The sequence below is a fragment of the Lissotriton helveticus genome, chromosome 8 (assembly GCF_964261635.1).
Source record: "Lissotriton helveticus chromosome 8, aLisHel1.1, whole genome shotgun sequence".
Classification (NCBI taxonomy): domain Eukaryota; kingdom Metazoa; phylum Chordata; class Amphibia; order Caudata; family Salamandridae; genus Lissotriton; species Lissotriton helveticus.
The window spans coordinates 405,003,880-405,075,968 of NC_136069.1; positions in this window are offsets into that span (position 1 = coordinate 405,003,880).

Consider the following 72,089-nt stretch of genomic DNA (forward strand, 5'->3'; position numbering starts at 1 on the left):
GACGGCAATAGAGGCAGGTGAACTATCCGTGGGTCAAGGTTGACAAAAAATGCCCTCCTCACACTCAACCCTGGAAGGCACAGAGACTGCCAACAGGCCTCGCCAACCTTGACCCACGGATAGTTCACCTCCTCAACGCGCGCTCCGTACACAAACACGCCACAGAAATCTGAGACCTACTCAACTCTTGCCATTGCACACAAGAGCACCCTCCACCTCACCACCTCTAGCGAATCCTTCCCCTCCGCCGAATACCTTCACTTCCAGATCCAGACCAGCCCTAACACCACACTCCGAGGAACCCTCGTCTGCAAGCCACCCGGCTCTCTTGGCACGAGCAGACAGGCTTATCAAAGGCAATGTATAAAGTATTTGTACCAACACTCACAGTAACACAGTGAAAACACCACAAATGAACTCCACACCAGTTTAGAAAAATAAAGTATCTTTATCTAAACTACACAAGACCAAAACGACAAAAATAAACATACACAGTTCGAGAATATGATTTTAAAAGAGTTCTAATGTTTGCGTCAAAATAATCCACAGTTGCATCACGTTTAGCCCAAAGTACCTGTAGATGCGACAAAAGTTCCAAATGGAAGCTGCAGCATTGAAAAACAAGCGATGCGTCACTCCTGAGACCCTGGGGAGGCGCAGCGGGCGTGTTGCGATGAATCTGGTCTGTATGGGGAGGGATGCGATACCTTGTATGGATTCCGGTGCGCAGGTTCGGTAGGAAGCGTCTCACACAGACACGATGTGACGTTCTTTCGGACGGTGATGATCTCAGGTGCGGCGTCGATGCGCGACGCATCGTCGACCTTCTCTCGAGGCCCCTGGATGCGATAGCTCTGAGATGATGTTCGCAGCAACGTGATGCGGTCCGCAAGCTTGCAGTGTGGCGATCTCACCCAGCGACGTCAGGCTCTGCGACGATACTCGCAGCAACAGGTATCTTCCTGCACGGGGGCGATGCGTTCCGCAAGTGAACAATGCATCGGTTGTTGTAGCGGCAACCGGTGCTGCAACGATCTCGATCTACGTGGAGGCAGGAATTTCCTTGCGATGCGTGGAAATTGCAGATTGTCTTCTTTTCTCCTTGTCCCGCTCCCCAAACAGCAGGCACACCTTCCAGAGGCCCCACAATTGGATCAAGCACTCTAGGAAGGGCGGAACTCTCTAAGCAGAGTTCAGGGGGAAGCTGGGGGTGAAATCCTTTTGTTCCTGGGACTTCTTAACAAGAGGTCAGCTCTCCTCAGGCCCTTGGAGATCTCTTCAAGCAAGGGGACACAGCACACAGCAAAGTCTTTCCCCTCTCCTTTGCAGCAAAGCAACTGCAGGTCAGTCCACAAGCACACAGCAGGAAAGTCCTTCCTCTTCAGTCTTCCAGCTTTCTCCTTGGCAGAGGTTCCTTCTTGATTCCAGGATGATCTTATCTTCTGTAGTCTGGGTAGCCCTTTTTATGCCAGCATTTCCTTGGTTCTCTAGAAGCAAAGAGGCCTTGGCTTGGTAAGAATCAGTTCAGGTCAGTTCCTGAGCACTTTGTTTTTCTGTCTTCACCTTTCCTTTCAGAGAGAGGGGCAGGGTCATCAGCCGCCCAGCAGGAGGTGGAACCAGCATTGTCGAAGGCAGGCACAGCCCTATTCAGGCCCAGGTGCTATCCCCTCCCACCACTAAAGATGCAGATGCAGTTATTCAGCCTAGGGCTGACTCATCCAGCCTCCTGGGGTCTCCCTAGCCCCTGTCACTCACAAACCAGACAGTCAATTCACAAACAGGCCAAGGCACACAGAAAGGTCAGACAAGAGAACAGCCACTTTTTAAAACGTGCTGTTCTCAAACACAGGATTTAAAAAACATCCTTCCTAAAAGATAGGTTATTAAATTCTGAGTTCAGGGATACCAGACTTTAATGTTCTATCTTGCTCCTATGGAGAGATATGCAGGTAAACATTATACACAGCATCCCCATTATAGCCTATAGGCAAGATAGTCCTCTCAACAGTGTAAAACAAAAATAGCTTTAATTCACTACCAGAACATGTCACACACACTAGTACATACTCTACCTTTCACATACACTGCACCCTGCCCAGGGGGGTACCTTGGGCCTTCCATAGGGCTGGCCAATGTGTATAGAAAGGTACGGGTTAGGCCTGGTCAGTGTGGGCTCTGGCCAGGTCAGCATGGCAGTTAGCAACTGCCCACAGGAACTGGGGTGGCAGGCCTGATATACCATTTTTGGGCTACTCATGTGGGTGGCACAATCAGTGCTGCAGGCCCACTAGTAGCATTTCAATCACCAGCCCTGGCACACTTAGTGCACTTTACTAGGGACTTCCTGGTAACACAAATATGCCAATCATGGATAACCAATCACAATAACAATGTAGAGAGAGTACTGCTCCCACACCATGCTCTGAAGCGTCTGTCTGCACTACAAACTCACTGGAGAAATCAGGCGCCTTGAGCACAGGTGCTGTGCACCTGGCAGTCTTCAGGGCATCAAAAGCAGTTTGGCAGGCATCGGTCCAATTCACTCTCCTGGGCTGCTTCCTTGAAGTCAGCTCTGTCAAGGGGGCAACAATGGTGCCATATCCCTTAACAAACCTCGGTAATACCCGGTGAGACCTAAAAAGGCTCTCACCTCTGTCTGGGTCTTGGAGGCTCCCAAGCCAGAATGGTATCAATCTTTGCCTGTAGGGGCGCCACCTGGCCAGTCCCTATCTGGTGTCCCAAGTACACCACCGATCCCTGCCCTATCTGGCACTTACTGGCCTTGATGCTGAGACCTGCCCTTTGCAGAGCCTTCAACACTTTGCAGAGGTGTTGCAAGTGTTCTTCCTACGTGGAGCTGAACACAGCAATGTCATCCAGGTATGCGGCGCTGAATTTCTACAGCCCAGACAGTACCTGGTTGACCAGTCTCTAGAATGTGGCAGGAGCTTTCTTCAACTCAAAGGGCATGACACGGAACTGGAAGTGCCCCTCTTGCGTTAAGAACGCAGACCTCTCTTTGGCCCCCTCAGTTAAAGCAATCTGCCAGTACCCAGATGTTTATTCAAACTTACTGAGGTACTGGGCAGCTCCCAACTGATCCACAAGCTCATTAGCTCTGGGGTTGGGGTGTGCATCAGTCTTGGTGACCGCATTGAGCACACAGTAGTCCACACAAAACCGGAGTTCTGGAGTGGCACCGGGTGCAGCAGCTTTTGGCACTAAGACCACTGGGCTAGCCCAGGGACTGCTAGAGGGCTCAATTACCCCTAGCGCCAACATCTTGGAAACCTCTTCCTTGATGCTGGCCCTGACCTTGTCAGCTACCCTGGAAAATTTCTGTTTCACAGGTAGACTATCTCCAGTGTCCACATCATGGACGCACCAATTGGTGACACCTGAGGTCAGGGAGAACAGGGAGGCAAATTGACCCAACACCTGGCGACAGTCCCTCTGCTGCTCTGGGGTCAGGGTGGGCGAGAGGACCACACCATCCACTGACCCGTCTTGCTCCTTGGCTGCCAGGAGGTCAGTAAGAGGGTCACTTTCCTCTTCCATTCCAGCATCTGTAGCCAGGAGCATTGTCACATCAGACCTCTCAAAGTGGGGCTTGAGGCGGTTCACATGTAGGACCCTCAGGGGTTGCCTGGGAGTCTGCAAGTTAACCAGGTAGGTTACTTTGCTCTTGCGCTCCACCACCTCATATGGCCCAGTCCACTTGTCTTGGAGAGCGCAAGGCTCCTCTAGCGCCATAACCCACACCTTTTGCCCAGGTTGAAATTCGATCAGAGTGGTATTCTGGTCGTACCATCTTTTCATTTCTTCCTTGCTGGCTTCTAAGTTCTCCTGAGCGAGCTTCCTGAAGCACTGTGTCTGATTGCGGAAGGCCAGCATATAGCTGAACACATCCTGGGGGGGGGGGGGGTTCCCGCAGGATTTCTCCCACCCCTCCTTCACCAGAGTGAGAGGTCCTCTAACATGGTGGCCATACAGATGCTCCAAGGGACTGAACCCTAAGGACTTCTGAGGCACCTCCCTGTAGGCAAATAATAGGCATGGTAAAAAGACGTCCCACTTCCGTCTCATGGGATCTGCCAGGCCCATGATCATACCTTTCAGAGTTCGGTTGAACCTGTCAACCAACCTGTTTCCTTGGGGGTGGTAAGGAGTGGTGAACTTATAAGTTACCCCACACTCCTCCCACAGAGACTTCATGTACCAAGAGATGAAGTTGGTACCCCTGTCGGAGACCACCTCTCTGGGGAACCCCACAAGGGAAAAGATCCCCATCAATGCATGGCCCACCACGGGTGCTGTGATTGTCCTGAGAGGGACACCTTCAAGATACCGGGTGGCATGGTCCACCAAGACCAGGACGAACCTGTTGCCTAAGGCAGTCTTGGGGTCCAGTGGCCCCCAATGTCGATGCCCATCCGCTCGAAAGGGGTACTCACCACTGGAAAGGGTTGGAGGTGTGCCTTGCACTTCCCTTCACTCTTGCCACTTGCCTCACAAGTCTGGCAAGTCTTACAGAATATACCGAAATGCTTCTTCATCTGGGGCCAGAAGAAGTGGGTGACAAGCCGTTGGAAGGTCTTGTCTTGCCCCAGATGTCCTGCGAGAGGCACATCATGAGCCAGACAAATTAGGAAGTCCCTGAAGCGCTCGGGTACCACCCGCACACGGGCTGCACCGGGCTCAGCGAACTTAGGCTCACTATAAAGTAACCCATCTTCCCAGTAAATGAGATGATCCTTGAACTCTCCACCTGCTGCCTGCTCTGCAGCTTGCTGCCGCACACCAATGAGAGAAGGGCATTCCAACTATGCCTTGCAGAACTCCTCTCTGGAAGGGCCACCTTCTTGCTGCCAATGGGCCAGCTCAGATAGGTCCACCAGTTCTGCAACCTGTTCCCTGGTAGGCTCCAGGGCATCCAACTCAGGTTCTGCTCCTTCTTGGGTCGTGGGAATGGCGGGGGTGGGTTTCCCGCGCCCCCTGCCTCTCTTCTTCCTGGCAGGTTCCTGGACCACTGTTTCATGCTCCAGGTTTGCTGAATCATCCCTACTGGCTGCCACAGACCGAGTGGTCACACAGACCCATTCAGGCAGACCCAACATCTCCATATGAGCCTGGTGTTCCACCTCCTTCCATGGGGAACTCTCCAGGTCATTTCCTAGCAGACAGTCCACAGGCATGGATGGACTCACAACAACCTTCAAGAGACCTGAGACCCCTCTCCACTCAAATGGAACCTGCGCCACCTTGCAGAGGCGCACCGAGTTGTCAGCTGCAACTACTGGGTGAAGTACATTGGGAATGACCTGCTCTTCAGACACCCATTGACACCTTACAGGTGTCACACTGGCTCCTGTGTCTCTCAGAGCCTCCATCTTCCTCCCATTGATGGTCACCCACTGCCCGTATTTCTTAGTGTTCGGGGGAAGGTAGGTGTCCTGGACCATCTCTTGGTCTCCTAAAGAGACAAGGGTCATTATGGCTAGTCCCTCCCCCTCACTGGAAATTAAATCCTCTCCCAAAGCTACACTCACTAAACCCGGTGTTGGAGCACCAGTGCGTGCTGGAGGTTTCTTGGGGCATTTAGGGGCAATGTGTCCCTCCTCATTGCAGTGATAGCAGGTAGGGGGACCCCTGTTGTCCCTGTTATCCCGCCTGCCCCTAGGGGGCCAGGGTTGTCTAGGTTTGAGGGCTTGAGACTCCTTTCCCTGGGAACTGATTTGGGGCCCTTGAGAGAACTCGTTTTGGTTACCCTTATCCCCCCACTCTTCTGCTGGGGACCCTGCCCACCTTTGGCTGTGGTACCCACAATTCCTCTGTGGACCCTGGTACTGGTCCAGCGGTCCGCCTCCTTAGCAAGCTCAATGGGGTCTGTCAGCTTGCTGTCTAAAAGATGCTGGCACAGCTCTAGAACACAAAGACTACTCAAGTGCTGCCAACTAATTAAATGCAACAACCCCTTATAATCAGTTACTTTTCTGCTCTTCATCCAACCTTCCAGTGCACGCGAGTACAGATTCACACACTCCATCCAAGTCTCAGACTCTTTCTTCTTGGATTTCCTAAACTGCAGTCTATACTGCTCTGGAGTAAGGTCATCCTTGAGACATAGGGCCTCCTTCATATTGGGATAGGTCATAGTACCTGCTAATTCTAAGGGCTCTAGAGCACTCCTCCCAGAAGCCTCAAATTGTTTCCACAGGCCCACCCCCCAATGCTGTTTAGGCACACCATTCATCCTCAGAGCAATCTCATGCGAGTTAAACCAGGCATAGATATCCTCACTCCTATTGTAATTCTGTACCAAATCCTTGAGAATATATACTTTACCCCCCTGCACTGGCTGTGCACTGCCAGCATTTGAACCGGACTCCACCTGCTTAGCCTTGATGTCCAGTTCTCTCATGCTCAACTCATGAGCCAAAAGCAATTTATTTTCTTACAGGGCACGGACATTCTTGCTTTCATTTGCCACCCTTTCTCTGTCTTTCTCCACTTCTAATTGCTTCATCTTTAACCTTATGACTGCCAGGTCATAGCTTCTCACTTTCTGCAGCTCATCCTTTGTAGAGCTTCTTCTCACAAGGCAACCAATATCCTTGCAGAAGTGGTTAAGCTGCTCCACCTTGTATGAATACAAATCCTCAATGTGAAACTCCACTTCTGCCCCTTCACTTGCTGCCTTTCCTTTCAGAGACATGATGCTTTGAAGAGTTACTCAAAAATAGAACCAAAAATCAAAACACGGTATGTGGTTGCGTAGTGGTCTGCACTAGACTTGTGATGTACACCAATTACTGTGGGTCAAGTACAAATGTAAATGTAAATGTAAATGTACATGTATTTATATAGCGCAAATCACTGATTTCACACAGTATCTAAGCGCTTGCTTAGGGAACCCGTCCTGGTATTCCCCTGTGAGATACCCCGGCAGGGTATCCACAAGATGAAAGCCAGGCATCCCGACGCGAGGGGCCGTAGTGGAGATTAAGCAAGCTATTGCCCAGAGTCGCAGAGTGTGACCCCGTGAGTCGAGTAGGCACCGGAGCGAGAATTGTCGAATCCGTGGAATTTTTGAGCCCGAGACCCGCCGAGGCGGGGAATCGAACCCTGGTCCACGGCCGATCTCAGCTTCCGGGTCTGCCGCCTCTAACCACTGTGCCACGCTTCTCCAAATACAAGTTCAAATCCCACCGATGCCACCAATGTTAGATCTGGGGTCTCTAGTTGGCAGAGGTAGGTACCAATGTCCAAATAGGGACCTTTGCTTCTAGTCAGGGCAAGGGGGATACACTCTTAAGATAACCCCTGCTCACCCCTTTGGTAGCTTGGCATGAGCAGACACGCTTATCAAAGGCAATGTGTAAAGTATTTGCACCAACACTCACAGTAACACAGTGAAAACACCACAAATGGACTCCACACCAGTTTAGAAAAATAAAGTATCTTTATCTAAACTACACAAGACCAAAATGACAAAATTCCAGCATACACAGTTCAAGAATATGATTTTAAAAGAGTTCTAGGGTTTACATCAAAATAATCCACAGTTGCGTCACGTTTAGCCCAAAGTACCTGTTGATGGGACAAAAGTTCCAAATGGAAGCTGCAACTTTGAAAAACAAGCAATGTGTCACTTCTGAGACGCTGGGGAGGCAATGCAACAGCCCCGCTGGACGCAGCGGGCGTGTTGTGACGAATCCGGTCTGTATGGGGAGGGATGTGATACCTTGTATGGATTCCGGTGCGCAGGTTCGGTAGGAAGCATCTCGCACAGGCACGATGCGGCGATCTTCGGGACGGCGACGGTCTCAAGTGCGGCGGCAATGCGCGGAGCAGCGCCGATCTTCTCTTGCGGCCCCTCGATGTGATGGCTCTGTGACAATGTTCGCAGCGACGTGATGCGGTCCGCAAGCAAGCGGTGCAGCGATCTCACCCAACGCAGTGATAGGAATCTTTCCGCACAGGGGCGATGCGTTCCACACATGAACGATTTGTCAGTTCTTGCAGCAGCAACACGTGCTGCGAAGTTCTCAATCTTCGCGGCGGCGGGAATTTCCTCGCACTGTCGGGGATGCGCTCCGCAAGCGAGCGATGCGTGAAAATTGCAGATTGTGTTCTTTTCTCCTTGTCCAGCTCCCCAAACAGCAGGCACAACTTCCAGAGGCCTCACGATTGGATCAAGCACTCTAGGAAGGGCAGAACTCTCTCAGCAGAGTTCAGGGGAAGCTGGGGGTGAAGTCCTTTTGTTCCTGGGACTTCTTAACAGGAGGCCAGCTCTCCTCAGGCCCTTGGAGATCTCTTCAAGCAAGGGGACACGGCACACAGCAAAGTCCTTCCCCTCTCCTTGGCAGCGAAGCAACTGCAGGTCAGTCCACTAGTACACAGCAGGACAGTCCTTCCTCTTCAGTCTTCCAGCTTTCTCCTTGGCAGAGGTTCCTTCTTGATTCCAGGATGATCTAATGTTCTGTAGTCTGGGTAGCCCATTTTATACCAGTCTTTCCTTGGTTCTCTAGAGGCAGAAAGGCCTTGGCTTGGTAAGAACAAGTTCAGGTCAGTTCCTGTGCACTTTGTTTTTCTGTCTTCTCCTTTCCTTTCAGAGAGAGGGGCAGGGTCATCAGCCGCCCAGCAGGAGGTGCAGCCAGCATTGTGGAAGGCAGGTACAGCCCAATTCAGGCCCAGGTGCAATCCCCTCCCACCACTCAAGATGCAGATACAGTTATTTAGCCTAGGGCTGACTCATCCAGCCTCATGGGGGCTCCCCAGCCCCTGTCACTCACAAACCAGACAGTCAATTCACAAACAGGCCAAGGCACACAGAAATGTCAGACAAGAGAACAGCCACTTTCTAAAAGTGCTGTTCTCAAACACAGGATTTAAAAAACATCCTTCCTAAAATATAGGTTATTAAATTCTGAGTTCAGGGATACCAGACTTTAATGTTCTATCTTGCTCCTATGGAAAGATATGCAGGTAAACATTATACTCAGCATTCTCCATTATAGCCTATGGGCAAGATAGCCCTCTCAATAGTGAAAAACGAAAATGGCTGTAATTCACTACCAGAGCATGTCACACACACAAGAACATGCTCTACCTTTCACATACACTTCACCCTGCCCAGGGGGGTACCTTGGGCCTTCCAGAGGGCTGACCAATGTGTATAGAAAGGGAAGGGTTAGGCCTGATCAGTGTGGGCACTGGCCAGGTCAGCATAGCAGTTAGCAACTGCCCACAGGCACTGCGGTGGCAGGCCTGAGACACCATTTTAAGGGCTACTCATGTGGGTGGCACAATCAGTGCTGCAGGCCCACTAGTAGCATTTGAATCACCAGCCCTGGAACACTTAGTGCACTTTACTAGGGACTTCCTGGTAACACAAATATGCCAATCATGGATAACCAATCACATTAACATTTTACCTAGGGAGCCCTTGCACTTTGACACTGATCAGCAGTGGCAAAGTGCCCAAAGCATCTAAATCAGCAAAACCAAAATCCAGCACAGTGTCAAAAATACATGAGGTAGAGGTAAAAAAAGTCAGGGGCAACCACGCCAAAGTTACCAGGTCTAACAACAATCCAACAAGAAACTGAGGTTGAATAACTTTTTGAACATTACTTTTTGTGCTATTTAATAATAACGCTATCACATTACTTAAATTTTTGTTTTTATAGTGAATATCTTTCTTTTGTTAATGTAAGCTAGTATATTAATTCCATACCTAACTATAACATCACTGTACTGTAGAGTTTGTGGACTTGAGGTAACACGCTGTGGACAATTTTGTTTTCTGCTTAATGGATTATCTACTTAAGTACTTTACATGACTTTCAATTTTAAGTCAATCAATCAGTCAGGATTTATAAAGCGTGGCTAATCATCCTATAGAGTATCAGGTGCTTGCAGTTCCTCGAGGCTTATTCAAACAGTTAGGTTTTGAGGGCCATTCGAAATTCCGGAAGAGAGATGATGGTCTGGAGGTGTGTTCCATGTTTTTTCTGCAGTGTGGAAGAAGGAGCGTCCTCCATTTCTGCTTCAGTAGATGCAGGGAGTATGGGCAAGGGAAAGGGAGCGGAAGCATAGTCTTCTTGATGGTTGGTGGAAATTCAGGCGGTGGTTAATGTAGGCAGGTCCTTGGCTGTGTAGAGCCTTGTGTGCATGGATCAGCAGCTTGAATTGCCATGAATTAGATCATTTTTAACCTTGATACATTTTTAACTTTTACATTATGATTTGCCTTTTGCATGATCACAATATATTTTCCTTGTATCCTGTTGGTGTTTGGGCAATTGTAGCATTTAATGTGTTTTTGTAGTATGATTTTATGGTTTTAATTAACTGAATAAAGTTAATTTGACTGACCGACTGAATTGCCATCTCTTCTGTACGAGGAGCCAGTGGAGTTTCCTGAGGTGGGGTGTCAAGTGGGTTAGTCGGGGAAGGCTGAGGATAAGCCTGGCTGTGGCATTCTGTATTGTCTGAAGTCTCTGTAGGAGGCGTGTGGCGATTCCAGTGTAGAGGGCATTGCCGTAGTCCAGTCGCTGGTGATTAAGATTTTGCATAGCATGCGCAGATTGAGGAAGCAGGTGGTGGAGATGGCCTTGATCTGTGATTTCATGGTGAGCTTGATGATTCAAAGGTTTCTGGCATGTTTGGAGGGCGTGGGTCCTAGGTCTGATGGCTAGGAGTTGTTCTATGAGTTTCTGCTGTTGCCAAAGATCAGTAATTCTGGCTTGTATGTGTTCAGCTGCAGGCAGTTGTCCTTCATCCAATCTGCGATGTTTGGCATGCATCTGTGGAAGTTGGTTCTGGTGGTGGTGGGGTCTTTGGTGAGTGAGAGGATGATTTGGGTTTGTTCTGCATAGGAATTTATGGTGAGACCATGGGATCTGACGATGTTGGCTAGCTTGGTAATATATACATTGAAGAGCGTGGGACTGAGGGATAAACTCTGGCGTACTCTGCAGGTGATCTTCTTGGATTTAGACATGAAAGGTGGATCCTCTGGGTTTTTCCGGTAAGGAAGGAGGTTATCCATATGGGCATGTCCTCTTGGATGCCGATGTGGTGGACTCTTTCGGTCAGTGTGCGTGGGATATGGTGTAGAAGCCTGCTGAGAGGTCAAGGAGGATCAAAGCTGCTGTTTCTCCTTGATTGAGGCGGGTTTGTATGTCATCAGTGGCTGCGATCAGGGCAGTTTGGTGCTATGATTGCTGCTGAAGCCGGATTTGGAGGCATTGAGTATCTGATTCTGCTGCAGGGGTGCCATGAGTTGATTGTTGATGATATTTTCCAGTACTTTTGCTGGAAATGGGAGTAGGAAGATTGGGCGGTAGTTTTTGAATTTGCTGGGGTCAGTGGAGGATTTTTTGAGTAGTGCTCTGACTTTGACATGTTTCGAGGTGTCAGGAAATGTTGCAATTGTGATAGAGGTGTTGAGTAGGGTGGTGAGTTCCTGGCCGAATCTTTGGTTTCTGAGGTTGAAGATGCGATGCAGGCATAGGTCTGTGGGAGCTCCCAAGTTGATGGATTTCATGGTGGAGGTGGTGTACTGGGTGTAGAGGATATTCCAGGTGATTGATGTGTGCTTAATGTTGGTTACGGTGGTGGCGTTTCTGTCAAGGAAGTCCATAGGTGTGGGTACGAAGTTTCTGTATATTGTTGCAATCTTTTCATGTAAGAAGTGGGTGAGGTTGTCGCACAGCTCCTGTGAGGGTGTGTTGTCATTTTCACTGGCAGTTGGGTTGGGTTGAAAAAAGGGCCAGCAATCACACCGAATTCCTTAAATCTGATATAATCAGTATGGCTTGGAAAGCCAGATGTGTTTCGGCCTTTGCAAAGTCTTACGCACACTAACAAGTGCCATCTTGGAATGGGCATACATATACCCTCAAACAGCATGTGTCATAAACATATAGGGCCTCATTTATAAGGTCCCTTGCGCTGTCGGAATGTTACTTTTTGTGACGTTTGTGGTGCAGGAGCCTGCTCTATATTTAAGATATTTTTACAAGCACAAGGGAACCCGAAAGGTAGAAAAGGACCTTGGGTACCAATTTTAGTATTGGAACAGTGGTCCTTTAAACAATAGTGTGCTTGGGATATATATAGACTTGAATCAGTGCTATATTATGAATGTCCAGCATCGCCACTGAGCCTCAGATCTGCTAATCTGTGCATTGCCACAAGCAAAACTATTGATGGATTTACTACGAGTTGCTAAAACCACTATCACTGGTTGTTGAATCCGCTTCCATCACCCAATTCGTTCCCCAGAATCATCGCTACTACACCCCGAGCTCACCCGGCTCCTCCTATCCTTACTACTGTGGCTTTTTAGCCCTCCTCAAAGCCCTATCCAGGCTATTTTCTAATTGATTCAGGCTTGCATTCTAATTGACCTGATGATGATCCTATTATTCCCTTAATGGATTGAAACGTTGTCGACTACTGTATAACAGTAAATCGCACTTGATAAAAGAGGTGCATTTACTGTTTTCCTAATCTTGTCTGAAATTGTGCTCAATATTCCACAGGCTACCCTGTCTTGCCTGAAATGTTTTCGTCCCAAATGTATGTGTAATGTGTTCTTGTAGGGTGCAGGATAGTGTCCCACGTCATTGTTGTTTAGTATTTTTGCTCCTTGATTCTTTTTAATCATTAAATGAATTGGCCAGCTGGACATTCATAATAAAGCACTGAATTGAGTCTATATTTATCCTAAGCACACTATTGTTTTGTTTAAAGGACCACTGTTCCAAAACTATATTTACAAGGCAGCACTAAGCCACTTTTTTTTAGCTTAATGCTGCCTCAATAATATTGTTCCCTTTAACTGAGTTTTCTGTGTTAAAGGGGCATGTAACGGGTGTTGCTGGGGACCTTCCCAGCAACATCCATGTCATTTTGACACTGCCCCAGATTTAAGAGGAAGCGTAAATCTGAGGCAGCAGCAAAAACCTACTCTTCCCCGGTGGACGGCTTTAGGTCCTTTTTTATCCACTTTTTCACTTTTGTATGTGTGCTGCATTTTGCAGCACACATAGAAAGAGGAAAAAGCCTCTTCTGATTGTTTCTGTGCAGGAAGGTTTCCCTTCCTGCACAGAAATAATCCTCCTTGCAACTCAGACACCCTTGCACCATGATGCAAAGGTGCCTGCGTTGGCGCACGGCTGCCCATTGTACACCGGCGCAAGGGAAAAGGACAGGAATGCCCTGTATCTGATAGAGAAGGTGCATTCCTGCTCATTTCTTTTACTGTATGGCAGTGCAGTAGGAAGGCCTGCGGAGCTGCCCTACAATAAAACCTCATAAATGAGGCCCAGTATTTTTTTTTAACGGCTTAGAGTTACATAATCCATTTTCTCTTCATGCTGGTGACTTTTCATTTCATCACTTAAATCAATTAACTTCATGAAGATTTGTTTATATAATACTAAAAAGGAAAGTAATGACACTAACTCAAATAGAGAAGGACAGTAAAGTACGTCTAAAATGAAACTCGATGTACCTGGTGATCTGCTAAAAATGCACCAGATAACATTGTAAAGATTCTGCTGATGATTGTCTCTAAGATTTTCATGAAAAGAATGTTGTATGTTGAATGTCCTTAAACATGATCTGATCATAACATCATCTGAACAGGATATCCACATAGAGCGTGTGTTTTATGTTACATGTATGTGTGTCATGTGTTCGTCTTTTTCTTTACAGGGCACCTCACAAAAATGACAATTTTGTCTAGATGGTGCTGCCCTCACTTTCTCTAGGTCACCGAACCAGCATGTTGGATATTTTGAAACTGTAATACGATATGCTTCTTTTTGTGTTCTTTTTTCCCATGTTTTCAGGTACTCATTGCAGATATCGATGAATATATAAGTAGGCACATAGTAGCCACTTCTACAGCTAGGAATAAATACAATCGTGTTTAATAGGTACGCCTAGTAACACCGCGACGTGAGTAAGGTGGGGATCTGTGCACCCCGACCTGAAGGAGAAGCCTAGCTTCGAAACATGTTGACGCACACATGAGGTGTTGTACATTAACATACAAAATACCTCAAACCCACCCCTTTTAACAGTACCAGCACGGAGGCCCATTAAAATTATTAGACCTCACGTGTCAGGTATTTTTTAATATTCACTTTTTGGAACCCACCACTTTCTTAACATACGAACCCCTACACACATCACACATAGCCAAAATTAAAGTGCTCCCACGTAGTCGTTGGTTAGTAGCATGTCGCATCCCGTAGAGGGGTGTGAAGACCCCAATGATGAAGCATGACACCAAGGGTCCTTTTGGTGTGTGAGGGGTATTTAAAGAACACTGTGTGCTCCCCACCATTGTAGGGACCACCCCAATAACACCCTTGGGTGGATTCTTTTTGTTTAAGTAAATCTGTTCTGGGAGACCGAATCCACTTCATCTCTCCTCTCCCATGTTGTTATATTAAGTATGTTGAATATAGTAATGAGGATGGTGGACCTCGTTGATAGCCAAGCGTTGCCCTGGTCAGAGCTCCCTAAAGTTGGTCATTAAACAGGAGCTAAATAAAAAGAAATATATATGCATACTTATTTATTTATGTTTATTTATAACATTCACATATATCAGAAATTCCATACAAAGAGTGTCTTTGTTTCACTAGTAACATTTGCTCCATTTTCACAAACCTTTCCAAAAAGAATGGTCATCCCCCTCAGCTCCTTCTTTTGAGAAATTAAGGTATGAGGGAAATCTGAATGGCTGGTCCCGCAAGTTCAAAGTGTATATCAATTTGATGGGCTGAGAGAGCTTTTTTCCTGTCAGCCATCACAATTCCGCAGGTCTGGTATCGGTCCAGTGGGACCAAGTCATCTGATTGGATGGCCACAACACAAACAGAGATGCTGTGGCCATGATTACAGGACACAAAGACTCTTTGTGGGTAGTTGACCTCTCATGCTCAATGTTGCAAATTCATCCTTGTGCCTGGGCACCCCCCATGTTTTGCTGACAGGTACTGGTAGTAACTGATTCCGACTGTCACTGGGCTCTGCCTGATTAAGCCCAGAGAAAATGATATGCTGAAAAGATACATAGAATACAGTGAAAACACCTACATATACTAAGATACACTATGGGTTAGGGTACCCACATGATTGGCCTGACCTCCTCTATAAGGCTCTAGTACAAAATAGGGCAGGGAGATCAAAACAACCTCAAAGTCCCTAGTATATAATAGGGTGAGTCAGTTTAGAGGTCAACAGCCCTTTCTGCACTTGCATGTTTGTACTGCTGAGGCCTCAGGTCAGTTTAAAAACACAGTCCTGCTTAGGCAGGACTGCTTTTTAAATGCAAATTGTGCCCAAACTCGACTTTGGTGTTTGGGGCAACCAAACATTAATAAACTATAATGTATTTATATGTTAGGTACCCGCAGGGTCTCCCCTAGATATCCAGGTGGTGGTGGGGCCAGGAGGACCCTTATAACTATAAGTTTTATATGCCTTGGGTTTAGTGAAATTACAGATTTCAGTCTCCACCTTGCAGTAAAGTGCTACCCAAAATCGTACTGGATTCAAGCAAGCCGGGCTGAAGACGGCTAAAATGCCAGAAACCGGTCCTCGGAAGCTTGTTTCCGGTCCAGGGAAGGCATGGCTTGGCAGTTCGGGCTCGATTGTTCCCATGAGGCACAGGGTCAGACTGATTTGCGTATGGCCATGTTTGAACTGGGGTGGCAGAGTGGGCTAAAGAACGGTGATGGATTAAACCCAGATCTGTTGACTGGGTGTGAGTGTTTGATTGGTTCAGATGCTCCGTCTATCACCACCCCCTTTTGTACCACTTTGTTCGCCATAAGTTGGCACGGGTATGTTCAGACGTGAGTCCCTTGCTCACTTTGCCACTGGATTCAAGCAAGCCGGGCTGAAGACGGCTGAAATGCCAGAAACCGGTCCTCTGAACCTTGTTTCCGGTCCAGGGAAGGCATGGCTTGGCTGTTCGGGCTGGATTGTTCCCATGAGGCACAGGGTCAGACTGATTTGCATATGGCCATGTCTGAACTGGGGTGGCAGAGTGGGCTAAAGAACGGTGATGGATTAAACCCAGATCTGTTGACTGGGTGTGAGTGTTTGATTGGTTCAGATGCTCCGTCCATTAGCACCCACTTTTGTACCACTTTGTTCGCCATAAGTTGGCAGGGTATGCTCAGACGTGAGTCCCTTGCTCACTTTGCCACTGGATTCAAGCAAGCCGGGCTGAAGATGGTTAAATGCTATAAACCGGTCCTCGGAAGCTTGTTTCCGGTCCAGGGAAGGCATGGCTTGGCAGTTCGGGCTGGATTGTTCCCATGAGGCACAGGGACAGACTGATTTGCATATGGCCATGTCTGAACTGGGGTGGCAGAGTGGGCTAAAGAACTGTGATGGATTAAACCCAGATCTGTTGACTGGGTGTGAATGTTTGATTGGTTCAGATGCTCCGTCCATCACCACCCCCTTTTGTACCACTTGGTTTTGCTAATTTAAAATAGTATATGTCAACTGACAATTTCTCCTAACTATAACGTCCTTTTAACCTTTTTTTTCATTATATTTCTACGTGTTTTTAATGTAAAGAAACATATTATTAAAATTTCTAACTGCAGTATCACTTTAACTTTTGTTACTTTCAGTGAATTTATATGGTTCTTTTAACATAAGCACAATCATATTGGGGCACCATTTGCCCCAAAACCAGTGGCGACAGCTTCTCTGCAAGTTGCATTACTTATTTCAAACCGAACTTTGATTTATTCTTTTTGTAATCCATTTAACACTGTTTAATCATTTTGTTTTCTTTTTAACCATCTACATCCCCTTTGCGAGGAGCTGCAATTTTCCACATTTCTCGTGTTCAAGTCGGCCATCCGAACCTTTCTCCCAAGAACACGTACAAAAGCAGGGTTCATCCAAAACAGTTTATTGTACCCAATGCATTTCGGACCCCGTGGGTCCTTCGTCAGGGGAAACTGTAAATAACCATGAAACATACTTTAGAAACTACAGCTTCAACAATGTAAACATCAAACTCATTTTAAAGTGCATAATCTCTTTGTTACACCCCTATTGACAACTACATGTTGTCTAAATCTCCTTCTTAAAAATCGATACTCTTCCAACCAACACTGTGCTCGCTGTTTGGTAATCTCCCAACAATCTCAGCTTCAAATTACTGTTACCCTCCTATATTTATATTTATAGCATTTGTAGAGCGCTTCTGCAACCCTACGGGCATCCTGGCGCTGTGTACATATTGCTGAAAATACTGTGCATCAGAGGAGGGGGATAGTATAAAGTTCTGGTGAGATTAAACTTTGGGGAAGAGCCATGTTTTCACCTTTTTACGGAAAGCCATCAGTTCGTCTGTTTTCCTGATGTCGATAGGCAATTTGTTCCACAGATGGGCTGCGGCTATGCTGAAAGCTCTGCCACCATAAGTGGCTTTCCTGATCCTGGGTATGCTTATCAGGTTGGAGGATGAGGAACGGAGGGACCGTGTGGGTATATACCATTTGAATTTCTTTTGAAGTGGTCGGGGGCCCATTCCGTGTACTGCCCTAAAGACAATGCAGAGGGATTTAAAGCAGATCCTTTGATGTACAGGTAGCCAGTGAAGATCGGCTAGAGCGAGGGTGGTAGAGGATCTTCGCTCTCGGGAGAGTGCCAGCTTCGCTGCTGCCGCCTGGATGCTTTGCAATCTGGAGATCAAGTAGGTCGGGGATTCCAGAAGCAGAGCATTACAGTAATCCAGGCGGCTGAGAATGGTGCTCCTAACTATGGTGGTTCTGACCTGCGCTGGTAAGAGGGGTAGCAGCTTTCGCAGTCCTCTCATTAAAGCAAAGCAGCTACTCATCTGCTTGTTGACATTGGTCTCTAAGCTCAGACAGTCGTTAAAGCTGACTCCGAGATTTTTCACTGATTTCACTGGGGCTAATGACTCCCCCAGGTCCAAGGGCCAGAAATCGGAGGGTAGACTTCTGGTAATTCTGCCAACTGCGCAGTGCATTATTTCCGTTTTATCACTATTAAATTGTAGTGAGTTCTGGTTTAGCCAGAGTGTCATTTCTGCCATACAGGTATGGAAAGCCGTGAGTGAGTTGGCCTGGGCACCATCAAGGGAAATCATCAGCTGCGTGTCGTCCGCATAGTTGATCACGCTAATACCGTGGGCCTTGATAATGCCCAACAGGGGTTGCATATATATATTAAAAAGTATCGGACTGATTGCGGACCCTTGTGGGACGCCATGTGGGACTTTAACAAATTCCGACTGATATGGGGGGATGGCTACTGCCTGCCATCTGTCTTTTAAATAGGAGTGAAACCAATCGAGCGCCACTCCGCCGATTCCAATGTTTTTTAGTCTTGTCAGCAGGATGTCGTGGCTCACCGTATCGAAAGCGGCGGACAGGTCCAGCAGAATCAGGATTGCTGATTCCCCCCTGTCCGCCCTCATTCGCAGGTCATCCAGAACTGTCAGCAGAGCTGACTCGGTTCCGTGAGCTGGTCTGAAACCGAATTGCTCCTCTTCCAGGATGTTGTTGGTTTCTAGGAAGAGGGCAAGGGATCTGCTGACCCACCGCTCTATGATCTTTATAGGGTATGGCAGGAGCGATATAGGACGGTAGTTTTTTTTGCAGTTCGGGTCTAGATTAGGTTTCTTTAATAGGGGGGTAACAACCGCCAATTTCCATTCTTTTGGTACTGTGCCAGAAATGAGGGATTGATTGCAAAGCTGTTGCAATACTGGGAAAAGGTCATCCCTGAACTCCTTTACTATTTTGTGAGGCAAAGGGTCCAGAGGGGACCCTGAGGTTGTATTAAGAGCAGTTTTTGTGAAGTCTTGTTCTGTAAGGACTTTAAAATGTTCTAAGGTAGCCTTTGGGTTGGGTCGTCCTGCGTTGTCTTCGCTCTTCTCCCTATTCTCGGGGCCTCACATAATTATTCTCCCTTCGTTCTGTGAATGCATTGATAGAAATTGTACTTCACTTTAATAAACAGTCACTCTCTTCTTCCATGTCTATTCTTTTCTTGCCCTTCAAAAAACTATCTTGTTACCCTGCCACTTCTCACAAACTACATTCTAGCTACCCCCAGTCTCATTCTCATGAACCTGACTGCCTCTGCGAAACCAGTTGCAGTTCCCGTTAATCCCTGTCCCCGTTCCCAAAAACCTCTCCTTCCCTGTGGCCCTTTCGAATTTCTCGTTCCCTACTCGTACCTGCTTACGTGGAATCTTTCTCCTCTCTCAATAATCTAAGTTTTCTCCTCTTCCGATGTGCCTTCATTTAAATCCAACCTCCCGCCTGCAGATCCTAGTCCCTCCCCTTGGTCCCTCTTCATGATTAACACCTGAACCACCCGAATGTGGTGAAAGAACTGCGATACCCATAATTCACTTGGTGAAATCCTGGAATATTCATAATAACTTCATTAAAACCAATAATATGTTCTTTGTTAAAAAAAGCGTGCAATCTCATAACGAAAGCTGATAGTATTTCCAATGTCTCAAATAGTCTTTAACGTGTCCTTTTGACGACCTTCAAAAATAAACCTACTGTGTGAACCGAGGTGTTCCGCCTCGCTTGGAGATGACGGTGGAATTCCACAAAGTTCTCTGATTAGTCTTGGTGGGTGCTAATCCGGTAGGGCAAGTAATCAATGCAGCTCCTCGCAAAGGGGATGTAGATGGTTAAAAAGAAAACAAGAGGATTAAACAGTGTTAAATGGATTACTAAAAGAATAAATGAAAGTTCGGTTTGAAATAAATAATGCAACTTGCAGAGAAGCTGTCGCCACTGCTTTTGGGGCAAATGGTGCCCCAATATGATTGTGTTTAGTTTTATACATGCTGTTAGGGCTGGGCACGTCGCCAGTCAGCACGCTACACATCAAAGACAATGGTTTAAAATGAGTTCAACTTGTGGAATAAATGGAACAAAAAGGTATGCAACCCGCTCTGATATGTTGTCTTTTAACATAAGGTAAGATATCCAAGCACAATATGGAGTTGGGGGCCCTACCCCTCCCGCCACTGCACATGGCTATGTCATGCAAAAATATAAAATGTGTCATTTTAAGTAAGGTAGACCTGCTGGCTTTGCCAAAGCCTGAAAATACCAAAATAATAGTGGCACTGCCTATTGGCTTCATCAAATGGTCACCACATCAAAACACATGAAGCTGACCTTTTAGCTTTGTCAAAAAATCACCAATAACCATAATCAAATGCATATTTTAATAGATTCACACATTGCATTGTTTAATAATGGTCCTGTTGTTGTTTCAACGCCTTTCCTTGATGCCACTGCTGACTCCTGTTGTGGGTGCTGACCTCTTCTGACATATGCTCTGGATGATCCCTCCGCTGTATCCCGCACAATCACCCTGTGGAGGACCACAACATCCAGGGTGCAGCGCGAGCCTACTCATGTGTTTCGGGTCTTGCTGACGAGGGGGAGGCCCCGGACCATCTCCACGCATAAAGCGCAGCTTCTACCCCCGGAGTGTGGGTACCGTTGTTGTTTCAACGCCTTTCCTTGATGCCACTGCTGACTCCTGTTGTGGTTGCTGACCCCTGCTGACATCTGCTGTGGATGATCCCGCCGCTGTATCCTGCACAATCACCCTGTGGAGGACCACAACATCCAAGGTGCAATGCGAGTTTACTCAGGTGTTTCGGGTCTTGCTGACTAGGGGGAGGCACCGGACCCTCTTCGCGCATAAATCGCAGCCTCTCCCCCTGCAGCGTGTGTCCGTTGTTGTTTCAACGCCTTTCCTTGATGCCACTGCTGACTCCTGTTGTGGGTGCTGACCTCCGCTGACATCTGCTGTGGACAATCCCGCCGCTGTATCCCGCACAATAACCCTGTGGAGGACCATAATATCCAGGGTGCAACGCGAGTTTACTCAGGTGTTTCGGGTCTTGCTGATGAGGGGGAGGCACCGGACCATCTCCACGCACAAAGCGCAGCCTCTCCACCTGCAGCGTGGGTCCCGTTATTGTTTCAACGTCTTTCTTTGATGCCACTGCTGACTCCTGTTGTGGGTGCTGACCTCCGCTGACATCTGCTGTGGACGATCCCGCCGCTTTATCCTGCACAATCCCCCTGTGGAGAACCACAAAATCCAGGGTTCAACGCAAGTTTACTCAGGTGTTTTGGGTCTTGCTGACGAGGGGGAGGCCCGGGCCAAGGGCAGGCCTGTCTGAGCCCGTCCAAGACCGATTGAGGCTGGGCCACCCCCCTGTTAATTTGATTTACGTGAGCTCTAATGTTTAATGTTTGTGCATTCGCTTCTTCAGTGTGCTGTTGAATTAAGGAGAGTCCTTTGGGGCTCTATAGAGTGAAGTCCTAGATTTAAATTATTTGAAGTATAGTGGGGAGAACGCTTGCTCTGACCAATTGAATAACATTTGTTAGCCGAGTTGTGGACTGGGGAGGCTTAGATATCAAACAAGTATGGGGAAAAGCACTCCCCCACCCATAAGGCCAAACACTATGCAGAAAGCCCCTGTGCAAACCCCACTACTGCCCAACCCACAGCTATTGATAAAATGTTGCAGCAGGCAATAGGAGCAGTCTCCAGGGAAATAGAACACACTGAGAGACGCCTCTCTTTAACACCAATGATTCCAAGAACCTCCCCAATTATGGAGGCAGAAGTACTCTACTCCTCCCAAACACTAGTTGTCCCCACTACCCTAGACTCATTGTTTGTACAAGAAAATATAGTTCTGGAAAACTCTAGCAAAACTGACATGGGGGGGGGGGGAAGGAAAGGAGCACTCCGGAAGCAAAAAGTTCACAAGGGAGGGAAACATGTGGTGGTGCTAAATCAACTGCCAGAGGGATATGTAGCTGATGTAAGTAGCAAAAAGTCAGTGGAGTCACCGGTATGGGCATTACATCTGGCAACAGAGCTCAAAGCATACTTCGAACAGCTTATAAAATCAGAACTAGAAGTTGCAATGAGACGTATTGATAAGCTGACCTCATTGGTAGATTCTTGGGGGAGTAAAATCGATACCATCTTGCAGACTATTGAATACATTAAATCCTCGGATCAGGCCATTGTTCCCCAACAAAACCATGTGATTCTACCTGTTTCTTCTTCGCTACCCCTCCCTTAAGTACAAAAACTAACGGCGCAAATGAATGTACCTATTGGGACTATTCAATTAGCCCAACAAAACTTGGGCCCAGTTATTCTCCAACATAGGGTATCTCACTCCGTAGACAATGCCCATGGTTCTAGGGCTGTGGCAACAACTTCAGGCCTGCCAGCCGAATATCATCCACCTAGAAACCGTAAAGGAGACAACAGGAATACTCCTCAATCTAAGTCAAGGGAAACAAATTCCACTTTGCCCTGTATATATCTGCCTCAAGCCTCCACTCCCTATGTTGTCATACTAGCTGGAGTACCAGAGCTGGAAATAGGTTGAGGGGAGTCATATCCTGAATTGAAAAAATAAAATCACTTATTGGTTAAATAAACACAGACCACTCCCCTATTTAACACATAGCGAAATCCTATTTACACATAGGGTTAGCTGGCTGGGGCAGAGGGAGAAAGAAATTGTGGGGGATTGTGTCCTGATTAATTTTAGAGACAGCAGGGTGGTCCAACACATTCTCGAATGGGGATTACCCAGGGAAACCAGTGGCATCCAGACACTCCCCTTAGGTTACTTTTATTACCCCTAGCCCCTTGCTAGATAGAGTGGAAAGTGTGTATAAAAAGTGGGAAATGAGAGCTCAGACTTGAAACTTGCTAAATGTGGGTCGGGGTTCTGAAATTACCACGCCATTTAACATTCTCGTCAGCAATAGATGTAGTCCCCTAGATCTGGTTGATTGACTAAACCCTACCGTTAAATATCTGATTCATATGGACAACCAGCCAGTTGAGCCCCAGAATTGTGAAAGATTTGAGTTTGTTGATCAATTCTCCGAGAAAACCTATGAGGTTACACCAGCAGTTAGTACTCCTGGTTCCGCTGCCAAGACATCTGGGGATTTTCATTGCACCCCACAGGAACAGGCAGGGACTTTGCATTAAGTAACACAACATGAGGGGCGCCCCTTGCACACACAGACTGTAATCGCAGAAGAAACACACAACACCAAGATCTTATCCTGGAAAATAGCAGGTCTTACCTCCAAAATGGAACTCCCCGATCTGGGCTGCAATATTAAGATGATAGACACCCTCTCCCCTGATATTCTGTGTATCCTTCTCTCTTTTTACAACTCTCCGAAGATGGCTATTATCAACCTTTACTCTCGTCCAGTGAGGCAGGGGCAAACCTCACAGACCTTAGACTGCTTGGCCCCTTTCCTCCACACTCTACCTGAGTCTACACATGTAATTATTGGAGGAGACTTTAATTGTCATTTTGAACCCCTTAATAGCATAACTACTACCATTACAAGTGAGGAACATTCGATTTGGGCAATTCCTGAATGTAATATCTACTCAATAAGGGGGTGGACCTCTCTTGATCTCCAAATGAATTCACTCACACTTAGCCACTTGGTCGTTTCACCTCTGACAGTCCGGGTAATCCTACTTTTAATAAATTTGGACAGGCATCCACAATTGATTATATCTTGGTAGATGTTGAGTTATGCAAATAAACACCACTGGGTACGGGCTCCCAAGCAGCAAGGCCAAGCCTCAGCCTTATATAATATACAATAGAAAAACGCCAATGCTGCCATTAACACTTCACCACAAATTTTGACATCTCACAATTGACTGAAACATAAAGTGAGGGGATCTGATTATCTTGAATGAATCTTTAGTTGTATTCACTTTTTACTTCTTTTTGATTATTTGATCATATTTTTAGCAACATTTTTTCAGTTCAAAAAAACATATAACATACAATATTTGAAAAACATTCTATACATTAAAACACTCCCCTTCCAACACTCACACATCCGCTCACTTGTGAATCACTATCAAACACTCTCATATACACTCAACGTTATCACAATAATATTTACAATTGTTCAAAATCCACTGTTTCATGTATGATGCCATAGATATGTATTTGACACCTATTTATAATTTTTTACAGAAAACTCATATATTGAATGATATTCTTATGGCATAGCAAACTTAAGGTCTACGCGTTTCGAACTCTTTTCATTGTCGAGTTCTCATCAGGACCACACTGTGAAGTAAAGAAGTGGGAGACCTCCGTTAGAAATGTGTTCTAAACCATATTAGAATTTACTGTGTGGCTCAACATCTACTTGTACCCATCTTACCTTAATTTTTGTACAACAAATCAATTCGTCTTCAAGACCACGGCGCCGGACCACCTAAACAACATTAAAGCACACCGCTCAGCTGAGCTCAACAAAATGTTCTTTGCCTGGTATATGTGATCTAAATAGCGAATTGTTACTCACCAATGTGTCTTGGTATATGCAACGTATCCCTGTAATCAAATGATATGATGAATCAATTTTTTAACCTAATCTCGCAATAGCCAGTCTAAAGAGCCGTTTATTACTCACTTCTTACCTATTGTGATTCTTATTTTCTTATTGTATTGGAGGGTTATTTGTTTCAATGTTGTCCCTGTAATGACAAACAGGGATCATGTTTACTGCGATATGTTTGCCAGTGCTGTTTATAGATAAGCGTTTTGTCCTTTGTTGGTCTATATGATTACCTTAAATGGGGAGAGCCATTGTTGCGAGCCGACTCAGAATCCTGAAATGACAAATCATATGTTGAATGTCATTCAGGTCGGCACACACGCTATCATAAATTCACATGCTGAGATACTTGAGACAGCACTCCCAAGCGTTGATCTTGTTATTTACCTTAATTTTGGATTGCCATCAACAAATGTCGGCTCCTGGGGTTCTGCTTAGTCGCGACCACTCGTGCCACTAGCTGCACGCTTGTTGTCCATGTATTTTCTACTTCCGGGTCGCGCCATCTTGGAGTGTAGTGTTTGCTTATACTTTTGCTGGCAAACGGCGGCGCCATCTTACAACGGGTTTAGACGTGAGTTGTCTACTTGATTCTTCAATGAAAAAACGCAAGACAGGAATTTTGAAACATCATCGGTGGTGTTCATGTATTTCAATTTTCATCATACATATCACTGGGTAGTGCAATATATCTAGAGATAATATTTGTGCACCTTTGGAATCCCCGGTCATTATCATGTGTGACCTCCTAAGATAGTTTGTACATTTCGGAGATCTCATTTAATCCTTCAGTTGCCGAATTAAATCTGACAATCATCATTGCCTCATAAAGCGATAATTTCGCCTCGAGGTTCCCTCCTCTCTTGTCCTGCTCCACCTTGGCTATCACAGTCCAACGTAAATCAGTTTCTGTATGATTTTTCAATTGCCAATGCTGCACCAATGGTGCATTGCGTACCTTCCGTTTAATTCTTGATTTATGCTGTTGGATTCGTGTCCTAATCTCTAATTAGTTTTCCCAACATACAATAAATTGCATGGACATGTTATACCGTAAATTACATAGCGTGACTTGCAATTAGTGAATGTTTCGTGTCTCCACGAGATTGCCTTATGTTTAAAGATAATCCCTTCTTCTGTGGTCGCACAACAATTACAACTACCACATTTTCGATGGCCTTGGATTGGTGGCAGGCCAATCATAGTTCTCAAAGTGTCCTGTTCCTTAGCAAGCATTGATGCTCTTACCAATTTATTTGCTATGCTTGCTTCTTTCCGAAAGGCAAATAAAGGAACTTTTGAAAATTCCTCATAAAGATTTTTAATTAAATGCCAGTTACTTTTGATTGCTTTTTTCAACATATTAGAATTGGGGCAGTATGTGCTGACTAGAACCCTCCAGTCCATTTTTTGGTTAGTTTTCTTTTCCAAAAGACATTCCCGTGCCGTCCACCACGCTCTTTTCATACATCGTTTGAGTAATTTTTTCGGATATCCACGTTCTATCAGGTTAGCTGTCAATTTCTCTGAGTGTTTCATGAATTCATTCTTTTGTTGGCAGTTTCTACGAATACGTAGAAATTGTCCGTAAGGAAGGTTTTCCTTGAGGCTCCGGGGGTGATTGCTGGAAAAATGTAGTGATCTATTCCGATCGGTGTCCTTTTTATATAGGTGGTAATTAATCCCCCGTATTCCGATGGATACATTTCGACATCAAGAAAAGGCATTTTGGTCTTTGAATGATTGAGGCTAAATTTAATTTCTTGAGTTCTATTGTTCAGCCAGTTATGGAAATTTATTAGTTCTTCTTCTGGGCCCGTCCATATGAAAAAGACATCGTCAATGAAACAATTCCAGTTTTTTATCCATTGAATGAAAGGGTTATTCTCATAAATGAATTTTTCCTCATAGGTGGACATATACAGTATCGCCAGTTCAGGGGCAAAGGGACAAACCATTACTACGCCCCCTACTTGGAAATAAAAATCTCCATCAAAGTTGAAATAGTTGCGTTTCAACGCAAACGCGGCAAGTTGGATGATGAAATCAGTTGGTATCTTTTGTGGTTTGTCTCTTGTGTTCAGTATTTGTCTCAAAATTTCTAGTCCCTCATCCTGCGGTATTTGGGTATACAAAGATGTTATATCCATCGTTACCATCCAATGGTTATTTTCTTCAAATTCTATTTCACTCAACTTGCTGATGAAATCCATCGTGTCTCTGATGTATGATTTCACGTTAGGTAAAAACGGCTTCAAGAAAAAATCCACAAATTTGGATATTGGCTCCATTAGTGACTCACATCTGAAACTATAGGACGTCCTGGTGGTGTTCTTTCATTTTTATGGACTTTTGGCAAGATGTAGAATAAAGGAATTCTTGGATGTTTGATCTTTAAATATTCTGTCTCTTTTTTGCCAAGGAAGCCTTGTTGGGATGCTTCATCTATAATTGAGTGTAATTCATTTTTTAGGTCGGATGTAGGGTCTTTGTTGATTTTGCGATAGCAGTTCACATCATTCAGTTGTTTTTTTACCTCTTCCATATATAGCTGACGGTCCCAAACCACAATGGACCCACCCTTATCAGCTTGCTTGATTATTACTGATGTGTCGTTTTTCAGTGTAGTTAGGGCCATGGATTCTGGTTTTGTTATATTGTGTTTCAGCCATTTTTTCTTTTTTTCCATTTCTGAAATCGCGGACAGTATCGTTCTTTCGAAGGTTATCACTTCTTTGGGTATTTTATAGTTAGGAGGGCAAAATGTAGATTCATTCCTGAGGCCGTTGTTTCCATCCCTTGATCTATTGGGTTTTCCAAGAAGAAGGTTTTCAACCTAATTTTCCTAAAGAACTCTATTGTTTCTGTTTTAAGTTTTACAAAGTCAGTTCTTTTGGTCGGAACGAATGATAGTCCTTTTTGGAGGACGCTTTCCTCTTGTTCTGTTAGAATTCTGTTGGAGAGATTAAATATTAGAGAAGGTGTTGTTAATTTTTGTAATTTTGACGTCGAGTTGACATCTCCCAAGGTTGATTTGATCACACTCTGCCTCTGGGTTTCGACTGTCCTCTCCCTAAAAAATTATTGGATCCTTGTTGATTTTGTCGAAATGATCCCCTTCGACTGTTATTACCTTGAGGATCTGTATTATCTCCCTCACTACTGCTTCCTGATGAGGAGGTATCTGAGAATGTAATGAATTTGTTGGCTGATCTCCCTTGATAATCTTGTAAATATTTCCTTGATTCAGGACGCGAGTAGAAGTCTGATTGGAGATAAGGATAGACCTTTTCCAAATTGAATTTTTTTTGGTCCTTCTCAAATTGGTTGTTTTTTTGATTAATAGTGTAGTCTTTGAACTCACCGATTTCTTACTCTACTTTTTCTAACAAAGATTTGGCGTCAGTTATTAGTTGGTTTGTTGAAATACTAGATACCAAGGTTTCAATTTCTTCTAGTTGGACTTTAGAAAGTCTTTGTGCAGTTTCTATTGTTAGGACCATCAAGTCCCTGCTACACTTGGTTTCTATGTAGCTGTAGCCCTTCTTGTAAATTGGATCCTCTGTGAAAATCACAGGTATATTTTTTATTTGTAGGCCTCCAGGAATTGTACCTGCCGGTAAATGTTGGAGCAAAAAATGACCATGTAGATCTGTCCGGATTTGTTTTTTCCGAAGTCTAAGTAGTTTGTCTGTTTCGTTTTGGTTTTGTGCAGTTATACTTAATGAGGCGGACGCGAACAGCGGTGGAGCCGCTAGTAACTTCTTGATATGGTCTTCGCTATAAGCAAAGGTCTCATTGTCTGACATATTATACACGCTTACTCTGTGACAGCAGTCGAACTCTTACTCTAACAACAATCTCACACCGACGCAGGACCAAGTTCCTAATCCTCACTTGAGGATCACAATAGTTACACCACACCAATTATTCAAAAAGTATCCACTAAGGGCTACCACACAGGCCACCGCCTGCTATAAATGCAAATAAACACCACTGGGTACGGGCTCCCAAGCAGCAAGGCCAAGCCACAGCCTTATATAATATACAATAGAAAAACGCCAATGCTGCCATTAACACTTCACCACAAATTTTGACATCTCACAATTGACTGAAACATAAAGTGAGGGGATCTGATTATCTTGAATGAATCTTTAGTTTTATTCACTTTTTACTTCTTTTTGATTATTTGATCATATTTGTAGCAACATTTTTTCAGTTAAAAAAAACATATAACATACAATATTTGAAAAACATTCTATACATTAAAACACTCCCCTTCCAACACTCACACATCCGCTCACTTGTGAATCACTATCAAACACTCTCATATACACTCAACATTATCACATTAATATTTACAATTGTTCAAAATCCACTGTTTCGTGTATGATGCCATAGATATGTATTTGACACCTATTTATAATTTTTTACAGAAAACTCATATATTGAATGATATTCTTATGGCATAGCAAACTTAAGGTCTACGCGTTTCGAACTCTTTTCATTGTCGAGTTCTCATCAGGACCACACTGTGAAGTAAAGAAGTGGGAGACCTCCGTTAGAAATGTGTTCTAAACCATATTAGAATGTACTGTGTGGCTGAACATCTACTTGTACCCATCTTACCTCAATTTTTGTACAACAAATCAATTTGTCTTCAAGACCACGGCGCCGGACCACCTAAACAACATTAAAGCACACCGCTCAGCTGAGCTCAACAAAATGTTCTTTGCCTGGTATATGTGATCTAAATAGCGAATTGTTACTCACCAATGTGTCTTGGTATATGCAACGTATCCCTGTAATTAAATGATATGATGAATCAATTTTTTAACCTAATCTCGCAATAGCCAGTCTAAAGAGCCATTTATTACTCACTTCTTACCTATTGTGATTCTTATTTTCTTATTGTATTGGAGGGTTATTTGTTTCAATGTTGTCCCTGTAATGACAAACAGGGATCATGTTTACTGCGATATGTTCGCCAGTGCTGTTTATAGATAACCGTTTTGTCCTTTGCTGGTCTATATGATTACCTTAAATGGGGAGAGCCATTGTTGCGAGCCGACTCAGAATCCTGAAATGACAAATCATATGTTGAATGTCATTCAGGTCGGCACACACGCTATCATAAATTCACATGCCGAGATACTTGAGACAGCACTCCCAAGCGTTGATCTTGTTATTTACCTTAATTTTGGATTGCCATCAACAAACGTCGGCTCCTGGGGTTCTGCTTAGTCGCGACCACTCGTGCCACTAGCTGCACGCTCGTTGTCCATGTATTTTCTACTTCCGGGTCGCGCCATCTTGGAGTGTAGTGTTTGCTTATACTTTTGCTGGCAAACGGCGGCGCCATCTTACAACGGGTTTAGACGTGAGTTGTCTACTTGATTCTTCAATGAAAAAAAGCAAGACAGGAATTTCGAAACAATGGATAAAAAACTGGAATCGTTTCATTGACGATGTCTTTTTCATATGGACGGGCCCACAAGTAGAACTAATACATTTCCATAACTGGCTGAACAATAGAACTCAAGAAATTAAATTTAGCCTCAATCATTCAAAGACCAAAATGCCTTTTCTTGATGTCGAAATGTATCCATCGGAATACGGGGGATTAATTACCACCTTATATAAAAAGGACACCGATCGGAATAGATCACTACACTTTTTCCAGCAATCATCCCCGGAGCCTCAAGGAAAACCTTCCTTACGGACAATTTCTACGTATTCGTAGAAACTGCCAACAAAAGAATGAATTCATGAAACACTCAGAGAAATTGACAGCTAACCTGATAAAACGTGGATATCCGAAAAAATGACTCAAATGATGTATGAAAAGAGCGTGGTGGACGCCACGGGAATGTCTTTTGGAAAAGAAAACTAAACAAAAAATGGACTGGAGGGTTCTAGTCAGCACATACTGCCCCAATTCTAATATGTTGAAAAAAGCAATCAAAAGTAACTGGCATTTGATTAAAAATCTTTATGAGGAATTTTCAAAAGTTCCTTTATTTGCCTTTCGGAAAGAAGCAAGCATAGCAAATAAATTGGTAAGAGCATCAATGCTTGCTAAGGAACAGGACACTTTGAGAACTATGATTGGCCTGCCACCAATCCAAGGCCATCGAAAATGTGGTAGTTGTAATTGTTGTGCGACCACAGAAGAAGGGATTATCTTTAAACATAAGGCAATCTCGTGGAGACACGAAACATTCACTAATTGCAAGTCACGCTATGTAATTTACGGTATAACATGTCCATGCAATTTATTGTATGTTGGGAAAACTAATTAGAGATTAGGACACGAATCCAACAGCATAAATCAAGAATTAAACGGAAGGAACCCAATGCACCATTGGTGCAGCATTGGCAATTGAAAAATCATACAGAAACTGATTTACGTTGGACTGTGATAGCCAAGGTGGAGCAGGACAAGAGAGGAGGGGACCTCGAGGCGAAATTATCGCGTTATGAGGCAATGATGATTGTCAGATTTAATTCGGCAACTGAAGGATTAAATGAGATCTCCGAAATGTACAAACTATCTTAGTAGGTCACACATGATAATGACCGGGGATTACAAAGGTGCACAAATATTATCTCTAGATATATTGCACTACCCAGTGATATGTATAATGAAAATTGAAATACATGAACACAACCGATATGTTTCAAAATTCCTGTCTTGCGTTTTTTCATTGAAGAATCAAGTAGACAACTCACGTCTAAACCCGTTGTAAGATGGCGCCGCCGTTTGCCAGCAAAAGTATAAGCAAACACTACACTCCAAGATGGCGCGACCCGGAAGTAGAAAATACATGGACAACGAGCGTGCAGCTAGTGGCACGAGTGGTCGCGACTAAGCAGAACCCCAGGAGCCGACGTTTGTTGATGGCAATCCAAAATTAAGGTAAATAACAAGATCAACGCTTGGGAGTGCTGTCTCAAGTATCTGGTCTGCCCTGTTCCCATGATGCACTGGGCCAGGGACAGACTAATTTGCATACAGCCAGGTTCTGAAACTGGGATGGTGCAATGAGCTAAAAAACGGTGTTGGATCTAGCCCTGATCTCTTGACTGGGTGAGAGTATTCTGCTTAATTCAGAGACTCTGTCCATCACCACCCCTTGTTGTAAATTATTTTGTCCACCCTAAGCGTGGAAGGGTATACTCAGATGTGAGTCCCTTGCTCATTGCACCATCAGGATTCAAGCAAGCCGGGCCGAAGACGGCTGAAATGCCAGAAACCGGTCCCCGGAAGCTTGTTTCCTTCCCAGTGTAAGAATTGGCTTTTGTAGTCTGGTCTGCCCTGTTCCCATGATGCACTGGGCCAGGGACAGACTAATTTGCATACAGCCAGGTTCTGAAACTGGGATGGTGCAATGAGCTAAAAAACGGTGTTGGATCTAGCCCTGATCTCTTGACTGGGTGAGAGTATTCTGCTTAATTCAGAGACTCTGTCCATCACCACCCCTTGTTGTAAATTATTTTGTCCACCCTAAGCGTGGAAGGGTATACTCAGATGTGAGTCCCTTGCTCATTGCACCATCAGGATTCAAGCAAGCCGGGCCGAAGACGGCTGAAATGCCAGAAACCGGTCCCCGGAAGCTTGTTTCCTTCCCAGTGTAAGAATTGGCTTTTGTAGTCTGGTCTGCCCTGTTCCCATGATGCACTGGGCCAGGGACAGACTAATTTGCATACAGCCAGGTTCTGAAACTGGGATGGTGCAATGAGCTAAAAAACGGTGTTGGATCTAGCCCTGATCTCTTGACTGGGTGAGAGTATTCTGCTTAATTCAGAGACTCTGTCCATCACCACCCCTTGTTGTAAATTATTTTGTCCACCCTAAGCGTGGAAGGGTATACTCAGATGTGAGTCCCTTGCTCATTGCACCATCAGGATTCAAGCAAGCCGGGCCGAAGACGGCTGAAATGCCAGAAACCGGTCCCGGAAGCTTGTTTCCTTCCCAGTGTAAGAATTGGCTTTTGTAGTCTGGTCTGCCCTGTTCCCATGATGCACTGGGCCAGGGACAGACTAATTTGCATACAGCCAGGTTCTGAAACTGGGATGGTGCAATGAGCTAAAAAACGGTGTTGGATCTAGCCCTGATCTCTTGACTGGGTGAGAGTATTCTGCTTAATTCAGAGACTCTGTCCATCACCACCCCTTGTTGTAAATTATTTTGTCCACCCTAAGCGTGGAAGGGTATACTCAGATGTGAGTCCCTTGCTCATTGCACCATCAGGATTCAAGCAAGCCGGGCCGAAGACGGCTGAAATGCCAGAAACCGGTCCCCGGAAGCTTGTTTCCTTCCCAGTGTAAGAATTGGCTTTTGTAGTCTGGTCTGCCCTGTTCCCATGATGCACTGGGCCAGGGACAGACTAATTTGCATACAGCCAGGTTCTGAAACTGGGATGGTGCAATGAGCTAAAAAACGGTGTTGGATCTAGCCCTGATCTCTTGACTGGGTGAGAGTATTCTGCTTAATTCAGAGACTCTGTCCATCACCACCCCTTGTTGTAAATTATTTTGTCCACCCTAAGCGTGGAAGGGTATACTCAGATGTGAGTCCCTTGCTCATTGCACCATCAGGATTCAAGCAAGCCGGGCCGAAGACGGCTGAAATGCCAGAAACCGGTCCCCGGAAGCTTGTTTCCTTCCCAGTGTAATAATTGGCTTTTGTAGTCTGGTCTGCCCTGTTCCCATGATGCACTGGGCCAGGGACAGACTAATTTGCATACAGCCAGGTTCTGAAACTGGGATGGTGCAATGAGCTAAAAAACGGTGTTGGATCTAGCCCTGATCTCTTGACTGGGTGAGAGTATTCTGCTTAATTCAGAGACTCTGTCTATCACCACCCCTTGTTGTAAATTATTTTGTCCACCCTAAGCGTGGAAGGGTATACTCAGATGTGAGTCCCTTGCTCATTGCACCATCAGGATTCAAGCAAGCCGGGCCGAAGACGGCTGAAATGCCAGAAACCGGTCCCCGGAAGCTTGTTTCCTTCCCAGTGTAAGAATTGGCTTTTGTAGTCTGGTCTGCCCTGTTCCCATGATGCACTGGGCCAGGGACAGACTAATTTGCATACAGCCAGGTTCTGAAACTGGGATGGTGCAATGAGCTAAAAAACGGTGTTGGATCTAGCCCTGATCTCTTGACTGGGTGAGAGTATTCTGCTTAATTCAGAGACTCTGTCCATCACCACCCCTTGTTGTAAATTATTTTGTCCACCCTAAGCGTGGAAGGGTATACTCAGATGTGAGTCCCTTGCTCATTGCACCATCAGGATTCAAGCAAGCCGGGCCGAAGACGGCTGAAATGCCAGAAACCGGTCCCCGGAAGCTTGTTTCCTTCCCAGTGTAAGAATTGGCTTTTGTAGTCTGGTCTGCCCTGTTCCCATGATGCACTGGGCCAGGGACAGACTAATTTGCATACAGCCAGGTTCTGAAACTGGGATGGTGCAATGAGCTAAAAAACGGTGTTGGATCTAGCCCTGATCTCTTGACTGGGTGAGAGTATTCTGCTTAATTCAGAGACTCTGTCCATCACCACCCCTTGTTGTAAATTGTCTCAAGTATCTCGGCATATGAATTTCATGATAGCGTGTGTGCCGACCTGAATGACATTCAACATATGATTTGTCATTTCAGGATTCTGAGTCGGCTCGCAACAATGGCTCTCCCCATTTAAGGTAATCATATAGACCAACAAAGGACAAAACGCTTATCTATAAACAGCACTGGCGAACATATCGCAGTAAACATGATCCCTGTTTGTCATTACAGGGACAACATTGAAACAAATAACCCTCCAATACAATAAGAAAATAAGAATCACAATAGGTAAGAAGTGAGTAATAAACGGCTCTTTAGACTGGCTAATGCGAGATTAGGTTAAAAAATTGATTCATCATATCATTTGATTACAGGGATACGTTGCATATACCAAGACACATTGGTGAGTAACAATTCGCTATTTAGATCACATATACCAGGCAAAGAACATTTTGTTGAGCTCAGCTGAGCGGTGTGCTTTAATGTTGTTTAGGTGGTACGGCGCCGTGGTCTTGAAGACAAATTGATTTGTTGTACAAAAATTGAGGTAAGATGGGTACAAGTAGATGTTGAGCTACACAGTAAATTCTAATATGGTTTAGAACACATTTCTAATGGAGGTCTCCCACTTGTTTACTTCACAGTGTGGTCCTGATGAGAACTCGACAACGAAAGGAGTTCGAAACGCGTAGACCTTAAGTTTGCTATGCCATAAGAATATCATTCAATATATGAGTTTTCTGTAAAAAATTTATAAATAGGTGTCAAATACATATCTATGGCACCATACATGAAACAGTGGATTTTGAACAATTGTAAATATTAATGTGATAATGTTGAGTGTATATGAGAGTGTTTGATAGTGATTCACAAGTGAGCGGATGTGTGAGTGTTGGAAGGGGAGTGTTTTAATGTATAGAATGTTTTTCAAATATTGTATGTTATATGTTTTTTTAACTGAAAAAATTTTGCTAAAAATATGATCAAATAATCAAAAATAAGTAAAAAGTGAATAAAACTAAAGATTCATTCAAGATAATCAGATCCCCTTACTTTATGTTTCAGTCAATTGTGAGATGTCAAAATTTGTGGTGAAGTGTTAATGGCAGCATTGGCGTTTTTCTATTGTATATTATATAAAGATGTTGAGTTATGGCACAGAACTATAGACTTTTCGGTTAAATCTCAATGTGAAAGTGACCGTAATCCACTGGTGTTAGAAATAGGCTTTCCGCACCCCAAGGATGATCAGAGTACGTTGGGGAACATTTGCACAATCAACGGAAAAAATGGCCATCCTGCATAAACAAATTTTTCCCTTTCTAGAAACTGCATTTGCAGTCTCTGAAAATAGTCGAGGCTCTGAATCCCTGCTGGTACCAGGATATGTTTTTAAATTTCGCTGAGTTTTTTTACAACGGTGAAAATAATAATAGTTCTGACCCCAAACCTAAACACCGCTGGTATATTAAAGCGTGCAGGGAAGCCAAGCGCCCTTTGTTACTGGGGATTAAGGATAATGACAACCTATGTATCAAAGAAATCAGGGCACGATAAAAAAAAACCCTAGCTGAAGCCAAAGCAATGTGGGAAACTGATAAATGGAAAACAATCTAGAAAGCTTTAGATAATAGAGACATGAGAGGCTTTTAGAATCTAGTGAAAACTGGAAAATCCGAAGGCAACTCAGCAATCGAACCAAACTTGGGGGAAGAAGTTTGGAGACCCCATTTTAAAGTTTTATATTCAAGGCCTTTAGATGGAGATGTAGCAGATAGGGCACCAGTTAATGATCAAATCCCCTCAAACATTGGCGCACCTCCCTGCACATTGGTAGAGGATTCTTCGGCGCTTGGCAAATTGGTACCAAACAAGGCACCAGGGCTGGATAGAATCCCTGGTGACCTGTTTAGAAATGAACAAGTAGTATGGGCACCCTACCTACGGACACTATTTAACGCCATACATCAAGGTATGGCGCTCCCTCCGACTTGGGCAGGGGCAGAAATCATTCCTATCTATAAAAAAGGTTCCCCGCTCAATCCGGCAAACTATCGGCCAATAAGCCTCATTGATGTTACTCAAAAGATATTTGCCTGTGTTCTCCTGGGCCGATTGCAATCATGGATTGATGAAAAGAACGTATTAACTCTCCTACAAGCTGGCTTTAGGTCCAAAACCTCAAACATTGATCAGATCTTCAGATTGCAATTCATTTATTGGAAAACTGTAAACTATGGAGCAACGCGATCAGCTATGGGCTTTACTCCACGACACGGTGTGGTTCCGAGAATTCTGAACCCGTTTTATAAATAGTATGGTTCTGTTACAAATTTTACAGTAGCGAACCGTAACTGGTGAGTTCGGCAAGTACGAGTGATTTTGTCATGCTAGACCTACAGAATCACCATGTATGTGAGGATTTCGTTCCGAACGCTAGGTTCCATTTTGTGTGTGTGGCAGCCATTTTGTGTGGTTGCCCTCACATAGGCTGATGACTGTGGCTGAGCGAGTCTTTAGTACACGTACACTTTAGCTGACTTCTGAACGACCTTAGCAAACTGACCTCGCTGCCTAAAGCTGACATGACCGAACGAGTTCTGTGCCCTCGAGCTGATCAAAATTTAGAATCAGAGCACAGGACGTTGTAAAGTTTGGTATGCACACACACCTGCCTTTATCTTGCTCTATTTCTGTTCTTCCTTTATGGTTTCTTTTATGGCAAGGGTTGTGGTCTTTTATTATGGGTGTCGTTTGACCATTGTGAGAAAGAATGGTGGGCTATAATTAATGGTGTGCTGGGCAAACTAGGAAGTGGGTTTTTTCGTTATACAATACCTTGAGTTGTGGTAACATGTGGTTGGTCGAACTGTAAATAAGGAATGTTTGCCTGAAGCACAATATTTGGTATAAAAAGGGATGACTCGCTTTGTAAAGTTGAGCAGTCTCCTACGAATATACGCCATTGTACTTCGTGGACCTCTGTTTCTGGTTGCAGCCAATAAATTTGATCTTTGACGTCACCAAGAAGTTTCCGCATTTCTGTAGTCCGAGCCAGGTGAATCCGAAGACTTTGGGTGTATCCCCTGGCACCTCTGGGTCTTAAATAACCCGGTTCTTCAATGGGAGTACCAGTATATCTTTGCCATCAGCTGAAGCGCCTACACGAAGACACCTGTGTGAGAATAAGATATGGCAAGAAAGGTGAATTGACAGCTCCCTTCCCTGTAGAGAAAGGGGTGAGACAGGGATGTGTCCTAACGTGGACTCTGTTCTCCCTCTTTTTAAATGGTTTAATGGAAAGCCTACTGGCAGTGAAGGATATAGATTCACCAAGGTTAGCGAACCACAAAATACCAGCTTTAATGTTTGCGGCCGAAACGCTGCTTCTGTTCAAGTCACCTATGGGTATGCAGCGGGCACTGGAAGAGTTCTGCCTATTTTTCAGAAAGAGGGGCTTGGAGATAAATCTCCAGAAAACAAAATACATGGTCTTCTATGCTAATACTAGTAACTGCCCACACCCCCAAATGGAATGCAGGCCCTTGGAGAGGGTGTCCATCTTCGATTATCTGGGCCTCACTCCTAATGATAAGATGAACTGGGGGACCCAAGTAAAGAAAGCCAACCTAAAATGAACACAGTCCCCATAGGGGGCATTCTAAAAGTACATACAAACTGTACCCAAAAAGTGGTAGGCCCATCTGCAGAAATATATAAAATTCAAGCAAGGAGAGGGTCAATATATTTAGTTGAACTCTGGGGCCATTGCCGGACTAATACATTATCTGTAACAGCTGTGGGGTCTTCCAAAGAGTACTCCCTTTAATACCGTTAAGGATGGATTTTGGCACTGGCCCTATCGCCGATTTAATTGCTTCTCGTCCATTCTTATTTTGGCGCCGCTTATGAAGTACGCCAGAGTTAGAAAATTATAGTGAGGAATTGAAGGATGTTATGTCCATTTTGGGAGCAGTGAACATACCATGGCTGTCTCATATCAGGAACACATGCCAAGCATTGGGGAGGGCAAATATGTGGCTAAGACCAGAAGAAACCTGCCTCTCCATTCCAAAAAAGTCCTTATTCCTCGCCTTCAAAGAATATAAATTTGCCCTACTGTCACAGAGCATGAATTCATGCTGTCTGACCTCCAGGTTTCTGGATGTCAAACAGCAATACAAGTCAGAGTTGGCCCTGGATAGTATCAAACCTTTTATTGCACAGAAATAGTTTTTACAATTTAGACACGGGGCGCTCCCACTCCGAGCACTTACAAATGAATGGAAGGGAGCTACTAAATTAGATTGCCCCGGGTGTACTTTGACCGAAGAAAAAGTACTTCATGTTCTACTTTTTTGTCCTGCCTATAGAAGGTCTAGGTCCAAGTGGGTCCTCTAGCTCTGTAGAAATTTGGAGATTAGAAATTACACTGAGGCCTTTAGGCTACTAAAATATGAGACACACCCACTATTCGTATTTGCCACCTCTAGATTCTTATTCGCGATGTGGTGTATACGTAGAGGCATTATAATGAAAAAGGAGCTGGGTAACAATTTAACTGTGTTCTCATATTAATTATGCTGCTAAGCTAAGTTTGCACCTATCTCCAATTAGGAAAATTGCTCTGAAACCTTTTTTTGCTAAGTTATTTTAATGTTTTCCTTTTAAATTATTTTTTTAAATATATATATTCCAATTGTTTTAAATGCTTTTTTAACTTCTGTGTATAGATATACTGGTAATAGTTGATACATATGACTGTCAAATACAGGATGACGAGTAGTAGCGGGGTCAGAAAACATCTCATAAATTTGTAGCATCTTGGTTCTAATGATATTCTTTATTATATTTAAGCTCACAATTGCTGTGCACTATAATCTTCTGTAATACATGTAATATTATAATTATTGGTGTTTTTCTAGCTGTAAAGCCAAAAGAACTTTTTTTTTACTTGACTTGAATAATGGTGATTATAATAATATTCGCAAAAAGGCTTTTTAAGAAAACAGTAACATGTCTTGGAGTTTTCTTTAAATATTTTTCAGCCCATTAAGTTCCGCCATAGAACCAACCACTAGTGTTCCCTGCACTAGATCTGAAGAAATTACAGCTCCAGCTCTGAGTGCTTTAAAAATATGGTACACACTAATGGGGTCATGGGTTCAATGACCCAGGAGACTTAATTCTTTTTTTTTTAATGTTGTTGATGGCTGATGCACTCCCTGCAGCCCCCTAAAGCATTAAAATAATGTTTGGTGTTCCCCTTGCCCCTTCTAGGGTACCACCAGCAAGACAGAGAATAACTTATAAATGCCCTAAGGCATTATGGAGTGTTTCTTACCGGAGTAGACAATAATAAATGAGCAGCTCCTCTCTTTTTAAATGTTTACTTTGTTTTGTAATTTTAGAGTGCCCCAGTACCTGCCTGGAGCATCCACACTATGTTTTAATGTTGGGGGTCGCAGGGGGAGTCCCAAGGCCCTGCTCCCTATGCCAGCTCCTCAGGCAACACCCATAGTGGGTAATAGTGATTTTTTGTTAAGTAGGAGCCCCCAAGACATTGCGATCGAGCTTTGGGGGATGCCCTACACATGCAACCCTCCCCAAAAAAAGTCCTCTGGGAGATGGGGGTCACATGGGCCTGTTTGAGTCTTGGGAGGGGCCACTCAACCCCTTTGCATTAAAGAAATATAGGCACCAGGGGATGGGTCCCTGTGGCCTCATTCAGGCTCCGGGAGGACCACATACCCCTTTCCACATTATATAAATACCCACCCTGAGGCATGGGTCCCTAGTGCCTCAAGAATGCTTGGGAAGGGAGGTCACACACCCCCTCCCATTACCCCCTTGAGTCCTGGACCACTTTAGGGGGCTTTATAATAACAAAGGAAAGACACTGCTGTGTTTTTTTACAACACCACAGATCCGCTGAACCTGAGCAGATCTGAGGTGTTGATTAAAAAAATGATGGTGTTGGCGCCCGAGGGGGGTGGGGTCTGGGATCCCTTTGAGACTCCTTCCACCAGATGAAGAGGGAGCAAGGTATCCCCACACTGCTCCTTATGTGTTTTTCTTTTTGAAAACCTTTATTGTGCATGAATAAAAGAACAAATACGGGCCCACAACCGTCAGGCCGGCCACAATACTGTTAAAGCACAAGTGCAAGCAAAGTAGTTCCTCAGCGGCATCATGTGACATAGCAACAAGCAATGGATGTTACACTGAATAGAATCATGTCGCCTAGGAAAAGGAGCATTGAAGGTTAATGTTAAAGTTTTTTCGGTCGAAATATAAATCAATAAAGAATAAGAGCTAAGGAGAATTGAGTCCGTACAATAGCGGCACGACATGGGTAGGCGGCATCATCACAGGAAACAACAATGGAAGTTAACACCCCGGGCAATATGGCGGTACAAAGTAAAACAACAGGATCATCAGCAGTATTCACGCCCCTCATACAGCTCCACCCCCTACCTACTAACCCCCATCGCGGACCCAGAACAGAAACAGGTTAAGAAAGCGCAGAAGGATAGGAAAGATAAGGCCCATAGAAACTAAATAAGAAAACTAAATCCCTCCCCCCACCCTACACCAATGCGGAGGCTACGGCCTACCCCCCCCCAACAGAGTGTCTGTCGCCCAATAAAGAACCCGAAATATAGACCAAGAAAAGAAGGAAGGAAAAAGAAAAATGGAAAGAAAAAGGAAAGAAAAACCCCTCACACTTGAGATATAGGGAGTAAGAGAAGAGTAAACTAATCCATTACTCCCAGAAAAAGGAAAGGTGGGGAGGAGCCCACCCAATATCAAATCTCCCGGACTCCCCAGCCATATACAACTACTACGCCGTGTACAACAATTAATGCGGAAGACATAGAACCAAAAGAGGGTCAGAATCAGTTACACCCAGATCCCCGGGCCAGCACAAAACCCGCCGCCCCATCGGCAAGAGTAAAGAACAGGACTTAGCAATTACAAACTGAAGTGGGGAAAATCAGCACATTAAACGCAAGCAACATAGCAAAATGCGGTTCAGTCCGGGTCTCCGCCAGCCGATCAAGCAAAACCAACGAGGAAAACACCTTCAGCCCTGGCCTGAACGACTAAATCCCTTCAGACATGGCCATCGCTGCGAGCACTCCTCAGGCAGAACAAAGGAGCAAGATGGCCGCTCTCGAGAAGGAAGAAGCAGCGGAGGAGGAAATGAGCGTCCCCAGTCCATTACAAGTTCAGCGTCAGAACAGATGAACTCCACTTCCATCGCAGGATGACACACACTCCACCCTTGTAGGAAAGAGGCTCAAGAGGCAAAAACAACAAGGGGGGTCATCAACTGGAAGGTCGATAAGCGGAGCCTCGGTAGCAATTGCGCAGGCAGAGTCACAGTTCTCGAAGTGGAGGGAAACCTTGTAACCATAGCCTCACCGATAAGTAAACTCTCAACATGGCCTTCAGGGACACATCGCTCCTCCGCCTTCTCATGCTGCAACATTGTATCCGATTCAGAGGTAGTTAGTGGCAGTCGGGGGGCCAGCCAGCCCCGGTCGCTTTATGCCAGATGAAGCCCCCTCAATCTTCCAGATCAGATCTCGGATGGTTCGCCGCCATGTTGCCCCTAGGTCTGTAAGGGCAACCAGGATATCTCCACAAGTCAGGTCGCTCTGCGATATTAGCCGGTCCGCACTACGCAGCGATGCCCTCGGAGAAGCCTCCATCTCGGGGACAGGCAGGACAGCACCTATTAGGGATAGGGGAGCAGCCATCTTTCCGTCGTGAAAGGCAGGCGCCATCATCACCCTTGCAGTGAGTCCACAATAGAGGGAGGGGGGCGATTTCGTTACCAAGAAAAACAAGCGTGCGAACCACCGATGGAAACGCGGCCCACAGCAGGGGGGCCGCGCAGAACGAGAGTCACCTCGCCTTTTATGAATGCGGGCGGTCCACGGCTGAGAAGGCGCCCCAAGATGGAGTCCGTCCAGTGAGCGAGTAGTGTAGCGGAGGGAAGCGCCGCGTGAAGGGCTCCCTACTCGCAAATACACACTCCGTAGTCAGAGAGAGTCCCACTACACTGGAAAGGGTCTACTCCGTCCACTGCCGTAATCGGACACGCTCCCCCAGCCAACAGCACATCCCCAGTTCGCCCTACCGGCTCCGTCCCGTAGTGTCCAGCGGAGGCAGTCAGCACAGGTCTCATGAGCAGCATCGGAGGTCGGCAAACGCTGCGAGGTCTGCACCAAAACAGCCGGCGGAGATTTCAAAAGAACGCAATCGGCAACAGCGCGTTCATGTCTCCGGTTCAGCACGGTGTAGGCGAGGATGAAAGTCAGGATATCGATGCGAAAGCAGACGGTTTGCGGAGCCGGGAGCTTACACGTCCGTCCCGGCAGCCATCTTGGCTCCTCCCCCTTATGTGTTTTTCAAAAACTTTTTTCTAGGACAGGGGACTGAGTCCTCGAGTCCTAAAATGGCTGCTGTTACATCTTTGTTGATGTAGTGGCAGCCAATCAGATCTTATCTCAAGAAATATCTATATTTTATGTGGCTTAATTTCGCAAAAACTACAGAATGAATTTACACCAAATCACAAAAAAACACACTTTCTGGACCAAAATCTAGTTTTCTGCCACATTTGGTGTGATTCATGTGCAAAATTTCATGAGGAAGTTTATTTTAGGACCTCCCATTTTCTCGGCCCGAGTTGATAAATCACCCCAAAGCTTTTCAGGAAGCAGCTGAGGTGGATGAACCATGTTTGATTTGGAAAGTTTCTTGAAGATTGTCAAATATAGTAGCTAACCCAAAAACAATGCTTTTCCTATGGATACATGGTCCTAACTATAACTACATAGTGGCAAATGCCACTGGGTGGGTGATGCACCGTTACATCGCAACTTTTACAACGGGAGTCTTTTACAACGGAACTTTTACAACGCAGGATCCATTACATCGGATGCCATTACAACGCATGGCATTACATAGCAGATGCTATTACAACGCATGGCATTACATCGTAAGTATAGGTAAGTATTTTTTTTTAAATTTTATTAATATTAATTATAATTAAATATATATATTTATGTTTTTTAATATTATTAATTTATTATTTATTATATTAATTAAAGTAATTTTTAAAATAAGTACAGGTGTACAGGGGTGTTTTTAGGTTTCAGGGTAGGGTTTGGGTTTTGGGGTACAGGGGTGTTTTTAGGTTTCAGGGTAGGGTTTGGGTTTTGGGGTACAGGGGTGTTTTTAGGTTTCAGGGCAGGGTTTGGGTTTTGGGGTACAGGGGTGTTTTTAGGTTTCAGGGCAGGGTTTGGGTTTTGGGGTACAGGGGTGTTTTTAGGTTTCAGGGCAGGGTTTGGGTTTTGGGGTACAGGGGTGTTTTTAGGTTTCAGGGTTTGGGTTTTGGGGTACAGGGGTGTTTTTAGGTTTCAGGGTTTGGGTTTTGGGGTACAGGGGTGTTTTTAGGTTTCAGGGTAGGGTTTGGGTTTTGGGGTACAGGGGTGTTTTTAGGTTTCAGGGTAGGGTTTGGGTTTTGGGGTACAGGGGTGTTTTTAGGTTTCAGGGTAGGGTTTGGGTTTTGGGGTACAGGGGTGTTTTTAGGTTTCAGGGTAGGGTTTGGGTTTTGGGGTACAGGGGTGTTTTTAGGTTTCAGGGCAGGGTTTGGGTTTTGGGGTACAGGGGTGTTTTTTGGTTTCAGGGTAGGGTTTGGGTTTTGGGGTACAGGGGTGTTTTTTGGTTTCAGGGTAGGGTTTGGGTTTTGGGGTACAGGGGTGTTTTTAGGTTTCAGGGCAGGGTTTGGGTTTTGGGGTACAGGGGTGTTTTTAGGTTAAATTAAATTAATTATATTATATTAATTACATTTCTTAATTAAAATAATTAAATTAAATAAATTATTTTAATTAATTTAATTTAATTACAATTAAAAAAATATTTAAATTAAATTAATTTCATTATATTAATTAAATAAAATTAATTACAAATTTTATTAAAATTAATTTAAATAAATAGATTTAAATTTATTAAATAAAATTAATTACTATTTTAAAATGTATTTTAATTCAATTAATTAAATTAAATAATTAAATTAACTTAATTACATTTTTTATACTTACCTATACTTACGATGTAATGCCATGCGTTGTAATAGCATCTGCTATGTAATGCCATGCGTTGTAATGGCATCCGATGTAATGGATCCTGCGTTGTAAAAATTCCGATGTAACGGAATGCGTTGTAAAAAACCGCGATATAGTGACACCAATCCCACTGGGTGATATCTATATCTATATATAGTTATATATGCACTCCTAGTTCAGTAGTAAAGCACTTACTTTGGGTGTCATTTAAATGTGCCAGATTTAGTCTTTCATTTCTGTCACCATAGCTTCACAGGCTCTCTAATGACCAACATAGCAAATTGTTGCCATCACACCATATCTGCTTCTGTGAGACATAGAAAACAGATCACTGCTTGCAAAATGGCAATGTGATCTCCCTCAAGTCGCTAAACTCAATTTATTTTCTAACATCCATAAAAATGCCCAGAGACCACCTAGGAGACCTATAGCAATCTTCAGGGGTAGTTTAGTTGAAAATACTTCCAAATATATTGATAAATTCCTTAGATCACTTGTGGAATCCTTGCAAGCATACATTAAAGATAGTAAATATTTCCTCACTAAGAGTGAAGGGTTTTCTGGGAACCCTGTTTTCCACCAATAACACAAGATGGTATGTCTTTGTATGCAAACATCAATCAAAAAGATGGGATAAAAACATGAAAAGACTGTTATGGGCTAGACCAATGTTTAATTTTTATGTTTAAGGACAAGGTATATAGGTTAATTTTTTTATGAACTGCTATGAGCACTTGTTGTGCTCCAAGTTACATGAATCTGCAGATAGCCTGGAAGGATGAGCAGGATTTTGGTTTTGGTTTTGGTTCAGCTGTACTATCTTAATATACAGAACATGTTGTGGTGTAGTTTAGATATATGTAGATGATCTAGTGATCATCTGGAATAGTTAGACCAGAGAAGACAAGGAGTTTGTGAAAAAGCTAAACAATAATAAACCCCACTTGACATGTATTTAGTTTAGTTGCACTGAGGTTGTTTTTCTTGAGATTGTTGTGAAATAACAGAAAATCGTCACCAAAGTACATCATAAACACAAAAAGGGCAGCAGTGTTCTTCATGCACTCAGTAGTCATCCTGTATGGGGAACTATTAAGAACTTGAAGTAACTGCAGTAGTGACCAGTTTTGAAAAGCTGAGAACAAAAGATTCAAGGAAAGACGGTACCCCCAGTGTCTGCTTAACTGAGCAGTACAATGAGTAAACACCAAAAAGAGGGCGGAGGTACTTTAGGTTAACCCATGCAAAATCAACAATGAGGAAAGCTAAGAAGTGAGAGTAATCCCCACATACAGCTGCCAGACAGATAGAGTGGTAGGCATCATGAAAAAACATTGGGGTATACTCAAGAGCACCAACACTTGATGTAATTCAATTGGTTGGAGACCTAAAATCACTTATAGATGCAGTCAGTAATTGGCAGACATACTGGTTAACAATGAGTTGAGAGAAAGCCCCAGTACCACTATACCACACATGAAGGGATTTTTCAGTATATAGTAAATGAACGGCATGTAAGAATAGTAAAGCATGACCTAATATGAGGTACCCCGTGGCAATAATATGAAATCCATATGACAGTTCATCAAATGTTGATCTGATTATGTTACTTACATATTGATGTTCCAGTGTGGGAAAAGATACATAGGCAGCACAATCTACCTTGGGTACTGGAACGCACGTGGGCCATTACACATATTGATGGGCACTAACCTGTAGTGAGGCACTTCTATAAATTACACTATGGAAAGAAAAACCTCTTGCAGTTTTTTGCCATTTGAAAAATCCACTCCAAATGGGTAGCCATAAGAGAACTTCAGTTGAGAGGATTAGAATCTAGGTACATTCTAGACCTTGAATCTAAAGTATACCCAACTCCCAGTGGGTGCCAGTCCCCTGTGGTCATCCAACCCCAAACGGGCACCCAAAACCACTGCACCCCTGAGCCCTCCCCCCCCCCCCCCACCCCCTTCAGCCAGGCACAGCATGGAGCTTGCCAGGCCATGCGCTCAATCCCCAGAGGGTGCCCAACCCTCCTCTGCCCACAGCCTTTGGCCTTTGACAGTCAGATCTGGCCTTGTGCCAGGCCCAGTGCTGACCCCCGCCCCATGGGCCAAATTCCCAGGAAAAGGAGCTGAGTATACCCAAGCAGCCAGGCATAGTGCCTAATCCTGTGGGTGCCCAATCCTTCACTGTGTGCAGCCTTGAGCAGGGCACAGTGGCAGATTGGGATCAGGGTTTTGCCTCTGGCCAGGCTTTGTGCTCATCCCATGGGTGTCAAGCCCCTGCAAACGTCTAACCCAAAAGTATACTTATTAATTATTTAGTTTTTGCACTGTACCACTGTAGTTTTATGGTACCATCTTCCAAACATCCCCTCCTTGGTACCACAGGACTGGGCAAGCTTCACCCAGTGAAACTTGCAATGTCCCGCTGTAGATCTCCTGTTGTGGCAGCTGCAACATTTTTCTCCGATTTGCAGTCCAAAAACATCAACGCAGAAAAAGTTGTCTCAGTCAGTCAGTGGCCCTTATTTTTTTACTTTATAGTACTCCGTGACTCCCATTGGACCAACTATTCAGTTATCACTATATATTTAACCACATCATGACTGACCCAAGCACCTCTTCAAACACAAATTTCTCTAAAACAAATGAATGGGTTTACACCAAATAATAAAATGCCAAATTGGATGTAATTCTGTGCAGCCATTTTTTCTGTATCAATTCCCAAACATTTCTATGGGAATTACCATGAGATCGGGGCAGCCGTCCAGAAAAAAGATATTGCAAAAAGATATAGGGGCATATTATCAAGGAACGGCGTTAAAATTATCCCCGTTTTAGCGGCAGGAAACTGCAGCTAAAACGGATATAATGGGCTTGTTAATATGTCGTAGAGAATTCCAATAGAAGCCCATGTTAATTAACACCAGAACATAGGCTTCTATTGGAATTCTCATGGGCATATTATCAAGCCCATTATCGCCGATTTAGCGGCAATTTCCTGCCGCTAAACCGGCGATAATTTTAATGCCGTTCCTTGATAATATGCCACATTGTTCTTTTTCTTCACTTTTTCACCACTACAGTTCATAGAAGCAATTTTTTTCAGATAGGCTCTACTACAGAAATGTATACACTCACGGTCTTGTTTAGTCATTTTTAGATGTGCCTGGGGAGCACATGCGCTGTTTGCAGCATGCTGTATTGGAGTATGGAATAGAAGCCCCACCCACTCTCCGCCCATATTTGTCATTGGCTTGTGCCATTGCCCTTCCTAAATGCTGGCTTCTGATTTATTAATAGGCGTATTAGTCCCTCCTTACTACCGCCTTTTCTTCATTTCCAACCTCCCATGAGGACTGGCCCTTTTACTTCTGTTGTAACACAGTATGTATTTTTTAGTCTGTACGCAGGATTTTCTTTAATGAGTTTCCCCTACTGCAGGCACAACATGCTTTCCTGCAACAGATTCAGCGCACCATGTGCGCTTTTGCTTTCCATGCAGCCCGGGACAATGTATTCCGCTTCTTTGATTAAGTTTGGCATCTACAAGATTTTGAGCTATTGGCATTGTAAATGACAATTTGTTCTGCTAGCAGCCATATGTCCTGTAAAACACTTTCGCAGCTATATGAAAATAGGGAAACGAGAAGAATGAAGAGTCACCAGAGCAAAGGAGGACTGATATAGTGGTCTATTCTGTTTTCACAGAACGAATAATATAAACGAAATTTGCATCATAAAGCCAACAAAGTAAACAATGTACGCTTCAAGTTACACTCTATACTTATTTTGAAATTAGACCGCTTTTTTCCTTTCAAACTATTTTAATAGCTAGTGCATTTCGAACGTGCTTCACTCAAATGAACAGCAGGTGGCAGTAAAATACTGTAGGACACATTTGTAGCCGGCTGAACAAGCTATTTAGCGATGCTGCCTGCATTTAAACACATCTAAGTTTTACGATCCTACTGATAAAAAAAACAAGAAACACAAATAAATCGTGTATTTTGCACATAAGCCTTGTAAGTAGGGGTGCTGCACATTCTCAAAAATGGCCATGTTCAGAAGTTCAGAAGGTGAATGAGCAATAAAGCTACTTTTAGGTTTTGTGTTTATCTTCTCACATTTGCTGTGCGCTCAAAGTCTAACAAATTGCTGTGTACTTGGAAACTGGTGGTTAGTTTTGTGTCTCTGACTGTAAAGTGAGAGGATTTTGTAAAAGGCGTTGGTGACAGTCTGGCTGGAGTGTAAGAAGTGACAACAACATTTAAATACCTGAAAATTAAGTATAAGTTCAAGTTCAAGTTTATTTATTTATGATCTTGGAACTCCGAAAAGGTCCACGTAAATCACAAATCACCAACATATAGATAGGAGACAATTTTTGTTTGCAATTAAAAAGGCATTCCTCTCCCTCTCCAACAAGAGATCAGATAATCTTAAATGACATCCAAGAATCAGAGAGTTTTCAATTAACAAAACAGCAGCATATAATATAGTGCAACAAAATGTGACACTTGTGCCATCAGTTCAAGGGTTTGAAATATAAATATGGAGAAAATTGTTTATGTACAATAAAATACCATCAAACAATAAATAGAGGAGAAAATCACCCACATAAAACAAATATCATCATCTACACCTGCATAACTGATGCACCTTAATATAATTTTAAAAAACACTTGAAAAAATAAATAATTCTATGACAGAACATTTCATTAGGATGGCAATAGAGAGATTCCAGTACTGCTGAGGCTGAAGGGATGGTTAGCTGTAAAAATATTTGTCTCAGCCATTTCCATCGACATAATACCAAAGCTTGACAGATTAATAATACATCATGAGGACCATTTTTGCTCAGGTTACAGATTGGAGATGAACAGTACCATTTCACCAGAACTTGATTTAAAAGGAGCCTGCTCTGCCTCAACAGTAACTAAAAGCACCGCACTCCATGCGGCTAGTTCCATGAGATATAAGACTGTGCGCTATTTATCAGGAAGGAGTGAATAGCTGGATGGTTACCCTTCTTTAAAGTGCAACCGTCTCTATCCCTAGAGAAACTTAGGGCCATATTACCAAGATGTGCGTTAAAAAACGCACATCGCACATTTCCCTATCGCTGGATTTTATCGCCGTGTTAGCGCGTCATTATCAACGCGCAACACGTAGGCGATATTAAATCCGGCAATAGGTAACATTAGCGCGTGAAAACAAGCGCTGTTGTCACGCGCTAATGTGTGCCTTGATAATATGGGGGGGTGGATTCAGCTTTATGATCCACACCCCCATGTTATCAATGCCTAACACCTGATCAGAGCAGGCGTTGGGAGACCTGCGATAAACGAGTTTATCGCAGGTCTCCTTCTCCCAAAGCCTGCCTTGGTAATAGGGTGTTACCACCTCCAAACACATTTTACATGTGGTTGGACGTGGGAACGCCCACTTTGCATGTCATTAGCGATGTTTCTGGCTGACATGCAAAGTGGGCTTGATGCAGGCGTCAGCATGCCCTTGTTAATAGGGCGCTAGAAGTATCGCCGCTTTCTCGGCACAATTCGCAGAAAAAGCGGCGATACTTCACCTTGGTAAAATAGCCCACAGAGACCAAGGGGCCTGTTTCAAAATAATGGCTTTTAGTTGTTACGGTGACAAATTAAAAATCGAGGTCTGGTCTGATTGCAACAACTCTATCGCTATCATACATTTTCTATAAATTAATGACTTTTCTTTTAAACCTTCTAAAATGTGATTTAGCAGCAAGAACCTAAGTGTACCATAACCATTCTTTGCTAGACTCATAGCCCAACGCACTACCTCATGAGGCCCTGTGCCCAGGTGCTTCTCAATCCAATTTCTAGCCTAAGGGTGGCAGCTGAACATGCCAAATTGACTGAGGCTAGACTTCTAAGAATTCAGCTTTCCGCTATATTTAAAAACATCCATTTCCCTACGTCAATCAGTTCTGTACTATACAGCAGGGAGACAGGAATCTTTGCACAAAAAACACCAATAAAGGTGTAACATATCTTCTCCTGGGAGACCTGTAAAGGTGAGCCCAAAACTTTTCTTCTGAATGGTGGCTTTAGATATTTTATTTTATTTATGGGCTTTATCACTTAAATTGACACACACTATTTTCCCCAAAACAGGTATATTACTTTACGAGTTCCAATTTTCGGCCATCTGGACCCCATATAAAGCTTCCATATTTCAACTTCTTCCTCCTATGCATGCACATAATTGTACTCTTAGACACATTGATTTTTAGGTGGTGACCCTCAGAAATGTTTGGAGAGCCTGCAGATGAATATTTAAATTCTTAGGGGTTAGATCAAAAATTATTATGTTGCCTGCATAAAGTAGACACAAGGTTGATTTTCCCCCAGTTGCCAGCGCGGTGTTCTCAGTTCGAGCCAGATAATCAAGGAGGTCTGAAATATAAAAGAAGAGAAGGGGGGAAAGTAAGCATCCTTATTTTAATCCATTTGCGGTGGGGATGGTTTGTGATAGACCTCTATCCCCTCCCACTTACACTCTACACCAACTATCAGTATGAAGGACATGAACTAACTCTGAAAGAGTGCCTGGCATGCCCAAGCTAAAAAGCTTGGTCCACAGCAAAGGATGATCTACTTTGTCAAAGGCTGTGGAGAAGTCAATAAAAGTCGTATTTACCTTTCCCCCTTTAACTATAACATATTTTTCATTTATTACCTAGACGGCAGGCAAATTATCATTCATTCCATGCTTCACCCTAAACCCAATTTGCTCCATAGGTTTAATTTTGTTGGCATCTGCATAGTCACTAATTTGGGTCAAGAGGCATTTAGGGAAGACTTTACCCACTGCGCCAATAAGCACTATCTGGCAATAATTTTATGGTAGATCACTGTCTCTTTTCCTAAATAGGGGAACTATGATAATCCCCATCCAGGAAGAGGAACCAATTTTCTTTCATAGCAATATGTATAAACCAGGCAAAGAATTTTACTCCACAGTGGACCATTTTGTTTAATGACAGTAATTGGTATTTCATCGAGGTCCATTGCTGCAGAAGAGCACATTCCCCTGATTACCAATTCAATATCTTTTTCAGTGGTGGTCCTTACAAGGCAGAGTCTTCACTTAAAATAAAATACTTAGTAGCCCCCTCATTTGCTATGTAGAGTCCCTGAATAAAACGAACCCATTTGCATTCTTTAATAGCAACAGGGAGAGATCGAGCTCTCGCTCCACAACGCTCTGCAACAAGAGTCCAAAAGGTCCTTATCTGGCCTTTTGAGACTGGTTCTCCTAGGTTCCCTAAGTTCTCTAGAATATCTTTCCAGGGTATAGTTCAAATATTGCTCCCTGACTACAACATATATTGCACAATGTAACTGGAGGAGGGATCGAGGGTCCCCTTTAAAACTGTTCGGTTCACTTGTTTTGCAGTTTCCGCTAATTGTTGCATAAGTGTATTAAAACTTTCTAATTATTTTGCTATCCAACCAGACAACTTATCTAAAGAAGCCTCTAAGATGCCATTGAGGCCTAAAATAGCCCTATTATCCCAATAGTTTATCCCTTTTTTCTTATCATAACTAGCAGACTCACCATCTAATACCCAAGGGCCAGTGGGAAACGTATACAAATTTACAAGGAAAGTTAATAGCTTGTGATTACTAAAAAAGGAGTTTGGAACCTTTAAGTCCCCCCGCAGGAAGAGGCACTTCCCACCACCACATAGTCCAAGGTAGACTCCCCCTGAAGTTTTATGCATGAAAGCTGGAGGAGAAACAGATGGAAGTCTCCCATTTGCTATAACACCATCAACCTTTTTCAATTCCACCACTAATATTTTACCTCTCTCTGAGAGCTTGTGGAATCCGCATGCCTTCCTCTCTACCTTTCTCCCTTAATCGATCTACTGTAAAATTCTCCATTGGATCTTTTTAGCTAGTAGACAGGCCCCCCCACCCTTTGCATGTCTTCGCCTAGAAGATGTTGCTTTGCAATCTAAGGTGGAAAAGTTATTATCAAATCATCCGTGCACCAGGTCTCCTGGAGACACACCACATTGGCACATTGGCAACTAAAGAACTTAAATAATGTAACTTCTTCTTACTATTCTTTATTCCTGTAACATTCCAGGATATGATTTTTAGTTCATTGCTAATAGCCTGGACGTTGTGAGTGGTTACGGTGAGAAACCCTTGATAATGCACTGGGTTACCAATTCCATTTGGGGAGCTTATCTTTACAGTTTTTATGGAGGGAAAGGGTAGGGAGGTCTTTAATTGACACTTGTCTGCCAATTTGTCTATACAGATTTAATTCTCTTTGCATCATTTCATAACCTCCCCCCCAATAATGGACAGAGATGGGGTTGGTGAAAAGCTATTTTCCAAAGCATTGTGACAGACTTCATCTAAAATTGGGACCACATCAATCCCCTTACTTTGTGAACCTTTAGACCAGCTTAAAATCAAATGTTTTAATGAAATTCTCAAGGAAACCCCAACTGCTATGATTATTTTTCTTTTTAAATATTTTATGCTATTTCATGATACTGTATGTTTGTATATGTGTCTTTTATGATTGAATATATCGAATAAAGACTAATTTGATTTGATATGATTTTGGAATTAAAAATGACCCTTGATGTATAATCATAAAGATAAAAGAGAAAGTAGATTTCTATCCATCACTTGGATACGCTTCAGATTCTCGATCTCCGAAAAGCATTTAAGCAGTGAAGCCCTGTTTAATTTTAAATCTATATTAAACAAGGGAATAAAATCTAATCTATTGGCATCCACATTGCGCCAGGCAGGTTCTATAACAACTAGCTCGGAAGACCCTCTCATTTTGGCAAAATCACGAAAAGGAACAGCCAAAGGATTTAGTACAAATGGGATATGGTTGGAGGGCGCCCTTTGATCTACTGTTGGTACTACTACGTGAGCCTCAACTGGGGCGTTAGCATAACCAGTTACGGGAGCTGTAAAATAGAGAGGGGAGGCAACTCATATGCCGCCATTAACTCCACTGTTAATTTCTCGTTCAGCAAGTTTATATAGTCACTTTCCAGCTCAATATCTTGAGGAGATATTTGCAGAGATTGTATAAAAGCCTCCGTACTAGATATAGGTCTATATTTTCTCTAAAACAAAGTGTCCTTTGCCTCTTTATGGAAAATCTACATATTGGCTTAATCTTTTTCCTTCTTTGCTTTTCTTTCCTCCCTTTGTCCTTCGATCGTGGGACCCCTAAAACTTCATCTTTTCCATAACTTGGCTGAGTTTTAAAAATAGGAAACACTTCCTGGTCCACCCTTATAGATAGACCCTTCAAGTTCTTTATTTTTGGAGTAGTCTCTGAAACAGATTGTATAACTTCGGATGTGAGTTCAGGAAGACTCTGACATAACAGCTTTTTTTAACCAACTTTTTGCATTGTAAATTACCAACCTGGGTATTAAAAACAGTTTGACAACCAACATCCACATGAACAAATCTATTCTCAGAAACCCCCTCCTTTTCTACTTGGTCATTGGCATTTGTTGCTTTTTCCTATTTACGCCTGAACATCTCCTTTAGTATTTGAGTTACTGTTTCCAAAACACAGTCAAAGCCACCAACAAATGTTTTTAACAGCCTTAGGATGGAAGATAATAATCGTCCTAAACATACTAACAAATCAGATACTATTATCTCTTCCTCTGGGGGTTGGCTGGGTTGGATGACACGTAGCTAAATCAGGGGTCAGAGAGAGATGAGATATTAAGGAAGAATTATTAGAGGGAGTACTGCTAAATAAGCTATAACAGCTGGGGTATGTACGATTTCTACAATCTTAATAATATCATGTGAGATATATCTAGTACTGAGCTCTAAATCCAAATTGGGTAGGGTAACGTCCTCAATCTGAGCGTTCTTTACTAACAAAGGACAGGGGGCTTTTTAATGTTTATATGTGGGTTTCCATGTGCCATCACTGAAACTGACAAAGAGGGACCTGAGGATATGAAATGAGTGGGAGAGCTATTAGGCCGCCTCAGCACCATGCAGGATCCTTTTGGAATTCCGGTAGTTCTTCCCTCCGAGTATCGGCTCCAACTAAATACAATTTAACACCTACATCAGCATTAGTGTCAGTATTAATTTCAGTGTTTGTAATCACATTAGTCCCCACTTTCAAATCAATCAATACATGTCTTTCTGCTTGGGGGTATTTCTCCTTCTCCTTCTCCCTTTCCCATAGGCTGAATATTGTGTTTTTCCCTTTCAACCGTGTGATAGGAGCATCTTTGTTCCAGAGGGTGTTTGATTTGGTCTTTACGCAGGCTCTGCCCTGAAGCAAATGACCAGATCACAACGTTCTTGCTGTAATTGCTTGTTTTAGTCTAGCTGAAAGTCAGCAGTGCAAAACACCAGCCTCAGATATGCTTGATGAAATCTTAATCCAAGGCACTTTAATATCAGGATGAGGTAGCTGTGTGTTCCTAAAAAGGACTATGAACCAAATATGGGGCATGCGACGACTGAAGAAAGAGTGCGGTGTACATTCCCCCCCTCCCAAGAGGGGCAAGCCACATTGGCCTAACGCTGGCTGCTTCTGCGCCTACTAGGAGAAGACCTAAGGCCTTCTCCTAAGGCCTCGGGCACACCCTCCAACTCCATCCTTCCTTGCTGCTTTGAGCACCAAAAAATGCACCATGCTCGGCTCTCGCCCTGCTCCAAGATGTGACTGTTTGTACGCACGGCCACAAAAACCCTTCTGGGCTTACAAGGGTCACTCGCAAGTCCTGGGTTTATAGGAGTCACTCCTCTGGACCTTAATTATTTTCAAAACAGCTACTGCAATTATCTGGCACGGGGCAGAACATAGGAGGATTTAAAAATGATGGGCCCGAGGAACCTACAGCCCTGTGAGTCCTGGACCGAGCTTCTTAAGGATCCATGTCGGCCCTCTGCCAAAAAACCTGCCAGCAACCCTCACTTAACCCCCCCTTGAGGTGTGCAGCGGCAAGGGGAAAAGGCTGTCGGGGATCCAAGGCCAACAGCTGGAAGTCCAGTTTCAAAGCGGTCCCAACAGCCGGTCGACAGAACTGCCTCCAACCTCAGCAGTTGGCAGAGCACAACACATCCAGTAAGCTTGGGCACCTACACAGATTCGCTGCCAGCCGTTTAGACACTTCTGCAAGGAGAGGCGGGGTCGGAAGAAACTTCTAAGGGGAGCTGCTTGCCGTCTGCCCTGGACTGGGAGAGATGGCAACGAGTGGAGGGGGAGGAGGAGAGCAACAGTGCTGCAACTCTGGACCACAGATGGACCTGTACACAGCAGCACTGCAGCACGCAGCTCTCCACGGGCATATCAACAAAGGTCTTATCTCTGCTTTTTTGGCTTTAAAAGCCAAAGAAGCAGAGATAAAACTATTGCCAAGTGGGTGCTAACATGCATTAGCGCCTGTTAGCACCCGTTTTCCCGACGCCTCGCTTTGCATCTATAATGAGATGCAAAGTGGGCGTCACTGGGCAGTACTGCTTGTAAATTATCGCTGATGCGCACATCGCAATATTTACAAGGAGGCCCACGCATTTTAGCAGATTTTTGCCAAAAACTAATGTCTGCTAAAATGTTAACTTACCTATACTTTACATTGGGGTGGATTATGCTGATACAACCACAAGGTCGTATCAGCAAGGTTGTGGCCGTTTTCCATGGAACATCGCTTGAAAACCAGCGATGTTCCATGGAAAACAGCGCTATTGCTGGGATAATTATTGCCATTGCGCTATGCATTGTTAATACAGAGCTAGCATGGCGATAATTTCCAGCGATAGTCGGCGATAAAAAAACTCACGCTAACCACGGCCAGCGATAATTATCGCTGCCGCTTGATAATATGCCCCATAGTCTCTACTCCCCCACTCCAGCACCCAGCACCCCAATGTCTCCACCATCCGCATCCATGCACCACCAAGCTCCACCAAGCTCCTCTGCTCTGCCCACTTGCCTCAGTCAATCAACTCTGACTGCAAAGTGAGAGCATTTTTGTAAAAGTCACCATCGTAATGAGGCGGTCAGAAAGGAATCCGACCGGCATATTACGATACGGTTGGAAAGGCTCAGACTGCATCGTAATCAGAGTGCGCGCAGTTTGGCCGGCTGCTGGTCATCCTCCGCACACGCCCTCCGTGACATTGGATGGCATGGAAAAGGTTAATGTTCAATTTAATGGAAAATGCGCTGTCTGTAAATGACAGTGCGCAACCACAACAGTGCTTCAAAATACACCTCTGGCTCCAAACCACATCTATGCAACTCTCCTGCTGAATCGGTGTGGTACATTTGCTACCCTTGTTTTTGGTGTGATGCTTTGATTTTTTACTATCTTTATGATTTTAGTGATGTAACATTAATGTCAGCACCCCCACTCACAAAATTGTTCCAACACCACTTATTTTGCAGTATATAACAAACAAAATTAATAAAAAAGTAACCAACACATCTGAATACTTTGCCCATCTAGGTTTAGTTTCAATTATTAGTATGTATATTTATCTCTATGTGTGAGTTTGTTGCCAGAGTTTAGTTTAGTGCAAAAAGAAGCTGTGTGTCACTTTAGAACACATTAATATGCTTGAATTAGCACTTTCGGTTAACAAGTCCGTGTGGGTCCTGCTCAGCAGGTAGATGATGTTTTGAGTATGTGGGAGGTGATCCAAAATAATCTCCTGAACCCCAATATCATAAGAACCCCAAATGGTACCTTAGGCAGTTCAGCTCCCTGAATCTTCTCGTTGATCTAGTGGTAAGAGACTACCCTCTACATCAATGACACCGTTTTGGCAGAGTAAAGTCAAATTAGAAACCAGGCCTGCTCAAGAACTGAGTTCTAGAACAGAATTAAGTTTCAAAATGAAAATACCAAATTATTAATTAAAATATTACAGAGAAATGCACAATTTTCCATGAAGCCTCAGATCCAGTATACAAACTCATAAATCATAACAAAATCCCTACTAGGAAAAAAAATCTCTATATATTCTAAATATCAAACTCATTAAGAGTACTGACAGCATCCTAAGTGAGGAAAAAAATAATCAACAGAGTCTCTGGAGGAAAAGGAGAAGGCACCCCATATCCTTCAAATTGAGGGGTTTGTGCATATCAATTAGTAAAACTGCAAATTCAACATGGTATGATCATGGTTAGGTCGCACTAGCAAATCAAAAACAGTTTTGTAATTATAATTGTTCTAAATACTAACCCATAAGAGAAATCTTCTGCTTGCTTCCTCAGCAACTGCACTCCGGAGATGTACAACATAATATGAAACATTTCTTAAACAATGGCTCATAGAATTATTTTCTTCTGCACACTCTACATCAGAACTTCCTGCAGAAATCCTTCAAAATGATACATCAGGTACACTATGGAATCTTTCATTCACAATGAACACATTCTAATACTATAGCTCTTTTGTGTCATAGCGTTCCCTGCTCTACGGAACTGTGGGGAGAGAAGACTCGCAGTGAGTCACTGATTAGGACGGGGTATGAGAAGGAGCAAGATGAGCAGAACACCAGAAACTGCATCCATTTTAAATAAATAGCGTCTCGCACGAATAACTATACTTCATTATTGATCACACTTTTAAATGAAATAATCAAATCGTTTTAAGTGCAAAATCATTAGTTCATCAGTTACTATCATATGCATCATTAAAATGACTAATTTGCACTAATAAATTGTCACAAACAACTGCACCTTTACAAAAACTTTAGCAAACTTAGATCAATCAATCAATCAATCAATCAGTCATTTGTAGAGTGCACTACATAGCCACGGGGGTCTCAAGGCGCTGGGAGGGGGGGCGCTACTGGCCAAACAGCCAGGTCTTGAGTCGCCTCCTGAAGGTCAGCAGGTCTTGGGTCTGTCGTAGGCTCAGTGGGAGGGTGTTCCAGGTCTTGGTCGGCGAGGTGGGAGAATGATCTCCCGCCGGTGGTTGTTCTTCAGATGCGAGGGAAGGTGGCGAGTGTGAGGTCGGCAGAGCGGAGCGCAGCTGGCGGTTAGAGATGTAAAAGGAAAGTCGTCTGTTGAGGTAGATTGGGCCGGTCTTGTGGAGTGCCTTGTGTGCGTGGATGAGGAGCTTGAAGGAAATCCTCTTATTGACGGGGAGCCAGTGCAGGTTTCTCAGGTGGAGGGTGATGTGGCTGTGGCATGGTAAGTCGAGGATCAGTTGTGCAGAGGTGTTTTGGATGGGTTGCAGTCGTTTGATGAGTTTGGTCGGGGCTCCCGCGTAAAGGGCGTTTCCGTAGTCGAGTCTGCTGCTGGCGAGGGCTTGGGTGACTGTTCTTCTTGTATCTGTTGGGATCCACCTATAGAACTTGCGAAGCATGCGGAGGGTGTTGAAGCAGGAGGAGGAGACAGCTTTGACTTGTTTGGTCATGGAGAGCGTTGAGTCGAGGATGATTCCCAGGTTGCGTGCGTGGTCGGTGAGTGTCGGGGCTGTCCCCAGTGCAGTCGGCCACCAGGAGTCATCCCAGACTGAAAGGTTGGAGCCGAGGATGAGAACCTCCGTCTTGTCCGGGTTCAGCTTCAGTCGACTGATCTTCATCCATTCATCCTCTCTCTCACCTTCCGTCCTTGGTGAGAGAGAGGATCAGTTGAGTGTCGTCGACGTAGGAAATTATGTAGAGGTCGTGCTGTCGGGTGAAGTATGTGTGCGGGGCCATGTAGATGTTGAACAGTGTCGGGCTGAGGGAATATCCCTGGGGTATGCCGCAGATGATCTCGGAGGCTTTGGATCGGAATGGGGGGGGACGCTCTGGGTTCTGCCGAAGAGGAAGGAGGTGGTCCATTCCAGAGCCTTGTCTCGGATCCCTACGGCGTGGAGGCATGCGCGTAGTGTGCGGTGGCAGATGGTGTCGAAGGCGGCAGAGAGGTCCAGGAGGATGAGGGCCACGGTTGCACCGTTGTTCAGCAGGGTCCTGATGTTGTCGGTGGCGGTGATGAGGGCAGTCTCGGTGCTGTGGTTGCTGCAGAACCCTGACTGGGAAGGGTCCACGATTCTGTTTTCTTCGAGGTATCGAGTTAGCTGTCTGTTGACGATCTTCTCGATGACCTTGGCCATGAATGGAAGCAGAGAGATGGGCCGGAAGTTCTTGAGGTCTCTTGGGTCTGCCTTGGGTTTTTTGAGTAGGGCTTTGATCTCGGCGTGTTTCCAGCTCTCCGGGAAGTTCGCGGTCTCGAGGTAGAGACTGATGTTGCGCAGATGGGGTGCGATGGAGCTGCTGGCTTTGGTGAGGATGTTTTGCGGGAATGGGTCCGACGGGGAGCCGGAGTGGATTGTGCTCATGGTCTTGATGGTGTCCTCGATGCTCACGTTGGCCCAGGCTAGCAGGGGGTCATGGTCGATGGTGTGCGGAGAGTCAGTTGTGTTGATGTCTGTTGGGGCTGTCTGGGTGTTGAAGCTGTCGTGGATGTCTGTTATCCTGCGGTAGAAAAAAGTGGCAAGGGGGTCGCACAGGGCTTGCGATGGCGGGATGTCGTTGGTGTTGGAGCTGGGGTTGGAAAGTTCCTTCATGATGTTGAAGAGCTCCTTGCTATTGTGTGCATTGCTGTCGAGGCGGTCCTCATGGCAGTCCTGATGGTGGTTGCGGATGGTGGTTGCGGATGGCATCCTTGTGGACTGCGTGGCTGTCCGGTGTCTGCTCACTGTGCCATTTCTTCTCTAGTTTCCGGCAGGCTCGCTTGGAGGCTAGGAGTTCTGGGGTGAACCAGCTGGCCCTCTTGCTGGTGTCTCTGTAGGAGGGTTTCTTCAGCAAGGCGAGGGTGTTGAGCCAAACATTGATCCAGCGTCTGAGGCTGTGGGCAGCGTCGTCAGTGTTGGAGGGTTCGGCGAGTGAGCTGAGATCGAGGTTTGCGTGTAGTTGGTCTTCAGTGATTTTGCTCCAGCAGCGGCGGGGGATCTGTTGGGTGCGGTGGTCTGTGGTGGGTTTCTGGTAGGTGAAGTGGATGCAGCGGTGGTTGGTCCAGAGGAGTTCGGTGGTGTTGCTGAAGGAGACATGGGAGCTTGAGGAGAAGACGGGGTCGAGGGTGTGGTCGGCGGAGTGGGTAGGCGTTGTGACAGGTTGCCTCAGTCCGAAGTTGGCGAGATTATTGATCAGGGTGGTGGAGTTTCTGTCGTTGTTGTTCTCAAGGTGAAAGTTCAGGTCTCCGAGGAGGATGTAGTCAGTGGAGGTCAGGGCGTGCGTGCTGATGAAGTCGGCAATGGAGTCGCTGGACTGGGGTCAGTGTCTGGGGGTCTGTAGACATGGGTGCCTCTGAGGGTGGAGTTGGTGTATGTGTGGATCTGGAAATGTATGTGTTCGGTGGTGTCTCAGAGTGTCGTTGGTGCTGGTCGAGACTCTGATGCTGTTCTTGTGGACAATGGCGATTCCTCCTCCGACTCAGTTGGGGCATTCTCTGTGGGTGATCTTGTAGCCGTCTGGGATGGCAATGGCGATGTCTGGTGCAGAGGAGTAATTCATCCAGGTCTCTGTCAGCAAGGCGACGTCCGAGGATGAGGTGTCGAGCAGGTCACAGAGCTCGACGGCATGTTTGCGTGAGGAGCAGGTGTTCAGTGCGATGCATCGGAGGTGATTATGACCTTTCTTGACTGGTTCGGCCGTTCTGCGGCTGGTGTAGCTGCAGTTCCGGCAGGTGAAGGGAGGCTGTGTGCATTTTGGGGCGCCTTTGAAGCGGGTGTGGGTCTGTCCGGAGTTGAGAGCGTGGAGTGTGCTGGCATCGTAGTGGCGGCGGTCGTCGTGGCGGGCGCGTTGAGCAGGGGTTCTGGCGCTGGATGAGGTCCAGGCGCGGACAGGCGCAGACGGGCTTGCCATAGGCACGAATGGGCGTCAGGGGGCGGGACAGCAGCGGCGGGAGCAGTGAGGGGCATCGAAGGGATCAGAAGGCAAAAGGGCACCGAATATGAGGCAACAAGGGGACAGAGGGCAAAAACAGGCACAGAATAACGGGGGCAACGAAGGGAACAGAAGGCAAAAACAGGCACAGAATAACAGGGGCAACGAAGGGAACAGAAGGCAAAAACGGGCAAAGAATAACAGGGGCAATGAAGGGAACAGAAGGCAAAAACAGGCACAGAATAATGGAGGCAACGATGTGAACAGAAGGCAAAATACGGGCACAGAATAACGGGGGCAACGAAGGGAACAGAAGGCAAAAACGGGCACAGAATAACGGGGGCAACGAAGGGAACAGAAGGCAAAACGGGCAGAGAAACACTGGGCAACGAAGGGAACAGAAGGCAAAATGGGCAGAGAAACACGGGGCACAAAGGGAACTGAAGAAAAAGAGGGCACAGACCAGATACAGGCACCGGGGAAAAACAGACAACAGCTGTCACAGACCCCTGAATAACAATAAAGGCAGTACAGTATGATACAGGAGAAGATACAAACCTACGGCCTGCCACTGGCCACCAGGGATGAGGCGCAGGTGGTAGCCTGCGGGTAGAGGAGGGCCTCAGACTTCCTCAGCAGCGGCAGCTGGGGCTGGGACACACAGGCAGTGCTGTGCAGAGGTGGAGCGACCTACCTAGCAGGGTCAAGGGTTGCTCTCCTCACCGCGCAGCAGCCGCCATATATGGGGAGGAGGGAGGGAGGAGCAGCTGGGAGGCGGGAGGCAGGGCAGGGGCAGTGAATGGGTAGTCAGGAGGCGGGCCACAGGGGACCCAGCGGCTGGAGCAGGAGAGGTGAGGGGTGACGAGGGGATCAGAAGGCAAAAGGGCACCGAATACGGGGCAACAAGGGAACAGAAGGCAAAAACAGGCACAGAATAACGGGGGCAATGAAGGGAACAGAAGGCAAAAACGGGCTCAGAATAACGGGGGCAACAAATGGAACAGAAGGCAAAAACGGGCACAGAAACACGGGGCAATGAAGGGAACAGAAGGCAAAACGGGCAGAGAAACAGAGGGCAACAAAGGAAACAGAAGGAAAAGAGGGCACAGACCAGATACAGGCACCGGGGAAAAACTGACAACAGCAGTCACAGACACCAGAATAACAATAAAGGCAATACAGTATGATACAGGAGAAAATACAAACCTACGGCCTACCACTGGCCACTGAGGATGAGGCACAGGTAGTAGCCTGTGGGTGGAGGAGGGCCTCAGACTTCCTCAGCAGGGAAGCTGGGGCAGGGACACACAGGCTATGCTGTGCGGGGGGGGGGCAACCTACCTAGCAGGGTCAAGGGTTGTTCTCCTCACCGCGCAGCAGCGGCCATATATGGGGAGGAGGGAGGGAGGAACAGCTGGGAGGCGGGAGGCAGGGCAGGGGCAGTGAATGGGCAGTCAGGGGGGCGGGCCACAGGATGCAGCGGCTGGAGCGGGAGCGGTGAGGGGCGACAAGGGGATCAGAAGGCAAAAGGGTACCGAATACGGGGCAACAAGGGAACAGAAGGCAAAAACAGGAACAGAATAACGGGGGCAACGAAGGGAACAGAAGTCAAAAACAGGCTTAGAATATCAGGGGCAACGAAGGGAACAGAAGGCAAAAACGGGCACAGAATAACGGGGTCAATGAAGGGAACAGAAGGCAAAAACGGGCACAGAATAACAGGGGTAATGAAGGGAACAGAAGGCAAAACGGGCAGAGAAACACGGGGCAACAAAGGAAACAGAAGGAAAAGAGGGCACAAACCAGATACAGGCACCGGGGAAAAATAGACAACAGCAGTCACAGACACCAGAATAACAATAAAGGCATTACAGTACGATACAGGAGAAAATACAAACCTACGGCCTACCACTGGCCACTAGGGATGAGGCGCAGGTGGTAGCCTGTGGGTGGAGGAAGGCCTCAGACTTCCTCAGCAGCGGAAGCTGGGGCAGGGACACACAGGCGATGCTGTGCGGAGGGTGGGCAACCTACATAGCTGGGTCAAGGGTTTTTCTGCTCACCGCGCAGCGGCCGCCATATATGGGGAGGAGGGAGGGAGGAACAGCTGGGAGGCGGGAGGCAGGGCAGGGGCAGTGAATGGGCAGTCAGGGGGGTGGGACACAGGACACAGCGGATGGAGCAGGAGCGGTGAGGGGCGACGAGGGGATTGGAAGGCAAAAGGGTACTGAATACGGGGCAACAAGGGAACGGAAGGCAAAAACGGGCACAGAATAACGGGGGCAACGAAGGAAACAGAATGCAAATATGGGCTCAGAATAACAGGGGCAACGAAGGGAACAGAAGGCAAAAACGGGCACAGAATAATGGGGTCAACGAAGGGAACAGAAAGCAAAAGCGGGCACCAGAATAACGGGGGCAATGAAGGGAACAGAAGGTAAAACGGGCAGAGAAACACGGGGCAATGAAGGGAACAGAAGGCAAAACGGTCAGAGAAACACGGGGCAACAAAGGAAACAGAAGGAAAAGAAGGCACAGACCAGATACAGGCACCGGGGAAAAACCGACAACAGCAGTCACAGACACCAGAATAACAATAAAGGCATTACAGTACGATACAGGAGAAAATACAAACCTACGGCCTACCACTGGCCACTAGGGATGAGGTGCAGGTGGTAGCCTGTGGGTGGAGGAGGGCCTCAGACTTCCTCAGCAGCGGAAGCTGGGGCAGGGACACACAGGTGATGCTGTGCGGAGGGGGGGCAACCTACCTAGCAGGGTCAAGGGTTGTTCTCCTCACCGCGCAGCGGGCGCCATATATGGGGAGGAAGGAGGGAGGAACAACTGGGAGGCGGGAGGCAGGGCAGGGACAGTGAATGGGCAGTCAGGGGGGCGGGTCACAGGACGCAGCGGCTGGAGCAGGAGCGGTGAGGGGCGACGAGGGGATCGAAAGGCTAAAGGGTACCAAATACGGGGCAACAAGGGAACAGAAGGCAAAAACGGGCACAGAATAACAGGGGCAACGAAGGGAACAGCAGCCAAAAACGGGCACAGAATAATGGGGTCAACGAAGGGAACAAAAGGCAAAAACGGGCACAGAATAACGGGGGCAATGAAGGGAACAGAAGGCAAAATGGGCAGAGAAACACGGGGCAATGAAGGGAACAGAAGGCAAAACGGGCAGAGAAACACGGGGCAACAAAGGGAACAGAAGGAAAAGAGGGCACATACCAGATACAGGCACTGGGGAAAAAGAGACAACAGCAGGTACAGACACCAGAATAACAATAAAGGCAATACAGTACGATACAGAAGATACAAAACTACGGCCTACCACTGGCCACTAGGGATGAGGCGCAGGTGGTAGCCTGAGGGTGGAGGAGGGCCTCGGGCTTCCTCAGCAGCGGCAGCTGTGGCAGGGACACACAGGAGATGCTGTGCGGAGGGGAGTGACCTACCTAGCAGAGTCAAGGGTCACTTAGATCAATTATCACAGATGGTTGTTTGTCTGTCAGACATATGGCTAGTGAGAAAATGCAAGTTTACGCACATCCTATTTTATTTCATTGTATTTTATTTTGTTCTAATGTGTAGACGGCCGCTTAGGAGGTCAGAGCTCTTACAGCTGTTTGCACAAGTTGTCTGTGCGAGGACTCAGAAACAATTAGCAGGAGATGGTCATAGTATAGAAGTACATGAACCCAGAGGTACACAGTCAAAATATCGAGTTGTTAATGTCGACTAGCACAAATATCGAGTTTAAAAATTCGAAGGTAAGAAATATCGATGTTAGAAATATCGTAGTACTAAATATCGTTTTTTGTGTAATGAAAATAATATCTAGTCAAGTAATGTCGAGATAAGAAATATCGATGTATCAAATATCGAAAAGGCAAAATATCGACATGTAAAAAAGTGTTGTTTGTAAAAAAAATTAAAATAATAAATGTGTACAATTTTAGACATATGGCTAGTGAGAAAATGCAAGTTTACGCACATCCTATTTTATTTCATTGTATTTTATTTTGTTCTAATGTGTAGACGGCCGCTTAGGAGGTCAGAGCTCTTACAGCTGTTTGCACAAGTTGTCTGTGCGAGGACTCAGAAACAATTAGCAGGAGATGGTCATAGTATAGAAGTACATGAACCCAGAGGTACACAGTCAAAATATCGAGTTGTTAATGTCGACTAGCACAAATATCGAGTTTAAAAATTCGAAGGTAAGAAATATCGATGTTAGAAATATCGTAGTACTAAATATCGTTTTTTGTGTAATGAAAATAATATCTAGTCAAGTAATGTCGAGATAAGAAATATCGATGTATCAAATATCGAAAAGGCAAAATATCGACATGTAAAAAAGTGTTGTTTGTAAAAAAAATTTAAATAATAAATGTGTACAATTTTAGCCATAATAGTTTATAGTAATAATAAATAGTTTTATAATGTATTATATATTTTTAGGAGCGGGATGTTGGGTTTATAGGGGATATGGGTGGGGAGTGTTTTAAAAAGATATATCTATATTGTAAAAATTAGAATAAAAAAATATATAAATATGATTTTGAAATTAGAAAATTAAAAGTATTGTAAAAGTTTAGTAGGGTTTATAGGGGATAAGGGTGGGGAGTGTTTTAAAAATATATAGAGAGATTTTTATATTTTTTAAAACAAATAAATAGAAATTAGAAATAAAAATTTGAAATTTGAAATTATTTCGAAATTTGAAATTAGATAATAAATAGAAATTAGAAAAAAATTGAAATTAGAAATTATTTCGAAATTTGAAATTAAATAATAAATTGAAATTGTACATTAATTATAATTTTTAGTAGTGGGATGTTGGGTTTATAGGGGATAAGGGTGGGTAGTGTTTTAAAAATATATATATAGTTTTTTTTCTTTTTTTTAAAAATGTAACTGAAATTTGAAATGAAAATTCGAAATTAGAAATTATTTCAAAATTTGAAATTAGATAAAAAATTAAAAATGTACATACATTTTTATTTTTAGTAGCGGGATGTAGGGTTTCTAGGGGATAAGGGTGGGGGGTGTTTAAAAAAGATATATTGAGAAATTTATATTTTTTATAGAAATTAAATTGAAATTTGATTTTAAAAATAAAAAATTTAAATATTTAGAAATTTGACATTCGATAATTAATAGAAATTTTGCAATAAATAACATTTTTTGTAGTGGGATGTAGGGTTTATAGGGGATAAGGTTGGGGAGTGTTTCAAAACTATTTATAGAGTATTTTATATTTTTTTAGAAATTAAATAGAAAATTGCTTTTACAATTAAAACATTTAAAATATTTCGAAATTTGAAATTTGTAAATATTTATAAATGTAAAATTATAGTCAAATTAAAAAATATTTATAAATTTAACAAGTGGGATGTAGGGTTTATAGGGGATAAGTGTGGGGAGTGTATTAAAAATCAATATATAATATTTTATATTTGTAATATAAACATTAAATAAAAATTTGATAACAAAATCAAAAATTAGAAAATATTTACTAATTTCTAAATTACAAAGTTTTATGATTTTAGTATAATTTTGAAATTAAAATGAAATTATCTTTTTATGAGTGGGATGTAGGGTTAATAGGGGATAAGGGTGTGGAGTGTTTATAGCAAAATAGATTAATTTACAATATTTTATTTTAAAAAATCCCAATAGGACATCATTTTTAGAATTGTAGATAAAAAATGAAAATCGAAAATTGTAAACAATTTCTATTTTAAAATAATTTAGAAATGTTAAATTTTTTCAACATTTTACTAGTGGGATGAAGGGTTTGTAGGGTATAAGGGTTGGGAGTGTTTTAAAAATATATGTTGTGAATATAAATTTACAAAAAATTTAAATGAAGAATTTTGGAATTACAATTATGAATAAGATAATATTTAGATATTCGAAATTTGATAAAATTTTTTAATTATCATATAAATTTAATTGTTATGAGTGGGATGTACTTCTTGTATGGGATAAGGGTGGGGAGTGTTTTAAAAATATACATAGATCAGTTTATATTTCAAAGAAAAAAAATATTTAATTATGAAATAAACCTTAGAAATTTGAAATGAATTAGAAATTTACAAATTGAATATATAGTTAATTTTGCTACAATACAAAATGTTTTAGGAGTGGGATTTTGTGTTTAGAGGGGATATGGGTGGGGAGTGTTTTAAAAAATCATAATTTATTATTAATTAAATCTAAATTTGAGGTAGAATAGATTGGAGTTGGAATATAAATTAAATAAGTTCAGTGTCCAGCACCTACAGAAATTAAATGTAGATTGGAGTTGGAATAGTAAATTAAATAGGTTCAGTGTCCAGCACCTACCCTAATTCAATGTAGATTGGAGTTGGAATAGTAAATTAAATAGGTTCAGTGTCCAGAACCTACCCTAATTAAATGTAGATTGGAGTTGGAATAGTAAATTAAATAGGTTCATTGTCCAGCTCCTATCCTAATTAAATGTAAATTGGAGTTGGATTAGTAAATTAAATAGGTTCAGTGTCCAGAACCTGCCCTAATTAAATGTAGATTGGATTTGGAATAGTAAATTAAATAGGTTCAGTGTCCAGCACCTACCCTAATTAAATGTAGATGGGAGTTTGAATAGTAAATTAATTAGGTTCAGTGTCCAGCACCTACTCTAATTAAATGTAGATTGGAGTTGGAATAGTAAATTAAATACATTCAGTGTCCAGCACCTACCCTAAATAAATGTAGATTGGAGTTGGAATAGTAAATTAAATAGGTTCAGTGTCCAGCACCTACCGTAATTAAATGTAGATTGGAGTTGGAATAGTAAATTAAATGGGTTCAGTGTCCAGCACCTACCCTAATTAAATGTAGATTGGAGTTTGAATAGTAAATTAAATAGGTTCAGTGTCCAGCACCTACCCTAATTAAATATAGATTGGATTTGGAATAGTAAATTTAATAGGTTCAGTGTCCAGCACCTACTGTAATTAAATGTAGATTGGAGTTGGAATAGTAAATTAAATAGGTTCAGTGTCCAGCACCTACAGTAATTAAATGTAGATTGGAGTTGGAATAGTAAATTAAATAGGTTCAGTGTCCAGCACCTACCCTAATTCAATGTAGATTGGAGTTGGAATAGTAAATTAAATAGGTTCAGTGTCCAGAACCTACCCTAATTAAATGTAGATTGGAGTTGGAATAGTAAATTAAATAGGTTCAGTGTCCAGCACCTACCCTAAATAAATGTAGATTGGAGTTGGAATAATAAATTAAATAGGTTCAGTGTCCAGCACCTACTCTAATTAAATGTAGATTGGAGTTGGAATAGTAAATTTAATAGGTTCAGTGTCCAGCACCTACCCTAATTAAATGTAGATTGGAGTTGGAATAGTAAATTAAATAGGTTCATTGTCCAGCACCTACCCTAATTAAATGTAGATTGGAGTTGAAATAGTAAATTAAATAGGTTCAGTGTCCAGCACCTACCCTAATTAAATGTAGATTGGGGTTGGATTAGTAAATTAAATAGGTTCAGTGTCCAGAACCTACCCTAATTAAATGTAGATTGGATTTGGAATAGTAAATTAAATAGGTTCAGTGTCCAGCACCTACCCTAATTAAATGTAGATTGGAGTTGGAATAGTAAATTAAATAGGTTCAGTGTCCAGCACCTCCCCTAATTAAATGTAGATTGGAGTTGGAATAGTAAATTAAATAGGTTCAGTGTCCAGCACCTACCCTAATTAAATGTAGATTGGAATTGAAATAGTAAATTAAATAGGTTCAGTGTCCAGCACCTACCCTAATAAAATGTAGATTGGAGTTGGAATAGTAAATTAAATAGGTTCAGTGTCCAGAACCTACCCTAATTAAATGTAGATTGGAGTTGGAATAGTAAATTTAATAGGTTCAGTGTCCAGCAACTACCCTAATTAAATGTAGTTTGGAGTTGGAATAGTAAATTAAATAGGTTCAGTGTCCAGCACCTATTTTAATTAAATGTAGATTGGAGTTGGAATAGTAATTCAAATAGGTTCAGTGTCCAGCACCTACTCTAAATAAATGTAGATTGGAGTTGGAATAGTAAATTAAATAGGTTCAGTGTCTAGCACCTATCTAATTAAATGTGAATTTGAATTGGAATAGTAAAGTAAATAGGTCAAGTTTGTAGCATGTACATAAATTAAATTTAGATTTAAATGTGAATATTAAAGGGATTTAAATATTTAACTTTATTTCTTTGAATTCATAATATTTATATAATAACGTTTTTAATAAATAATTTTTATATAGTGTTAGTCATGATTTTATAATAGGTAATAGACAAACATCACTCAGTTTTTTTAAAATAAAATTTCTTTATTTGTTCATATAGTACATAAATTAAATTATAAATGTTTTAATAATGCATGTATAATATTTAAACAAATAAATATAAGTACAATGTAAAATACAAATATAAATGTTTTGATAGTTCAGTACAGTACATTTTTTGTATATTAAAATAATATAGTACATGAAAATAGATTGAAGATAACAATAGTAGAGTACATACATTTAGAGATAAATGAAAATATTTATACATTCGTATTAAATGAAATGTAATTGAATTTTTAACATATTAATGTGCTGTACAAATTATGTTATACAGGTTTATATGTTTTTACATTGCAACATTGATATTCAATAATTTTAATATCATACAATAAACATTTTTATAATAACATGTTTAAATTATAATATTACTTAAATATATGTAATTTGTTATTATTAATTATATAGTATTAATAATAATAAATTACAAATGTGTAAAAAAAGTCAAATAAATACAGAAAAATTATACATTTAATTTCACAATTTTTAACAAAACCTGTTTTCATAATTATAACATTAAATATTAAAAAGTAATAATGTTTAATGTTATACATATTACAAATATGAATATAATAATATAGTTATGGAACAAAGATAAATACATTGTATACATGTTGCAAAACAATTTATAACAGTTTTACAAATTTTTTACTATTAAAATTAATTTTTTAGACATTTATTTCACTATTTTTTTGATTATACTATTATTTGGGTCTTTTATTTTGTAACTGCTCATTGTCTTTTTTGGGTCATTTTTGAAGATTGAAGCTCGCGGTTGGAAGCTACTTCAAGTCTGAGCAGGTAAGAGTGGTTTTCATTATATTTTAACTATTTTTAAGTAAGTTTTGAAGGTAGTAGTTTGTTATTTAGAGTTTGTGGACTACTATATTGGGATTTAGGTAGTATGTAGTTGTTTTTGCACGTTTTCCCGTTTTCTTAGCGTTTGGTCATTTCACGGCGTTGGAGTTTTTGTGTTTGTGGCATTTAATTGAGTTTTGGTTAAAAATATGTATGTTATGGTTATTAATCATGTATCGTTTTAACTTTTTTGTGGGTGGGAATGTTTATTTTTCTATTCTAGGTTTTTGGATACAGCCTTTTCCGTTTCCGAGTTGTAACGTTTTTTTTAAAAAAGGAAGTTTGTTTCAGTTGTTTAACTGAGATGTATTTTACACTTCCTTTATTTTTCGGGTTTCCTGGAGCGTTTATTAAATTTTTAAGCCATTTTCGGGTTTTTGTTGGATTCGGAATTATTGATTTATTTGGATGTTGGATGGATTTAGCACAGTTGTATTTTTTCATTTTATTGGCCCATTTTTTTTATGCTGTGGATTTATTACTACATGGATTGGTATGAATAATTGGATTTGCCTATTACGTTCTTGTGAAAGGTAAGTGATTTTATTATAATATTTTTGTGGGTTGGGAAATGTGTTATTATTAAACATATTTTTTTTAGTTTGATATTTATTTTGTCTACATACTAAAAATTATTTAAATACATTAGACAAAATAAATATCTTATAATTTTTTATGGGGATGTGTGGTATTATATTTCATGATTTTTTAGGATTTTGAACATTTTATATGGTTAGTGTTTTCAGTTTAGTGTTTTGGCTATCATTTTCAAGTATTCTAGTCCTCTTGTTGTAGGGTAAAGTTGTACTTGTTGTTGTAAATATTGGTACATTTGGGCAGTTTGTCTTGATAGTTTGGGTTTCAATTGTAAGACAGATTGCTCCATTCTTAATTGTTGAAAACGTTGTTCTTTTTGGATTGCTGTTAGGAGTTTGTGTAATGTGGGAGTTGTTCGGCCAGTTGAAGATAGGAAGGCATTATGCCAACCTTCAACTGCGTTGTTTGTCTTGGCTTCTTTATTTAGGGTTGGTAGATATACATTCCACCAAGGTATTAGGAATTTTGGTTGGCGTCTGTGGCCTGACCTGTGTAGTCTTCCCACCCAGGTGTCCTCAAAATAATCCAAAAGTGGAGCTAGTTTTTGTTCATTTTGTGTATAGAAAGGACTTTCTATTAAAATGTTATAGTGTTCAGCCACATCTGTGATTGGCACGTATGCTAAAGCTATTAGGTTTTTTATTCTGTATGCAAAGGTAATATTGGTTGCATACTCAACACTAAGGCGTCCATTAGGATGGCGGGCGGATTGCCCCCGCCAGGCAGGCGGTAGCCACCGCCGGCCTGGCGGGGGCAATCTGCCCGCCATCCTGACTAAAAACACCCCCGCCATATTATCATGGCATGGTTGGCCGCGGCGGACGGAATGACCGTCCGCCGCTTTTCCGCCCCGGTCGCCTTGCGTCCGGGGCGGAAAAGGGTTTATATGGTGGCGGTGTCTATTAGACACCGCCAGCCATATTAGGATATGCATTTGGGAATGCCTTTCCGTGGCGGCATTAAGGCATGTGGAGTCCCCGTGCAGGGGCCCATTGCGGGCCCCCAGGGACTCCGTGGGGGTGGGGGGTGCACATGGGGGGTACCTATGGTACCCCCCTGCATTTCAATGCACAACATGACAGGCACCTCGCGGTGCCTGTCATGTTGTGCATTGAAATGCACAACGTGCATTTTTAGCATTGCG